The sequence below is a fragment of the Leptodactylus fuscus genome, chromosome 2, assembly GCF_031893055.1.
Source record: "Leptodactylus fuscus isolate aLepFus1 chromosome 2, aLepFus1.hap2, whole genome shotgun sequence".
Taxonomy (NCBI): domain Eukaryota; kingdom Metazoa; phylum Chordata; class Amphibia; order Anura; family Leptodactylidae; genus Leptodactylus; species Leptodactylus fuscus.
In genome coordinates, this window is record NC_134266.1 from 228,478,748 (window position 1) to 228,550,836 (window position 72,089).

Here is a 72,089-nt window from a genome sequence, read left to right on the forward strand (position 1 = left end):
ATAAAACCCGTTTAAGCATAAAAATGATCCTATTCACTACACTGCATGTAGTACAAAAATTGTTTAAATTTTTGGACTCCACGCTGTGTAGTGATTAAAAATATCTCCCCTGGTGTCCGCTTACCTGCACAGATCCACTGCTGCTCCCAGTTCTTCTTGGTCTGGTCTGGTCTTGGTCTCTCCTTCACAGGCCTTCAGAGCGCCGCCACCTCCCTAGGCTAGTGTTAGAGATGATGGGAGTAGGCGGGGCTTGTTGTGGCTTAGGAGAGTGTGGGCGGGGAGACGTGAGTGCATCACTCACGTCTCCCCTCCCAGTACCCACCCACACTCTCCTAAGCCACAAGCCCCACCTTCTCCCAGCATCTCTATAATACTAGTCCAGGGAGGCGGGGGGGCGTAGGGCACTCTGAAGGCATGTGAAGGAGGACCGGACCAGAAGAGGGCAGCGGCAGCACTTCTGTGCAGGTAAGTTGAGTGAAGTTCGCGAGTAGATAGATGCTACTGTACATTGACTTGTCTAGTAGATAGACAAGTCAATGTACAGTAGTATCTATCTACTCGTGAACTTGCCTCGTCATCCTCACAGCAGCGCAGCACACAGTGATTTACCGCAGCCTGCCACTCTTCTGCTTCTTCTCTGTTTTATTGTGTATTCAGCTGAGTATACAGTAAAGCAGGGACGAAGGAGAAGAGTGGCCGGCTGCGGTAAATCCATAGGAATGAATGGACGCAGCCAGCACGCAGGGGTTAAGAGGCCGACCTCTTCCATTCATTTCTATGGGTGCTAAGCTTTTCCCACAATGATTGGCCAGTAGCCAAGCATTGTGGGAAATAACCTCTGATCTCGATCCCGTCCGATAAGATCGGGATCGGAATTCCGATCGCGATTGTGAAATTTACTCGATCGCCAATCGGAATCTGAAAATTTCTGATCCCGATCACTCAACCTAGACATGAAATGAAAAAAACTTCACACATCTTCTGCTTAGCAGAAGGACAAGCCTTTATTTGGACCATGACCACTTCTTCCAGCTGTGACTTGTCTCTGAAAAGTTTGCAACACAGACATCTTTGGCTCCTCACTTTTCCGGGCACCTGACCCACATTGTCCTTACCTACACAAAGCCCCCATCATGCTGCTACCCCAAAAACTTTCTGTTTACATAGTGTTATTCATGTAACTATAGCCTGGTCCTATACATGTCTATGTGACAAGACTGTAATTTCATCAGACGGTCACTATAAACACAGCATGTGATATAAACAGGCGCCATGGCCCCTTCATATAGCTGATCAGCGAGGAGTCACTGATATCTTATTGATAATCTGTCCTAAGGATAGATCATCAATAAAATCAGTTGGAAAGCCCCTTTAATAAAGTCCAAGTGCCACCTTAAAGGGGTTTTCCAGGATAGCCACTTTTTTAATATGAGGCCGTAGAAGATGCTCTGATGTCTCCTACTGCACTCCAATCCTGCTGTTTCGGTGCTTTCTTCCAGAGGAAGTTCCCACAACACTGAGAAATCCCATGCCAGCGACCTCAGCGGTCATGTACGGTGGGGACTTCCATTACAAGAAAACACCGCAGAACCAGACCCTGGTGGGAGACATCGGAATACAGTGAGTAGGTTTTTTTTTTCACCTTACCTGGTCTCATATTTAAAAAAAAGTGCTTGTCCTGGACAAGCCCTTTAATTAAATTAATTGCCTACTTATATTATATCATTTTATATAAATGATGCCCTCCTCTGTTCATAATGTGACCTACTAACCCCTTATATAAATGGTCACATATATTTTATAGTCCTTAAAATACCCACAACTGTGCTAAAAAAAAAAGTTGTACTCACCTACCGGCGATCCCTTGATAGAACCACCTTTTCTTCATTCGCGCATAAGATTTCTGTGTCTCAGCCCAGGAGGCGCAATGATATGACATCATTGCGCCCCCCTGTTCCGAGAAGCAGACGTCTTGTGTCTGTCTTATCAGTGTCTTGTAAACCGCAGGCCTGAAGTTGCTTGCGGTTTACAAAACAGAGTCATAGCTTGCAGACACTGATTTAGTTAAAGGAACAGCATATATTAATGGTGGCCCCGGAGTTGGGCCCCACAGAGTCAGTGGGCATGGTGTAGCCAACGAGCGCCCCTCCAGATAGTGCCGCCTGAGGAGGCAGCCTCACTTTGCCTCATTAGAGCGGTGCCCCTGCATCCCACTCATGGACTGTAGGTGTGTGTGTTGGTGCTATATCAGCATTGTGCACCTGAGCTGTTTCTGTCATATATTGAAAGGCTCAGTCTGTATCCTACATAGAGCCATTTTTTATTTGGTATTGGGTAAGTGTGGGCTTTTTTTCTGTGATATTTTTGTATATTATGTCCTTTGTTAGTAATATATTTTATGATTTTTGGGTAGGGGCTTTCAATTTTTTTATTAGAAGTTCTGTGAGGATGCTACAGGTCAGCAGATCTAACACTCCAATGAAGTGAGATCTGTAACTAATATAGTTCTCTGAAAGCTTATTGTCATATATTACATCTTACAAATGATGTGCTATCATTTCTATGATATGTTATGACACTATATGTTTAATAATACAAGATTAAAACAACTATTCTGGACTTTTAATCCAATAATGTGCTCCTCTGCGATTTTCTAGAACCTCACAAGTATTGCCTATAGCTCCTCAGAGATGTACCATATTTTTCAGACCATAAGGTTTTAGATAAGGAAAATAGTGAAAAAATTTTGAAGCAAAAAAAAAAAAGTGGTAAAATATTTAATATATGGGAGTTGTAGATTTACATCAGCTGCATGGCCACAATGACAGGTAGGCCCTGCAGCTGTACGGGGATGCATAGGGTATCTTCTATTTTTGTGGAGTCAGATGTACTTTTTAGTTATACCATTTGGGGATGTCTATTGCTATAATCACTTTTTATTCAAATCAGAGATGAAACAGCGGAAAAAACTACAGTCCGACATTTTTTATTCCCCCCCGCTATGACATTCATACTGTGGGAAAATGATTTTTATAAGTTTGCAGACCGGGACTGTGTCTAAGGGTGCATTCACACGGAGTAACATGCCGTGTGACCTGGCACGTATACACCTATATATGGCCGTATACGCTCCCATTGATTTCAATAGGAGTTAGTCTCGTATACGCCGCATTATTTTGCGGCTGCAAAATCACGGCCGCAAAGTAATGCGCCGTATACGATCCAGGCTCCCATTGAAATCAATGGGAGCGTATATGGCGCTCAAAATCTCACACGGCGCATACGTGCCAGGTCATGCGGCACATTACTCCGTGTGAATGCACCCTAAGGCTGCCTTCACACGGAGGAGTAACGTCAGGCTGAATTTGTGCTTATTTTTACAGGCGTAGAAAAAAAACACGTTTTTTAATGGAGCGTTTGCGCAAGCAAAAAATGCCGCGTATACCGTTTTAACGTTTTTTTCCTATGCCTGTAAAAATAAGCACAAATTCAGCCTGACGTTACTCCGTGTGAAGGCAGCCTAATTAAGTCTATGGGAGATTTTGTACATCACTATTGAGGCTGGCTATAAAGCAGCTGTAACAGTAATATTACTATGACAGGTCTGGGAGTCTTCATTAGGCTCCCGACCGTCTCAGGAACAGGCCGGCTCCTGCAATCTTGCCGTGCAATGAAAAAGATACCACCAGGCCCAGGGGCATTTACTTAACTTTGGGAGAAGGCTCACTGGTACTAATGCCCGCGATCAGAGTGGACTTTTTTTAGCGCAGTTGTGGGTATTTTAATTGGTCGTAAAGAGGGGGTATTTTATATAAGGAGACTTTGTGCTGCAATATTCAAAACCGTCGGATTTTTGAGAATCACAGCATGTAAATTATACCTACAGAAATGCTGGTGGTTTCCCTATAGGTACAATTGAAGAAGAACGTCTGTGAAAAGCGCTGTGGGAAAAAACGCAATGTGTTTCCGGATTTTATCCAGGATTACAAAAAAGCTGCTTTCTTTCAGAAAGAGCTTCAATTCCTCTTCTCAGGCAGAAAAGGTCGTGCTACATCTCAGTCCCATTCAAATGAATAGAACAGGGCTGGAGCATGGCCATTGAGAACTGCCTGAGAAGAGGAAGTGGAGTTCTGAAAGATAACAGCCATGGATTACGCCTTTAATCTCAACTTCAATAATAAGGCTTGTGTGGGTAAGCCTGAATATTAGAGGTATGTGCTAATGTTTTATAAAGACATCGCATGGGTCCAGGAGCCTTGTTGGTATGGGTATGGATACCACCTAGAATTAACAGTGGACCTTCTTGGTCACCTCGGCTCTTCTTCTGAAATTTAGAAATATGTAGAGATGATGTTAAACAATAGAGCAGAATATCACCTTTAAGTAGATCTTATGAGAACTGCCTTGGGATGAATACCAAGATTCAGCTATACAAACAGGACATAATACTTGTGCCAGAGACATTTATACAGCTGAGGAAAGACTGGTATTGCTTATATTTGAGCCAAAGAAAAGGTATAAAGCTGTAAATGCCAGCAATGAAAAACACTCAAGTAGACGATACATGACCTGAATAGAGAAAACTTCAGCTCTGAACATTGTGCGATGGACAGACCGAGCCCAATAGATAAAGCCGCTATATGTTTATGTAACGCATTACGCCCTGTGTTATCTCTAATAGGACTAATAAAGGCTCCGGTAGAAAAAAGGTGTAAAATAAGAAAAAAAATCAGGTGCCACATTCTCCGGCACTTCAGACTTCAGCTAGTAACAAGATTGAGTTAATCTCTACTTAATGTTCGAGCTGCTAAAGTAGAGATCAAAGCTTTTAGCATCCTACGATGCACTGCACCAAGATTGTTGGAGGAGATAACAATGTAATACTCAGCAGAGGATTTTATTTGCTTCTTGTGCATTATACAAGTTTATTCACATAGCTACCAAAAGCATTTAAGCTACGAGTCCCCAGTGGCTTACTAAAATAATGCTGTATCTCCAAGGAGTACAGAAGGAAAATGACAATTGCTGTAAAGAGCCTGAAGAGCTTGCAAAGAGGCTGTAAAGCAATTATGTCTCTTCGAGCGGTTTAACCCTTTCCCAACATCCCGCAATTCTTCACACAATCGGACCTATAACAAGTACATCATTTTGTGATATATTAATACGTTATTCTAAAAAGGTGCTGTAAGGACAATTACCTTTTTTACGCTCATTCTAGATATTGATGTTTATATACATCAATGCTAAAAGATGTTCCTAGCGGAGGTAGCTGTCTGTGATGCACAGCTGTCCTTCTATACCAAATGCTGAGGTCTGAAAAAATCTAAGCATGACTTCTAAAGCATTGCAATCTATGTGGGTTGTGGTACTGGAATAAGGTGATAGCTTCTTTTTGATATTCCACTGCAAACCTGGCATTGTGGGCCTAAGACTGGGTTCACACCTGCGCTTAAAATCCGTTCGGGGTTTCCATTCCTGAACTTGCTTAAAAATGCAGAGAGAAAAGTCATTTTCTGCATTTTTTGGGCGAAAAATCTAATTATTGTCTATGGGGTCCGTGGGTAACTGCTTTTTAAGCAAGTTAGATTTCCATTTTTGGGTCCTCAAGAGGATCCGAAGAATGGAGAGCCAAACGCTAGTGTGAACCTAGCGTAATACACTGGAGATTAAAAAAGGCCCCCAACAGTATATAAATAACTATAAAACCATGCCTTTGCATTTTACATAGTCATCCAGTAATGTATAATTGTATAGGTGTAGGACAGCGCATTAGAATAATCAAAAACGGTTTAACCCTTACCCACCATAGCCATTATTAGTTTTTTGGTTTGTAATTTCCAGTGGTACCATTTAATATTCCACAACAATGTACTGGGAAGCTGCAAAAAAATCAGAATGGGAGCAATTTGGGAACTAATTTTCGCTATTTTTTTAACTGTAAATTTTTATTAGAAGAATTTTCAATCAATACAATAAATAAAACAAGCAACAATACGCAAGTGAAAACAGCAAAAAGTTACAATGCAGAAAATCAAAGGACATCAAAACTGGGAAACATAAAAGACAAGGACAATGGGGAAAAACAGAGGGAAAAAGAAAAAAAAAGGGGGGGGGGGGGACAGGCCCTAGAAGCTTTGCGTAATACAGTAAGTATCCCACTAGGACTTAGATGAGGTGGATTATGATTGAGGGAGGTGGTTAAATATTCCAGGCTACTAATGTCCTTCATCCATGCCAACAGTTTGGGGGCTGTAGGGGGGGCTACCCCCGTTCCAGTATAGGGAAAATCTGCGCTATTTTCTTATGACTTTTGTTTCTACGACGTTCACTTTACTACCTATATTCTTCACGTCATTGTGAATGTCTATAGTTTTTATTACGTTTTAACACCTTAAGACAAATTCAAAACTTTGAAAACAAAATAAAATTATTACCAATACCTGTACCTACACTGTCCTAGAAAAGCTGATCTGCAGAGGTTCTGGCTGCTGTACCCCCACAGATGTAATATTGATGGCCTATCCTAAAGACAGGTCATCAATATTAGAAAGGTGGATAAATCCTTTAAAGAGGTTGTCCAGGAACTGGAGCAACCCATGTGGCAAGCAGTAGGTGTACAGTAAAAAACAAACAAACAAAAAAGCACACTCACTTGTCCCCAGCGATCTGTTGTCTGCCACTGGGGACAGGCGAGTATGGTTTTTTCGGTTGTTAAAATCCGATCGCAAAACTGGAGAGAACCTGGCTGCATCACTTACCTCACCCCGCTTCTGCTTACAGCCTCTCCTCTCTCTGTTGCACCCTGGGACTTGTGCACCACACATCACAATGATGTGATGTGTGGCCTACAGGGGGCTCCTGTGACTTAGTCATTGTTATGCTGGAACCCGAGACCAGGCACCAGCATTACAATACAGTGGGAAATTAGCTGGGGGGGATTCTACATCTCTCAACAGATCCAGAGTATCAGTTGTAGTCCTCAGAGTTGTCAGTGAAATTAATAGATTAGGGGGCAAAATAGGGGAAAAAGTTGTTTTTGTTTGTGTGGATAAGTTATACTTACCTTCCACGTTGCTGGTCTTTGGCTCTTCTGTAGAAACCCACTGCCACGCTCAGCGTCAAAAAGTCAGTGACACTTGCAGCATCAAGCTGGATTGGTTCCAGTGTCTGTCCATCACCAGTACCCAGGATACAGGGGGCAGGTCTAGAATAGGGGGAGGCAACCTTTTTTGTTTAGTGTGCCAATTTAAATTAAAAAATATCAAAGATGAGGTCCACGGACTACCGAGCAATAATTGTAAGGCTAATGACCCCTATACGATAGTCATATAGCACAAACCTCAGCATAGTGGTGCTGCCATACTGTGCTGCCAGCCACATATGTTTACCACTATTTACCTTGATACACCTGTAATTTTCCATTAGAAGTCAGTGGTAACCACATCCGTGCCATTTGTGTGCAGTAGGCCTAAGGCTGAGGCACAAGTTATGAAAACACAGTTTGTTTGGTTTTTTATTGCAGATTTTGCTGCGTTTTTCTGAGCCAAAGCCAGGAGTGGATTGAACAGAAGGAAGAAGTATAAGAATCTTCCTAGGTATCTCCCATTCCTTTAGTAGTCCTTTCTTGGCTTTGTCTAAAAAAAAAATGCAGCAAAATCTTTAACAAAAACGCTGTGTTTCCAGAATGTGGGGCCTCAGCCTTAGGCTGCCTTCACATGGAGTAACGCCGGCTGCCATTCACAGCCGTACACGCGAGCGCTGCGGAAGGCTCCCGAACACTTCCCATTCACTTCAATGGGAGCGCTCGTAAAGCCGGCGTTACTCCGTGTGAAGGCAGCCTTAGGTCTCCTGCATACAAACGGCACGGTTGTGGTTAACACTGACCTAAACATAAAACATGAATTGACAGGGCCACAAATGCAGACACATATAGGACAGGTATAGGACACTTATAGGACCTGCTCCATAATATGCAGCTCTTCAATTTGGCCCAGACACACTGCCGAAAAAACGTCAATGTGTATGGGCCCATTGAAATATTATAGTCCATATTTTTATCCACAATTGCAGATAAAAAGTCTGGTCATGTGTATTACAGCTTATTAACTCCATGTGCCTCATAGTAATTGCAGTTAACCCCATCATGTCCCTCACATTAACCCCCTGTGTGCCTCACATAAGAGTTACTGATATGTAAGACATATGGAGGTAATAATTATTACATTAAACAGTATTAAGGCACTTTATTATTACCTCCATATATGTCAAATATCAGTAACCCTAATATGGGGCACACAGGGGTTAATGTGAGGGACATGATGGGGTTAATTGCTATCAATGTGAGACACATGGAGTTACTAACACTAAATTAATAACCCCAAATGCCTGACATTAATAGGAATAGTAACCCCCCTCCCCCCTTCAGCATGTACCTGGTGAATTTTACTTTCACTTTGTAGTACGGAGCGTCCTCTCCTTCTCCTCTTCTTTGCAGAGTCCCGGCAGCATCCTCAGGCTGCACAGCGATTAGCTTCGCCTCCTGGGCTTTCCTCACTAGCAGGAGAAGAGGGACGCTCCCTCCTCTTAATATATGCAGGTCCCGAAGTACTAATAGCAAGTACTAATAGTGGAGGCTCGGGGCCCACCGGGCGATTCCCTGGTAACCCGGTGGGCCAGTCCGACCCTGGGTGGGGGCTTTAGTTGTGGGGGGTCAGGGTGTTTTGCAGTGACTAATAAAGTTCCAGTTACAAGAAGAAGGGTCCCCTATAGTAGTTAAGAGACATCAGAGTGGAAAGTCATGAATTTAGATGATGTCCGTAGTGTCAATATCAAATTTTAATCAAACACATTCAAGCACTACGATACTGAAGATCTAATTAAATTTTCTTAAGAATATAATAATAATATCATTTAAATCCATCGTCTCTTTAATGCTGTGAACGAGAAACGGAAATTAAAATCAAAGTGTATATTTTCCAAAGTGAAAGGGTTTGTACGAACAAAACAACCTTAGAGGGTTACTAATCTGAACCCTTCAGAAAGATGAATTATGTTAATAACCAAGGGCTCCATAATTTATGAGTTTTTTTATGAACAGGAAAAGTTAAGTTCATTCATCTGGTAATGGATATGGAAATTGCTAGATTAATTAAGACTAAACGGAACTGTATCACTACAACTCTGATCAGCTTGGACTCATACTTAGAATTGTAAGTACCCTTTAGGGACTATGATGGGTGATTTCGATATCTGGTAAAGAGTAGGTCCTCTCAAAAAATAGAACTTGATTGTGCCCCTGATCTGCCTCTCAGTTCCACAACCTGGGTTCACCCCCTCGAAAAGTAATTTGGCTACCCATCTGATTGAAGTGGCTAAGTCCCTGATTCCTCTCCACTGTAGACAGCTCTCAAAGTTGTAAACATCAGAGTGGATGAATAAAGTGGACCAAATTGCAAGATTTGAAGAGCTGTTAGTTGGGCCAAATTTTCCCATGATAAACATGTCAAAATGTGGTCCGCTTGGCCGAATTTCCAGAAGTCCAACCTATCCACTGATTAATGTTCAGACTACGTCCGGTGTTCCTGGACCTCCTTCTGCTCAAACAGAAACTTTCGGAGTTGGTATTCCATAGTCTGTCTACTCTGCCCTTATCCAACCTCCTCCGCGTCTTTCTTCTCCCTGCTCTCCATCCTCACCCCCACCCAAAAATTCAATAAAAATGTGATTTACAAAAAAAAGAACTTGATAGGACCAACCCAAAACCCTTAACAGTTTAAAATTTTTACACAAAATTTGCATGTACTAAAAATTTTTTCAAAAGGCCTATACTTTCACAAGTTTTCGCTTTGGGAAATGTAGTCTAATAATGACACTTCAGGGAAGAATAAATTATTGGCTTATTTGGTTTTCAATGAAAAAAAATATCTAGTTTTTCAAATGGGAAAAACAGTAAGGGCCCCTTCACACGGAGTATAAGCTCGCTGATTCTGAATGTGTAACACGTTCCGTATCAGCGGCGTTAAAACAGATCCCATTGCTTTCTATGAGAATCGGCATACGTGCGCTCCCCATAGAAATGAATGGGCTGCTTTTTTCTCTATAGCTTTCAATGTGATACGCGCGTTTACACGTTCAGAATCAATGAGCGTATACTCCGTGTGAAGGGGCCCTAACAATTCTAGTGGGCAAATATTCAGAAAAAGCATATCATTTCTTATATCCATCATTCATCATACAGACATTCTAGGAGATTTACCGTAAGGGATATTTTTAAAGTCAGTTTTGCTAGAGTTTTCCTTACTGTAATGTTTTCCAGTTGTATAAAACATTGAACAATAATAAATCTGGCACATTGTTCTGTCTAAGGTTCATTTGCATCATGTTTTTTACATCCATTCACCAGATCCATTTAAGAAATGCAATAAATGGATGTAAACAGATGGCCACCTGTTTACATAGTCACTGGGAAAAAATGGATCTATTTCGGTAAATTTTTTTTATGTCTATATAAAATGGACAGAAATAGATTACATTTTTTTTCATATTGACTCTTTGTAAAAAGCCAGCCATCTGTTTGCAAAAATTTTTCTGCATCCATTACAGAGATCTGCTGCTGATGCTAGCAGAAAAAGGAAACCATTGAAGTCAATGGGAGGCTTTTTTTTCTGCGCTGAAATTCCACACCAAATTCCTCACCATTTTCCTCCATGTTAATGGATCCTAAGGCTACTTTCACTATGCCATCATTCTGCCCATTTTTGATCCGTTATAGGATCAGAACAATGGCCTGAAACCTTGGCAGGGCGAAGGGTGCAAACTTCTGTTTGCATCCATCATTGACAGCAATATTAAGAAAAGACAGAGCATTGTTCTATCACCCTTGTTCTAAATAAAAGATAAAATCCCACATGCAGAACAAAATTTTGCTTGTCCTTAACCCAAAAAGGGGTGCTTTTTGTGTATTCCCCCTCCTAAAATGGGCATCTATATTCTATAGTATTAGTAACGAACAGTGAACCCAACTTCGTTGCTTCTCCTCATTCCGACTAATGAATGAACGATCCCTTATATTAAAGAGGTCCAAAAAAATGTGGCCAAAATCAGGGATTGAGCTAAAATAAATAAATCTATACTTACCCGTCTGATCCAGTCCTCCTCTATAGGCCACTTCAGCAGTCTAAAATCTGTATGGCTAGTATGGTTGAGCTATCGGGATCGGAATAGATCGGATCCCGATCAGCGATCGAGTAAATTTCACGATTGAGATCGGGTTCTGATCAGGAACAGAATTCCGATCCTGATCGCTCAACCTTTACCTGCAACTTAACTTAACTTAACTTAACTATAACTTACCTGCACAGAACCGCTGCCACTCCCCGGAGCTCTAGGCTGTTGTTCTCTGTCCTCTCCTCTCTCATTCACATGCTGGCAGAGCACGGTGCCCTCCCCCACCTCCCTAGGCTAGTGTTACTAATGCTGGGAGTAGGCGGGGCTTGTTGTGGCTCAGGAGAGTGTGAGCGAGTACAGGGCAGAGAGACGTGAGTGATTCACTAGCGTGGGGTGCGTACGGTTCTCTGCCAGCGTCTGAATGAGACAGGAGAGAAACGGACAGAGAACAACAGGCTGGATCTCCGGGGAGCGGCGTACACACCGGGAGTGGAAGTGGCAGCGATTCTGTGCAGGTAAGCGGACAGCAGGGGGGGACTAAGTAGCTGGTGAATATTTTAATCACTACACAGCGTGAAGTCCAAAAATTGAAGCCTTCAATTTTTGGACTCCACGCTGTGTAGTGAATAGGATCGTTTTTAAAATCCGATTTTCGATCATTAAAAAATCCCATTGACTTGCATTAGGATCGGAATTGGGATCGGGTTCGGATGGAAAATGATCAGAAATCGGATTTTAAAAACGATCCTGAAATCTCAAGATCGGCTCAACCCTAATGGCTAGCTTTAGTCTGTATAACACAGTGGATGACTTCGGCAGTGGTGTATATGGACCCTTTCACCACTGCCATGTAAACATATCATAGAGGGGTGGACCCGAGCATAGCCCCTAGTGGCACCAGCATAGGTTTGTTTTTTGTTTTTTTTAGCTCACATTCTGCTTTTGGACACTTTTTTTTATAACCCAGAATACCATTTTCATTTGGAATTTTCTAAATGGTATTGGAAAATATTTTATTCTAAAACCAGACAACCGCATTAATACATTGCACACATTTATCGGATCACATGGAGCACCAAAGAACGGGGACACTGTATTAGCCTGCAGAATTCTATGCTCATGACTCTCTGTACACCCCACTTGTGACTACTAAAGATGAGTGACCTGGTTCGGCTTGAACCAGATTCAACTGGAATTTTCCAAAAGGTTTGGGTTGACGCGAACCTGAACCTTTAGGGGTTTGTCACCCATGACCCCAGAGTATAATTATTGGAGACTTAGGAGAGATAGTGAAACAAACAGTTATACTCACCTAGTTATTGTTGTAAAAAAAATCTCCAGGGAAGGTGGGAGGGGATTCGAATTTTTCCCCGCGTGGTATTCGACCGAGTACACCAATAAATATGCAATGGGAGGTATTTGATTGAATACTACTACTCGATCGAATACTATTCGCTCATCTCTATTAAGGTCTTGTAGTCATAACATCCCATATGACAGAGAAGGCACAGGCCTCAGTGGTGACCCCAAGACATATAACGTCACCCAGGAGGCTGAAGGATTGCCAAGGATGTCCACCTGAAACAAATCTTTGGGTTAAACCCCCCAAACCCAAAATTAAATGAATCTTCATAGGTTTGCCCATGTCCAGTGACTACTGACTAATGTATTGTTAAAGAGGACCTTTCACCATTTTGCCCACAGGCAGTTCTATATACTGCCGGAAAGCTGACAGTGCGCTGAGTTCAGCACACTGTCGGCTTTCCCGATGTGTGCCCGGTGTGAAGAGCTTACGGTCCAGTACCGTAGCTCTTCTATGGTCAGAAGGGCGTTTCTGACAGTTAGCCAGAGAGGTCCTTCTTCACAACACTGCCAATCGCGCTGTGCTGTGAGAGCCGGGATCTGCTCGCAGTACTCGTCCATAGACGAGCATTATCAGGGAGGGAGGGGGCGTTCCTCCCGGCTCTCACAGCACAGCGCGATTGGCAGTGTTGTGAAGAAGGACGTCTCTGGCTAACTGTCAGAAACGCCCTTCTGACCATAGAAGAGCTACGGTACCGGGACCGTAAGCTCTTCACATCGGGCACAGATCGGGAAAGCCGACAGTGCGCTGAACTCAGCGCACTGTCAGCTTTCCGGGAGTATATAGAACTGCCTGTGGGCAAAATGGTGAAAGGTCCTCTGTAAATTTGCAATGATATCATTGCCCATTTACAAATTGACCAGTGTTTTTTTTTCTTTTTGACATTTAATTGATGGTTCCTATAATTTTTTTTAATACTCTTATAGGAAAACTCAGACAATTGAAGTTATTATATAGTTAATAAATATACCCATGGCTGGGATAAAGGACATCATCACGTATCATACAATACCTCTGTGATCTATAACTGCCAGAATATACTCCGTGACGCTGGCAAGACGAAGACGTGACAAACACTGTAGCTCTTGAAATGATGAATGGATATGACAACGTGGCGAGTGCCGTTCCCTTATAACACAGATGTTGTCTGTCCCCTGGTGGCAGTTTTATTTATTACTTGTATTAAGTGATTGTACTGTAACTTGGTTTATTGCTCTATGAGACAAAGAAGAAAACATCTGTTTGTATTGTTTTGCTTCCAATATAAGGATTATCCCTCAGGAAGCCGCGCTATTTACAATCCCAACTTTTAGAAATAAAATAATGGCTCATCTTCACAATTTTAGGTTTTGACATGATAATCTAGCAGAATGAAAATATGCCTATAGCACATGTCTGAGAAGGCGATGGCCGTTGCGCCACAATGTTATTGTGCAAAATCATTCAGCATAATAGACGCTAATAAGTAGAAAACTGGAAGAAATGGGACATGCTCAATAATGTTTCTATAGTCTCTTCATTTTTACATGCTTGATATGGGCAGTATGGTGGACATACTGATAGGGAATTTAGATTGTGAGCCCTATATGGGACAGTGTCAGTGGCGTAACTACCGTAGTAGCAGTGGTAGCGGCTGTCACAGGGCCCGGGACATTAGGGGGCCCGGTGACAGCCGCTACAGCTCCGTTTTTTATTTTTAATAAGCCGTCTAATAGGCCGTTACGGGCCCTATTTACTTACCGATCCTGGCTGGGCCGGGATCAGTAAGTGACACCGCTGACCCCACAAACACTATTATTATACTCGGGAATCTTTGCCGACCCCCGAGTATGATGATCGGAGGCAGGTCTCAGGCCTAGTCGTCTTACGTTTCTGATGTCACATGAACGCGGCCTGCGTCCCGGGTCATGTGACATCCAACGTCATTGAAGAAGGACGACAGCGGAGGCCGACAGCGTAGGAGCTGGAGGACAGGTAAACAACAGTAGTTTTTTATGTTTTTATTCCCCCGGGTCTCCAATTATTATACTCTGGGGTGTGAAAAGACACAGTAAAATGGCTTTCTCCCCCATTTTAATGGCCCCTTTTTGTCCCATATGCCTTCCATTTCTGTGTCTCGCTGTACAGATGGCAGTATAGTGGCCCCCATAATGCCTAGCACAAAGTATAATGGCCCTTTGTATCCACCATACATTAAAATGTCGCCTTTAATTTGCCCCCATAGTATAATGACCCGCCATACATAGTGGCCCCTTATGCCTTTATACATAGTATAATAGTATAGTATAATTAGACCCCCTTTTACCTACCACACAATATAATGGCCCCTTTTGTTCTCCCCCACAGTATAATGGCCCCCTTTGGCCCCATACATATTAAAATGGCCTCTTCACCCCCTACACATAGCATAATGCCTATTCTGCCTACACACAGTAAAATGGCCCCTTTGGCCCCCCTACACAGTATAATACCACATATGTGTATCATATAATTATCTCTTTTTGCCCTAACATACAGAATAATGGATATCTGTAACACCACATTCTCCCCAGGCTGTTTGCAGGCAATGAGCAACCATATGAGCTCTGGGCTCTGGCACCTGCCTGGATTTGCTGGGTGCTGGCGCTAGCTGTGTCTTGGTCATCTTCCTCTGTACAAATTCTTATATACAGGTATACACAAATGAGCACGGTATTCCATATGTAGTCTGACTAGTGATTTGTATAAGAGCAAAACTCTGTTGTGTGTATCTATTCCTCTCCTGATACATCCCATGATTCTATGATTTTATTTGCCTTGGCCGCAGCTGCCTGGCACTAGTTGCTAAAATTAAGTTTACTGCCAAACCAATATCCCCAAGTCTTATTCAGTGGTAGTTTTACCCAATGTTTATTATTTGATATGTAATTGTAAATCTTGTTCCCATGGCCCAGATGCATAAATGTACATTTATCCACATTAAAATGAATTTCCCTGGACAAACTTCCAGCTTCCCAAATCCTTGTATAATATTACACTATCCTCCTCTGCAGTGACTGCTATACAGAGCTTAGTACCATCTGCAAGATATTGAGATTCTACTATGTAAACTCTCTATACCTAATACTGACCCCCATGGCACCCCATTGGTGACAATCTGACAATACCCCATTAATAGCCACCCTATGTTACCCATAGGCCCCTCATTAACCAGTTATAAATATTTTATCTTAGTCCCGGTATTCCCATTTTATGTACCAGTCTTACAGTGTTACAGTATCAAACCCCATTGTAAAGTCAAATCTACAATTGTGGGGAAGACGGCGTGCAAAGATCCTATAGACAGAGTCAACTTAAATTATATATCGAATATGGCCGCTGGCACACGAGGCTGTTGGCGTGTAGACAGCAAGGAAGGCAGGAAAGGAGACTTTAGCAAGTGCTCCGGATTATTTGTTCTTGAGATTATTTCCTTATCCTCAAATATCTTCTGTCCCTTCAGTTTATGACAGCAAAGAATATTCAATTTAACTAGTTGTCTGTGTCCTGCACGTTACAGATCCACATCAGAGCAAACTGCATATCTGCAGCGAATCCAACGCAGGAAGACAAAGTTTAGCCTTGGATTTCTTTCTCAGGAAATACACATGAATGATGTTGCTCCAAGAATTTGGAGTCTGCTGTATACTTTATGTAAACTTTATGCGGGAAATTTGAGGTGGACCTGCCCTCGATACGCATTTAGCTATAATATATGGGTATATACTGTATAATTACAATATACAATATACAGTATAATTACATATACATCTGTTTAGCCTGTAGGTGGCACTGTTGGTTACACTGATATGATATAAGTCATGGGCGCCTTTATTACAGTATATGTGTAGTTGTACAGAAGGCCCGATTCACATCTGTGTTCGGTATTCCGTTCGGGGAATCCACTTGGAGACCCCCGGATGGAATACCGAACGCATTAAAAAGCAGTGAGCTAAGAAAGCACATGGACCCCATTGACTATAATGGGGTCTGTGTGTTTTCCGTGTGATGTCTGCACGAATTTTTGGAGACACCACGTGGAAAACACATGGGTGCTTTCTTAGCTCACTGCTTTTTAATGCATTCGGTATTTCATTCGGGGGTCTCCAAGCGGATTCCCCGAACGTAATACTGAACGCAGATGTGAACTGGGCCTAACATGGGCTATATAATGAGTAGTAGGTTTGGGTAATCAGGCATGAAATTCAGAAAACTGGATACTTTCATATTCCATATCTGTGGGAGTCACTAATATGAGTCATATATTGCAAAGAACAAAGTAGTCAGCGGCACTACTGCAACAGCGCTCGTATTCACAATCTTGTGTCAGTATTGGCAAATCTTCCAGCTGTAACAGCCAAAAAACCATGGAATAAATAAAATCCCAGGGTGGTGCTCACTGTGAAAAAACCTAGACAGGCAGTGACATATGTGAAATGTAGAAAACAGGGCACTCACCCGCCACGGGATACATAAAACATTCGTTTTTATTTCATCCTCTTTAAAAAAAAGCTGTTTGTTTCTTTGCATCATTCCGTCTTCTGTACCCCGATGGTCAAGGTTTGACCCTTTTTTTAAAGAGAATGAAATAAAAACGAATGTTGTATGTATCCCGTGGCGGGTGAATGCCCTGTTTTCTACATTTCACATATGTCACTAATATGAGATGACAACTGATCACAGGTTTATCACATATTAAAGGGGTTGTCCAGAAATGATAGGAAACTTAACGGTGGCTGGGATGCGTAGAAAACAAAAAAAGTCTTACCTATCAGCACTCCATTGTACAGTCCCAGTCCCCTTTCCCTCCTGTACTGGGACTCGCTGGACCAGAAGCAAAGGGGCTCATCTGAGAGCTGAAACTAATCGGTGGCCTGGTAAGGAATTGGTGATATATCTAGTGATGTCATCAGTCCCTGACTAGTGGCCACTGAGGCTAGTGATTGGTGAGCGGTCCTGTGAGCCTCTCTGCTTCTGGCCTAGTGAGTCCTTACACATGGGGTGCAATGGTAGCAGCCGCAACTGGGCCCTGGACCCTGAGGGCCTCAAAGTTCCCTCTGCCACATAAAATACATCACTATTTTAAAGGGCAAAAGGTAGATAGGGTGTCCATGAGCTTTACGCTACACATCTGTTGGTAACGCTGGGGCACTTGGCAGTTAGGACCCCAGCAATTAGGCATTTATCCTCTGCTTGTGGACAGGAAATACATGTTCCCTTTAAGGTGACCATATAGTTGACACCTATTCTTCCCGACACCCTATAGGCATGCATACTTGGCTCAGCCATCAGTAGTTGGGGGAGGTTGAGGACATTCCCATACACATTAGTCAGATGCTACCAAAAAAAAAAAATGTTGGGTTTATATGACATTTATCTAATGTATATGAGCTCTTTAAATGGACGCCTTTGCTGTTTATATGTTTCACTTGAAACCACCCAACTTTACCAAACATTTTATAGCACATCAGATACCAAGAACTACAAAATAGTGCAGGAAAGTTTTACTTCTCCCATAATGAACCTTTTTGGATTTACCCCCTATAGATTAACTGTTTATTATCATGTGATATTGGGTTTGGACATTTATCACAACAGTTTGGAGAAAGCGCCATCTAGTGCCATCTTTACTGTATACATTCAGAAGAATTCACAACTACAGAAGCGCAGAGTGACCACAAATAATCTGGAAAAGAAAACTATTTTGATTTAGACCGTATCAGATATTTTTTAAAGCAATTATTTTTATGTATGAAATATATCTGTGATATATAGGGACAGAACTGTAACATTTCCATACGATAACTATATTTATAGGGGTCCACTATAGCTCACAGTAACTGCATTGGGGCAAGGAAATTTCATTTCTAAACAAGTAAAGCCAGATTTAATAGGTAATGTTGACCCCTTAAGTTTATGGTATGGGTCTATCATCATAGGTCGATCATATTTGGTTAATAGTTTCATTATATTATTCATCTTTATTTCCAATGGATGATTTAAGGGAATTATTCTTAAGGTTCCTATTAGAGATGAGCGAGTAGTGTTCGATCGGGTAGGTGTTCGATCGAATACTACGGTATTCAAAATACTCGTACTCGATCGAACACTACTAGCTGTTCGAATTTAAGTTTGGTTGTAGAACCAGCGTTGATTGGCCGAATGCTGTACATCATGACAGTGTCCGCACTAGTCATGCAGAGAGAAAAGTACTTCAAGAACTACTTATGTCTCTGCATAATTTGTGCAGACACCGCACGGAAAACACACGGATCACATTATAGTCTGTGAGGTCCATGTGCTTTGATTAGTCATTGCTCTTTAATGCGTTCAGTATTCCTTTCGGGGGGTCCCCAAGCGGACTCCCTGAACGGAATACTGAATGCAGATGTGAATCAAGCCTTAATTAAAAAATGGTAAAAATTAGTGGGTGGTGGACTCCTGCACATCACATGATGATGACCTATTCTGTAGATAGGTCATCAGTATCCATTACTTTTGGGTCTCTGACAACACCTTTAAGATCTACTAGACAGATTGATTTTTCACTAGATACTTTTTCACCCAGTGATTTGACTGAATTTCTGGCGATTATGAAGCATAGCTGACTCACCAGATTTAAAGGGAGTCTACCACCACCACCACCAGGCTTATTCGCCTACTACCACTGCAGTACAGAGCATGTTACAGTGATAAACATCACACCTTCCTTATGTATGTCACTTGTAGATTTGAGAAAACAACTTTGAAGTCTTACGCAAATGAGACAGTTGATGCACTAGGGGTGGGTCATGGTGGAAATTTTTGGTGAATGGTGGAAGACTCCCTTTAACTTTTTGGCAAATGGTTAAAGACTGTCTTTAACTTTTTGTTAAATGGTAGAAGACTTCCTTTAAGTTTTGTGGTGAGTTTGTTAGGATAATAGGTGGATCGATTCTCCCATAGTCACACCATGACGTTTGCCTCCACCCATACAATTAAAACCCTTAGGACCAATTATTTGATAGATCTAATCGTATAATCACCGGTTCCAATTACTCAATCTATAATTAAAACCATTGGTAACAGCAGAAACAATAACAGTCAGACATGAGATACATTACAATATAGCTGCCACTGACAGCTGTATATTTGCTCTTCATTAGAATCCATTGACATCCCATAAACAAGTGGTAAAGAGGGATGTGAATGTAGGTGACTTACTCAGGTCAGGCTAGTGTCAGGTTTATGTCCTTCGTGTAACAGCATGGGGACCCGAAAGACGGAAACCCTGACTGCTTTAAAAAGCAGTGAACCAATGGACACCATAGACTGTAATGGGGTCCTCTGGATTTCCAACCGGTTTCTGCCAAATTTTTACTGACATGATGGAGAAAACAGTCCTGCTTCTGATTTAAGCAGAATCCTGGACAGAGATGAGCAAACGCCAGTGTGAACCTAGCGTCAATGTGATGGATGGTGGTACATGCCTTGACCATTTTATAATCATCAACGCTATGAATGTTGTCTTTAATGTATGGTATATACTAGCCTAGGTATATTGGTTAGTAATATTTACATAACCCCTCTGTAGTGGCCATTGAGTTAGATCATACCCATGACCTGGTGCTCAGTGACGCACAGCCCTTCCCATGATAATTCTCGGGTCAAGGAGACATAAACTCTGTAGGTACCCAAGTGGCATCCTAGTGCATCATACATATAGCCAGGAGGTACAGCATAGATATATCAGGTTTGGCCAGCCTAGAAGTGTCTCCCATGTAGGTTCTACTTGTCAATCGGCAAATAAAACCCAAACTTAATGAGAATATTTTCTTAAAGTATTATATAGACTTGTAATTATCATACCTGCCATCATGACCCAATTCTCCTGGCACTAAATGTTCTCCTATATTTCTTCATGTGAATTAATTCACCCGGGCTAAATAAAGTAGGTGATGTCAGAGGTGCGTGTTTAGTGTTCAGCTGATGACCTAGCATTACCTTTTTAAAAAGTTTTTATGATATATTTTAAAAATATTTTGGATAATTGTAGTTTTCATTTTCCATGTCACTACCTATATTGAAAACATAAAATCAATATCCTGATGCCTTGAAGAGGTGAGTATAACCGTTTGTTGTTTTTACTCACCTCCCCTGGGACTGCACCAGTTCAGCCACTATTTGTTTGATTAGTAGGTATTTTACTCACCGTTCCCCACTCCTCATGTCTCTGGCCTCCACGTCTGCCTCCAGGGCATGAACACTGAAGAACGTAGTAGTGCACGCTAGAGGAAGAAGTGGAGGCTGGGGTGGACAGGAGCTGGGATCAGTGAGTAAAATGTTGACTGCTACTTGTTGGAATAAACCCTGTCTAACTCTGTATTTAAAGGGGGTTTCTGGGATAAAATATATAATTAGGATAGGTCATCAATACCATGCACTGGTGGCTGAGATGACAGAAGTTTTATAGGACCCCAGGACAAGAAAGGTTCCATAAGAGATCTACTGAAAATTAGAGATGAGCAAGTCAAAGCTGACAAAGTAGAATTCGATCCAAATTTCAGTAAACAATTGATTTGCATCAAATTGAGATTTCTTCATGCTTTGGGGTAATGTATCACCTTTTTTCATAAAATGGCTGCTGCACATGTTAGGACATGGGGCAAGGAACTCTGGGAATGCGGGATCACCCACAATGCTATGCATGCAGCCAGCCCTGTGATGTCACAGCCCTTTAACCCCTTTGTGACCACTCACGGCATCGGGAGCAAGTGTTAGCTGTACCTAACAGCTAACACCCTGCTCTATAACCCCCAGTTGGAGCACAGCTCCGACCAGAGGTTTTAATCATGTCATGTTTGACTGCAGCATCCAAGGGGTTCCACTATGCTACATGCCCCCCTTGGCACTCCCAGTGGTGAGATCGAGGTGTGCTGATATGCATTCTGCAGCCCGGGATCTGGCCAGTGACCCTGGGCTTCTAGTAGCTCCTAGTACCTGGTTGATCCTGGCCAGAAATAAGGAAGTCAGCCTATGCATCTGCATAAGCTGGCTTCCTCTATAGACTGTAGCACACGTGTATTGTAGTCTTTAGCGCTGCACCAGCACCATCGCTGGTTCAGGTCCCCTAGTGGACATCACTAAAAACCACTCCAAGGCACAATGTTCTACACCACTATACAGGCTCTCTGCAGCCAGAAAATAGTTGCTTTTTAACACGATTCGGCATAAATTAATTTGGATCGAATCGTATCGGAAAATCGTATGAAAAATTCACTCATCTCTACTGAAAACACACTTGTCCACTTAATATTAGGAATTTGTGAATAATTGTCGGATAATATTTGCATGAAGCTGTACAGTGAGTTACTCGAATGAATTTTGCTGGTGGGGTCTATGTATCCCAGTCCAACACTGCTGACCAATATTAGGTTTGTAAGGATTTTAAGCCTTATGATGTAGACAAGAAAATTCCCATTTACAAACAGCAAACAGAGATGATGAAAATATTGAGGGAAGTTTTTAGAATAAATGTCATGTTTAACTAGCTCTGACAACATATTTCAACAAGGATGATATTCGTGGGTATCAGAATAAGGGATGTGATTTTCTAGGTTTCCTTCATCTGTTCTGTGTGCTATGCCAGGCATGGTTGAGTAGTCTTTAGAAAAATGCACCAGACGTCCCATCAGCTCTGCTAGTCTTACATACTAACACACCATATTACCTCCTGTGCTTCCAGTATATTCCTTGTAGAGATACAATGCCAGGGAATAGAATATTATTAAGAGCAGTTGTGCCAAAACCAAAGATTTATCCCAAGAAGAAAATTAGATCAAATTACAGGTCGGCCTCCATACAATACCAGTTTGGTGCCAATAACCATTTCAGAATTAATGGGGCGCCACGCCTGTGTTGACACCCTCTGAGTCTCATTATAATTGACTTTTTAAGCATATTATGGTCCGGCCTAGATTTGCTTGAGGGCCACACATGTATTATCTTACCACGCAAAGGTTTTGGTTACTGTGTTATTTCACTGCATTTTCACATTTTCACCCATCATCCGTGTGTTTTTTTCGCTCAGTGTCTGCACTAATCAAGTGGAGAGAAAAGTACTTCAAGCAGCACTTTTCTCTGCGCATGATTTGCGTGGACTCCACATGGAACGCGCACGGACCACATTATAGTATATGGGGTCCATGTAGTTTCATTGCTCACTGCTTTTTAATACATTTGGTATTCTGTTCGGGGGGGATCCCCAAGCGGACTCCCAGAACAGAATACCGAATGCATATGTGAACCAGGCCTTATATGATACTTGTAAAGGATTCAGACAGGGGCTACACCAACTTCACACTGAAACTGCCACTCCAGACTATCACTGTTAGGGCCTTTTCACACGGGCACAGAGGGGGCAGATTATGGTGCGGAATCCACGTCATAATCCGCGCCCTCATAATGGTGGTCTATGAATACCGTTCGCGATCTTTTTTCCACTAGCGGCATGTTGCCCTCGCGGCAGCAACCTCTGGAGTTGGCCCATTCATTTGAGCTGACTCCGGAGGGAAAAGCCCCGACTGTCGGAAGCTGCGGCTCTCCGCGTCACTCTCGGTGGCAAAATCCGCCCTTCCACTCCCCGTGTGAACGGAGCCTTACTTGCTGTGGTGGCTTTTGAGAAGATCCAGGTTATACAAAGGTCACTCTGTACAGATTTGTAACTAATCGCACTGAAGTCCCTTGACCTGACTGGACTTCCCAAAAGTTTTTGTTTGGTAAGTGCTATACTATACGACACTGTTGCAGCACAGCCAACAGGCGTATTGAAGTTCTATTGGAGTTCTGCCTGTAGAGGTGTTATCACACCACCTCTCCTCCAGAAAGTACCAAACCAAGTGACACAATGACCGAGCAATAACAGCCAGTGTGACAGTGATATACAATATACATGGTGTAATAATAACTCATTTACATCAGAGAACCTTACCATACATAGCAAACACTTTATTGTTACAACGCAAGGAAATGCAAAAAGCTCAATCACATGCATATGACGGTACTGGCCCTATCATGTGTGGGGACTTCTCATTACTCCAATGTTGAAGGCTACAACACTGGAAGGGGATGATTTCACCAACTTAAAAGAGGAGAGTATGTAAAAAGTCATGGCAAACACTGCTGTAGTCCACAAGATGTTTCCATGGATTCTTATGACACAAATACAGAATCTTCACTGTGAAGGATATATGTAAAAATTATTTGACTCATATGAGCATATCTTCAAGCAGCGGTATAATTTGAGGTGGTGCAGAGGGGCAGTTGTACCGGGGCCCAGGAGCCTTAGGGGGCCCATAAGCCCTAACATCAGTATTGAGATTGCAGCTTCCATCTGGCCCATAAGCCAAGGAGACCCACAGATTACCCTAACCACACTAAGGTGGATTAAACTCCTTAGCACCCGTAACCATTATGTTTGTTTGGGTTTGTGAGGGTCCTCCCTTGTTCCAAAAAATACAATGATAGGTTATTGAATACCATGAAATGGGCCACTAGAGTATGCGAGACATAGGCACGTTAGAATGTGATCTCATTGGAGTCTTACATAACTGATGACAATTTTTTTTTACATTCTGCAGAATGGTTAGGTTCTATAAGCAGTAGAGATGAGCGAGTACTGTTCGGATCAGCCGATCTGAACAGCACGCTCGCATAGAAATGAATGGACGTAGCCGGCACGCGGGGGGTTAAGCGGCCGGCCGCCGTCAAAGCGGAAGTACCAGGCACATCCATTCATTTCTATGGAGCGTGCTGTTCGGATCGGCTGATCTGAACAGTGCTCGCTCATCTCTAATAAGCAGTACCAAAAAATCCTACAGATGGAACAAAGTGATACTCTAGGAGGAACTTGACTGCAGTATATACAGATCATGCTACATTTTCATGTGTATAGGGAGGTCTCGAGATTTTTTCCCAAATGCTACCTAAGCTTTATGGCCAACTTTTTCTCAATATTTCTCATTTAGAAAAAGTTCACTGTGTGAATTGTCATTTCTTTCACTCGCTTTAAGGGAAGTTTTAGTGCATCACCACAACAGGTTCCAGAACCACATGCCAGTACAATTCTGATCCTAAAATGACACTGTTAATACAATTAACTGAGGAGTATGAAATGGCTGTTCTGCTTCTATGCATTCATTATGTATGATGGAAGAACAGGGCGGGAATGTTACAACAAGCAATTTTATTGCAGACTGCTCCAAGAGCTCCGTAGGTATAGGTAATCTCTTTCATCCGCCCATTTTTATGTGTAATTGGAATACTATACCATGGCTGTATGGTTATCTCTTCTCATAGTATAACAGCACAAAAAACATATAGAGGTTAAAGTTTTTACAGTTTTACAGTTTTTAAAGTTTTTTTTTTATTTTTATGGTATGTGCTATATTGATTTATTTTATTTTATTTTAAAATACCAATATTTTTCATCAGGCCAAAAAGCAATGGAACTAAACAAATTCCAAAAAAGTCTGAAAAAATGTAAATGATTGTTTAGATGCATTTACAGACTACAGGATGCAACAGGCGGAGCTAAAGATTCTGAAAGTGGACATGCCATATACACCGATGCATTTTCTGGTTGTCTAGCGGAATCGGGAAGTATTCCAGACGTTCGGCTTCGAAGCTATGATGTTTGATCACTGGTAGGACTCATAACACTGTGCTGCCCTAGACTGATGGATGTTCAACAATCATTTAGGCGTGAAAGTTGCAGAACTGTCTGAAATATACACATCAAGTATAAGATAAATATAATAATCCTTTAATTATAAAATGTTAATTAAAAGCTAATAGTGTATCAATGATAGACATTGCTTAACAGGTCAATTACATTGGGATTCTGTATTTTTCCAAACCCAGCATTAGCTGGTATCACTGACACTCCTCTGATTCACCCAATGTTAATTATATCGTGGCAAGTTTAGATCAATCACAAAGACAAATATCACCTAAGCCATAACTACTACTGCTTAGTATTACAATGAACACTACTACTAGTGCAATTACTACTCTCCCTGCTACTACAATCACTATTACCACCATTACTACTACCACTAGTCCTACCACTAATACAATAACTATTACCACCATTACTACTACCACTAGTCCTACCACTAATACAATCACTATTACCACCATTACTACTAGCAATAGTCCTACCACTACTACAATCACTATTACCACCATTACTACTACCACTAGTCCTACCACTACTACAATAACTATTACCACCATTACTACTACCACTAGTCCTACCACTACTACAATAACTATTACCACCATTACTACTACCACTAGTCCTACCACTACTACAATAACTATTACCACCATTACTACTACCACTAGTCCTACCACTACTACAATCACTATTACCACCATTACTACTACCAATAGTCCTACCACTACTACAATCACTATTCAAACTAGTGCTGCCACTACTACAATCACTATTACCACTAGTACTGCCACTACTACAATCACTATTACCTCCATTACTACTACCACTAGTCCTACCACTACTACAATAACTATTACCACCGTTACTACTACTACCATTAGTCCTACCACTACTACAATCTTTATTACCACCATTACTACTACCACTAGTCCTGTTACTACTACAATCACTATTACCACCATTACTACTACCACTATAAAAAAATACTATTAATATTAATACTAGTTCTGCCACTACTACAATCACTATTACCACCATTACTACTACAACTAGGGTTGAGCCGAACTTAAGATTTCAGGATCATTTTTAAAATCTGATTTTCGATCATTTTCCAGCAGATCCCGATCATGAAATTTGCTTGATCACCGATCGGGATCCGATCTTTCCCGATCTCTCAACCCTATTAATGATATATACATGAATGGGGTTGAGCCGATCTTGAGATAACCTCCGACCTCGATCCCGCCGGAAAAGATCGGGATCAGAATTCCAATTGCTATCGTGAAATTTACTCGATCGCCGATCGGAATCTGATCTTTTCTGATCCCGATCGCTCACTCCACCCTAACTACCACTAATAAATACTATTAATAATACAATTAGTCCTGCCACTACTAACACCATTACTACTGCCATTAGTGCTACCACTACTACAGTCACTATTATCACCATTACTACTACTACTATTAGACCTGTCAGTACTACAGTCACTATTACCAATAGTAGTAATCAGAAATACAATTAAATGTTAAAAAAAACAGTCAAAGGGAATTTTTGTTTTCAGTGCTCACCTCACCAAAAAAGAGAGCCGTGTGTGGGGAACATTCTTAACAGTCTCAAAACCAACCCCATTATGTACAACAGGGGCCACTAGGGATTCTGCCAAACCAACACTGCTGGTGTAATATACAGTACCATAAGCCAATTGTTAACAAGCTACATATACCAACAGGCTCTGCCAGCTTAACCTGTTGGGACAAGTAGCTGGATGAGAGCTAGTTATTGATATCTTGACTAAGCGTTCTTTATAGCATGTAATAATTTCTATTTCTAGAAAGGACGTCATTATAAAATTAGGAACTTGATTCTTATCTGCTTTAACATATGGAACTTCATTCCATCCATTTCCAAGAATCAAACTTGGTTCTAGCGAACAGCTGACTAATATGTGTTACCTATAAAGTCATAGAAGTTGCCATACCAGGGTTATGGAATCAACAATGTAACCCTGGGAGGTTGTGCCAGGTCACTAGTCAACTAAAGGCTTTCACTAAAGACTATATACTGTTACTAAAACATATTTTTCTGCTTTTTTTTTTACTACATTTTCAAAAATGTAATATTCATGAAATGGATCTAAAGTAATATAATTCTTGTAACAACTGCAATAACTATAGGACTTTCTAGAAGACAAATTCAATTATATAAGGGCAATAATAATAATAGTAATAATGACAAACATAGAAAAAAAATATTCTTCTTTTTCTCAGAAAAATCAGCACTCGTCCATGGATTGGGTCTGGCTTTGCAACATTTGGTTAACTGCGATACGTAACCTACTGTCTGGGCAAAGGAGACTCTACTTTCTAATTATGGATCAACCCTTTAAATATAGGAAGTAGGGTTAGTGCTTTCATCTTGCAATATGATATATTATTTTAGAATAGGGTATAAAGATCCAGGCATGCTCCTCTTTGTGAAACCCCTTAGAAGGGTCGTCCTTATTATAATTTTTTTTTTTTTTTTTTTTAGGTCATTCTTTTAAGGCTTAACAAATATACAGGAGTCATAGGGGACTGGGTGAGGTATTTCTGACCCTTTATAAAGTAAAAAGATAAGTTTACCTGCTGAACAACCCTCTTACCTGGAGACCTCATGTCTACACACGAGTATCCGAGTTGGCTTAGTTTGGCTCTATAGCATAGGAATTCTGTAGGTGATGTAGGTGATGTAGTATACAATCCTATTTTCATACCTACAATTGGGACTACCAGTAACTATCCGAAACTATACAATATCTACACAAGGGCAACGTTTTAATTTTTGGAATTAAAATGTGGACAAAGTATGGTAAACCAGTAAAAAGTTTAATAAAATAAATTGTTTAATCTCACAATCGACATAAATGCAATTATAACAGTGCAAATATATTGTGGGATGCATAAAAGGACACAATGTATCGCTATAGGGAGAAAAAATCTCTACATACCCTGTTTTCCCGAAAATAAGACACCCCCCCCCCCTTCACCTTTTGGATCACATACAACGGCATCATGCCGGCGCTCCGCTAAGGAAGCATCAGCATGACTGCCGATTGTTCCCCGCTCCAGCTGCTGCATAAGACATCCCCCGAAAATAAGAAAGGTCATATATTTCGTTAGATAATTAATTATAAGAAACTGTCTTATTTTCGGGGAAACAGGGTATCTATAATCAAACTACTAAGAAAAATGCATTATTGGACATGTTCAGTAACTGCCTCTCTGTGCTGTCATGAAAATGGACCAACTTCTTATATCCCGGAGTCTTCCTTTCTCAAGAACCATCTACCAGAGCGTTCATACAGCTACTTAACCTATATAGTCATTGGTAATGTATAACACTGTACGCACACTGCATAGCTTTATGTAATATGGACAGGGCCATTATACACATCATTGTTTTCATTGCACCTGGAGCTCACAATCTGTTTCTTGTTTAGGCCTTGCTTGAAGTCTAAGGGTAAGTTCACACAGGGTTTTTTGGTCCGGAACCTGAGGCAGAGGCATCCAGTCGCGCACTCCACTCCGGATTAGGCCCAAATGAATGGGCCTAGTCGGGAGGGAGTGTCTTCAAGCGGATGTCGCAAGACGAATCAGCCTGAAAGAAGGAGCACGTCACTTCTCCGGGAGCCGGAACAAACAGCTCTGAATAAAGAACTGACGGGCTCCCATTGATTTCAATGGGAGCGGGTCTTTTTGGTCAGAATTTTGCGGTGGTACGGCCTCGAAATCCTGACCAAAGAACCCTGTGTGGATTCAGCTTTCAGAATCTAGAAATGGAATCTTAACCAGATATCGCAAATACTTGAAGCTGTGCTATTATTTCTCCCAAATCCACTTATCAACAGAATGTCACTTTTAGGGTAAAAATATGTTCTGCGTCAAAATAAATTCATAGAGGCCGCATCTTATTTTTTCTGATTCCATCCCAATCTCAGAATTACAAAATAAATTTAACCCCCGCTTAGGGGAGTTTAGGAATTTGCTGTATACTGGTTTCAGAGGAATTTGTCACCAGATCCCACCATATGAACCCAGCCTCGCAGATAGATAGGTTATCTTTACCTAAATCAATGTTTTTCCCTTTTGAATTAGTGGCTCCATTACTGAGACTTTGTCAATATTAAAATTAACTCAAAAGTGCTCATTGGTATATCTTCATTGGTATATCTTCATTGGTATATCTCGGTGACAGAGGCAATGATCCACAAGGGTAAAAAAACTGTCTGATTCATGTGACCGTAACCTATCTATCTGTAACTGACTGTCTTTAAATAAAAGGGTTATCCAGGATTAAAAAACAAAAAAAATATAACAATGAAAAAACAACCTCAGTTATTTAATCCTCTGCTCCGCCTGTGTCATATTGGTGATACCTGTCTATATGGCACACAAATACTGAGGCCAGGAAAGGGGCGGCACGTCAATGTATATGATGTATATATTACTATTATTATTATCTCATTATTTATTATTATTATTATTATTATTATTATTATTATTATTATTATTATTATTATGTTATGGCATTAAAGATTTTTTTTTTTTTTTTTTAAATCCTTGGAAACAAATCTAATATACAGGAGTATGCAGTCATCTACTAAACTCCTACTAATGGCAATTGCAATTGGCTGCAATGTAATAATGTAACCTACATATATGTCTATATAATGGATTTAGAGGTCAGTATCACAAAGTGTAGGCCTCTATGAAGATATATTGAGAAATGTATCAACGCAGAATTGTAGATTAAGCATATCTACAATTATCAAACAATTTTTCATAAATGAATAGTACAGGGGAATATAAGAAACACTGTAATAGATTTTTTGCGTTTCCTCCTCTACTTATCAAGCTTCGAGTTCTGTTTTACATATTAGTCTATGGAGAGAGGAAAAGGATGAGGAAGCCTAGTCCTAACCTTCTCCATAGACTTGTGTGTGAATATGGATGCTATATAAATAAATAACTGAGTGAAGATAAGAAGGCGTAGAGCAGCTTACTAAGCGGAGAAGGAAACAGATTCCCAAAGTAATAATAATAATAATAATAATAATATTTATTTAAAATATAAATACAAATATAAGTTTTTTACATTCATCTGTACTATTCATTTATAAAAAAGAGGTTTCATCATTTGAGGTATTTTTTTAAGAATGGACATTCAGTTAAAGGCGCACACAGTGTACTGTTCTGAACCGCGTTAAACAATTTCTCCATCTAAATATGCCTGTATAAAATCTGATTAATATTGCAGTAACAAGTAGAACACTGCCAGGCCTCCTATACCCCTACTTCTTTGCTCCATGGTCAGGTAATATTTGAGATGAATTGCTGAATGTCTGAGACAGACTGGTTGCTAAGGATTTATAAAATACTATAACCATTAGGCGGGGCGTCCTTATAACCAGTCTGTCCAGGACACATTCACCAGAACAGAGATAAACTGACACTGTGCTGACATTGGTCAAGTCACATCCTGCATTATTAATCAGATTTTGTAAAAAAATAAAAATCCACATGCTTATTCATGTCGGATCCTTTCATTGTGGAGGTGGGAATACCCCTGTCTATGCCTTTATTGTGGTTGGGAGTTATGGAGTCGAATACAGCTGTTTTATAGATAGGACGAATCCCTTTAAGTTCATTATTATATAAGTTCCTTTTCAAGAGGTATATTTAGGGGTCTGGCTCAGGACCCTTACTGCTTTTTGGATACCAAGGAAGGTTCCAGTAAGTCAGTCTGTTTTGGCCAAGGTATTTAGATACAGAGTTAGAGCTGCAAACTGAATATTATCTCCATGTATAGTTAAACCTAGTTAGAGCTAATCTCTAATATCAGGGGGTAAAATAATTCACATTTTAAAACAACGTTATTGTTGTAACAATGGTTGTAGAAGTTATAGTCACAACCATAGCTTATCTCAGGGCTCCATAGGCCCTGGTATAAGAGGGCAGTGCATAGGCATAATTACGTATATTTAATAACAATCATGGTAGATGGCGCTTTCCACTACATACGTTAATACATCAATGCAGCGTGATGTCATCATACATGTCATAAGGTGATGGGCCCAGGTACAGCTTCAAACTATAGGCTTAGATGCTCACAAGCAATGCAATGTCATACTTAATGCTTTTCTCAGCCACCGCTAGGCTTTGGTACCACTGTACAGCTATGAGTATTTCCAACTTAGCCCGTGCCACTATGGTGGCCATGCCGATTGCCGTTTATCATGTCTGGTATAATATGGAAAACACTTCCTGATAAACTGCAGATAATAAATTAAGTCCTGTCTTGTTAGCAAGGTCAATATCTAAGATAAAAACTCTAAACTCTTCTGTGCTTTTTGTAGCAGAACCTCAGAAGAAATTTAGGATTTGCTCATATCAAGAGTCTTTTGGTGAGAACATTGGCCCTTGCTTTGTAATTAAAAAAACAATGTCCTTTTGCTATTTTATGTTCTAGCTTTGTGGTTACATAGAGAATGGTTTATTTACACGGTCAGGACAGTCCAATGAACGTCTCTTGTGTGAGTGTTGTTCGGGCTCCTCACTCCAGTCATCTGTTGGATCATAGGTCCCCAAAAATACAGCCAACTTCTCCCTGGGTGGTCGCAGGTTTGGGTAGAGCACATAATTGTACACTATAGAGGCTATGGCGGCTCCTGCTAATGGTCCGACCCAGAAGACCTAAAATACAAAATATGCAAAGTTGAACAAATAAGCATCTGTAAATCATGGTAAACGGAGCTATCCACTACGTACATTTACAGTATTACGATATTTATAGTACTACCTGTCTACAGAGAAAAACTAAGTCCTCTGTCTTTAAATTCTATGATAAACAACATCTGTTCCTTAGAGGATCTTAAAATTAGGTAAATGCAACCTCAGATGAACAACAAAATTTCATTATTTATGATCTTCTTATATTATATGATTGTCTAAAAGTAAGAACATGTAATTCCATATGTAAATATTTACCCATTGATTGCGAAAGTTTCCCACGATGACGGCTGGAGCAAATGACCGGGCCGGATTCATTGAGCAACCAGTGAAGTATATCTAAAGTATTGAAAATAGAATTGCCGATAAGTTATAGTAGTAAATAACAAGTCAGTCCATTGACTTCTATACATAACATGCAAATTTTAGGTATTATATTTGATATGACTATTAATATGACTATTCATTTTCTCTTTTATAGAAATAGCTGGCGATTGTAAGGCCAGGTTACAATTAGAGATGAGCGAGTACTGTTCGGATCAGCCAATCAGAACAGCACGCTCGCATAGAAATGAATGGATGTAGCCGGCACGCGGGGGGTTAAGCGGCCCGCCGCCGTCAAAGCGGAAGTACCAGGCGCATCCATTCATTTCTATGGAGCGTGCTGTTCGGATCGGCTGATCTGAACAGTGCTCGCTCATCTCTAGTTACAATGCAAACCTTATTTGGGATGCAATATTATACAGTATGTACCATCTTGACTTCAACAAAAGCCTGAACTGAAAACAGGTAAATTTTGAGATAGCATATTAGCTGTTACAGTACTATATATCACAGGTATATCCCAAGATCACAGCCATAGTTCAATGTGAACACATACAGCAGAGATTCTTGCACAATACTGTAAAAGTCAAATATATAGATGTTCAGCAACACAGTATGCTATGAAAATAATGAAATAATGTTATACTGACCCCTACAAGGTGACCCAAAGTAACAGAAAGGCCAATGGATATAGCTGGAGACCCAACATTATCAGTCCGACGACTGTCAGTCGATGCAAAGATGCACAAAAGCAGTTGAAATGTAAGAATGATCTCAACGACTACTCCAATTCCTGGACTTGTGTTGTTACTCAGCTGTAATGATAACATATTGTTAGTATACCCAGAGAAATAGTATTTGAGCATTACATATAAAAGCACCGTACACTATGGAGAATAGGTCACTGCTGAGAATCCTGCGTACCCACCCACAGAATAAGTGACAGCCTTGTATCAATGTGTACAGGACTGTCAATCATAGTGTGTGGGCGGGGCAATCAGGACTCTTACTGTCTCTCCTAGGAGTCCTGTTGGAATTTACTTTGCTTTTAACTCAGAAATTAGACATATTAGAACTTCTCAGCAGCGGTTGTCCTACGTCATTGCAGAAATTAACATTGTTAGGATAAGTGAGCACTTGCCTCTCTGTGACAATACATGGGTGTCTAGTAGTTACCTGCACCACACCTACCGTACATATGTCTATAGTATATTACACAAAATGTACACACCAGAATAGAACTAATTATCATTAGGATGAGGTCGGTGACAAGGCTGTTACTCCAGAAGTCTACAGGGCTACAACAAACCCTTGCAGTGGTCCTTGACGTTGACTCATGAAGTATCAGAGAGCAATGTGAACAGACCATTATATGGAGTGACTTTATAAAATTACTAAAGGCAAAAGAATGAACTTCTAACATTGTATTTTCATTTTAGAAGTTATTTGTAAAAGGATATTTGTAAAAATTGCTGAATAAGTCCTGTGCATCTGCATGATATCATTTCTCCCTTGCAATGATCATAAGCCCTTTCAGTCTGCTTAACTCCATGTTATATATTTGCTTTTTGGATTAAGATACTTGAGAAAGAACCTGTATACCTGAATAGTGCGGGACAAATAATCTGCTTTCATTTGTAAGATTTTAAAGAGACACAAAATATCCCCAAAACATCCCGAACCACTTCTACCATCTTACAAATTATGCTCAAAGCTTCGGGACACATACCATAATTTCCATAAATGTGTAGGTAACAAAATTGTTGGTGTTATGTATCAATGCACACCACAAGTAGTGCAGAAGTGATAATGTCAGATCAATATATCTGTCTTGCATAAATTATTTATTAAGGAGTCCAAAAGGTGTCATTTAAAGCAAACATGTCGGGTGAATTCTACTGTAGGACTCCGAGAAAAAAATACAGGGAAAGGACTCCTAGATACTGTAAGAGTCCTGATGACCCCACTCATACACAGTGATATACAGCTTTCCTTTGTTCACATCTGCGTTCGGTATTCCGTTCGGGGAGTCCACATGGGGACCCCCCGAATGAAATACAGAATGCAACTGTAAGCGCTGTGCAGTAAAAGCACACAGCTCCCATAGACTATAATGGTGTCCGTGTGCTGGTTGCGCGCTGCCCGCATGAATCATGCGGGAAGGAAAGTAAATTGTGCACTACTTTCCTATCCGCATGACACCAGCGGAGATCTGGCGGCAAGCACACGGACCCCATTATAGTCTATGGGGTCCTTGTGCTTTCACTGGCACACCACTTGCAGTTGCGTTCGGTATTCCGTTCGGGGGGGGTCCTCAGGTGGACTCCCTGGATGGAATACCAACGCAGATGTGAACGAGGCCTAAGACTGTGTGTAGATAGAAGGCTGTCAATCACTCCACGTACGGGGAATTATCAGGACCCTCACGATATCGCCTAAGAGTCCTGCCAGGACCTGCTCTGCTATTGACCCTTTTTCCAAATCGTATAAACACATATGTCACAAATTTCAGCTTCTGTTTCTCTATCATTTCTGTTTCTTAGCTATCGTATGGAAAAATATGGCATCGCCCCCAAATCCTTGCGTACGAATTGTAAGATCACTATGTTGCAGTCTGGTAGAAGTGTTAGATGATGGACTGATATTAATGTATTCCTGCAAGAAGTTTTCCTCAAAATATTAAAGCATTCACAGAATATACAAATATAGAATATGACGCACACAACAAGTAAAAGTGCAATAAAATAATATATATGGATAATACAGTTTGTCTTTGGAATATGGGATGGAAATCCATGCAAACACGGGGAGAAGATACAAACTCCTTGCAGATGTTTTTTTGCCCTTGGCGGGAATAGAACACCAGGACCCCAGCGCTGCAATGCTAACCACTGAGCCACCATATGGCCCCCTTGTTAAAACTATACTGTAAGCACCTAAACCACAGTTTTATATTATAGCATGTATCACAGCCAAGATGGTGTCTATGTTTGCCTAAAGCATCACCATTCCCCCCCGTATTTGTACATTATGGTCATGAGAAAACTTTAAAAATTGTAGTGATTATTGAATCACTTTAGTGACCTGTAAATGATTTTTCTAAATAACTATCACTTACATAATGTTCCTTATAAAAACTGAGCAAATACTTGGACAAAGAAATTCCCATAAAAGAGAGATCATTGATAAACTGTTAGATGGATAAGATGATATAGGGCATAGTACGTGTAATAACTGAAGCCAGGGGATTATCAGGAATGCTCATACATGACATGGTCAGTTCTATGAAAGAATTTGGAGTCCTTGATATAACAGATATGTGTCTTTTATGAAATAGATGTATTACACTAGATTCACACTTGCATTAGGGTTGCCATTCATGGGGTCCGCTTGGGGACCCCACGAATGGAAACGTAATCCGCTTAAAAAAGCAGTTATCCACGGAAACCCAAGGACTCCCATAGACTCCCATAGGGTTTCGGCCCAAATTCCTCCCAAAAATGGGGAGAGAAAAGTCCCACATTTTTAAATGGAATGGAGAATGGAATCCTTAGCCTTATTGGTGCAGATCATTATTTGGGACATCAAATGCCAAGTTCCGAAAAATAAAACACATTCTAAACTAAAACTGATCATACAATATATTAGTATTCAAGTAATCCTAGAAATTATCAAAATATATCATTTTAGTGAACAGTCATTTGTAAACTTCATGTAAATGATTGCTATGACCAATGGTAGGCTTCTGAAAAGTTGCATTTTTTGGCTATTGTCATCTGAAAGTACGCATGTACGGCCAAATATAGGTGATTATTTATTACTAATTGGAAGCTTACAGATAATCTAATGTACAATTATTGTGGCTGATGCTAATCTTACACGTATGACTCTTATCTTATCTTACCTTATCTAATGAACAGCTTTAAATTTACCAATAAATTATTACATAACATACACATTATTAACACAATAATACTTCTCGAAATGTCCAACTGAATATCCACCCAACACACATCTTATTTCTATTTTATGATGGAAGCTTGCCTTCATTTTAGTATTAGCATTGGGTACATAAGGTGCTACATGTTGGCACACCCCATTACAGTCATCACTGCCCAAATAATAATATACTTACTGAGTTGATGGCAAGGTTTCCTCGAATAGCCGGTGGAACCACAGCATATAGTATACCAGCACCAGCCAAAGCCCCCAAAAGCTGGGCAATGATGTAAAAAATACCTCTCCATATTGATATTTGAGATCCAAGAACAAAGGCAAAGGAGACGGCAGGATTTATATGAGCTCCACTAATATGTCCCACTGTCTGGACCATTGTAGCTATCACCAAACCAAAGGCCAGTGAGATCTGCAGCACTGTTGGGAGAGCAGCCGGCCATCTCAGAGCAGAGCCCAGTCCAAAAAACACAAAGATGAGTGTGGCCAGGAATTCAGCAAATACAGCCCTGTAAAAGGCCAATGAACAAAGTTCTCTCCTCATTCTGAAGAAGTTTGACATTCACTTGATAAAGTTGTCCAATTTTTCCTGTCCTTGCAGCTGTGTAAATGTGTAAGTAGGTTGCCAGCTTATATACTTGCCAAGGTGACAAGCTGGAGAAGAGGTGGAGAGGACAACAGGTTCCACCCCTGGTTGTACATGTTAAATAACAGTTTAGCCTCATATACTAATGTAAACCTCCCTCTGTGTCACCTGGAAAGGATTCACAATTTTTTTTTAATCCGTGACGTATACTTAAATGGATTTATATAACATCTGAGGCTGCATTGACTCTCTTTATCTATTTCATAAGCTTCTATTGTCTACTCTGGATTTTGAGAGATTTCTCAATCATTGTTTCTTGCTTGTCAGACTTTTTGCCAGAAGGCTTGTTAATATCCTGAGTCAAAATAAATTAAAATGTCTTAATCTTACCAAGTGAAGTCGTATGTCAATGCTGCGGGAACATTCACACTTCTGCTGCTATGTAGATTAATTATATACTGTGGGAAAGGCAATATTTCTTCTGGGTAAAGGAGGTGGTAGCAGATATAAATAGTTAATCCGTACACACCTTATATAACAGCGATGTGCACACATAGGCTTTATGATACATAAATATATCATTTACTACAATAACACAACTACCATTTCAACTATCTCCTGCAATGCAAGAAAAAAAATCACAATCCAGATTTTATCTTGTTTTTTTTTCCCTATCAGTATGTCTTTATAGAATGGGAGAAAATCCACACAAACACAGGGAAAACATACAAACTCCTTGCAGATGTTGTTCCTGGCAGGATTTGAACCCAAGACTCCAGCGCTGTAAGGCAGAAGTGCTAACCACTGAGCCACTGTGTTGCCTAAATCCAGATGTTATCTTGCAGGAGATGAAAGTCTCAGATCGGGTCCATATAGGGGTGCACCATCCATGAAGAAAGGTAAGAACTTCACTATAGGCTGTTATGGTGGGGACTTTTTGGAAGATATGTAGTCCATCAGAGGACTTTGCTGATGTGAAATCTTGTCCCAAGGACATTGACAAGGACTTGGTTCACACTAGCACTTGCTCTACATTCGGAGATTCCGTTACCCATTCCGCTTGAAAAATGCAGAGAAAAAAATCCTGCTTTGCATTTTTTGGAAGGAAACCAGGTGGACGCTATTATGGTCTATGGGGTCTGCATGTAACCACTTTTTAAGCGGACTGGGTTTCCGTTTAGCGGGTCCCCAAGCAGACCCAAAGAACGGAAACCTGAACCATAGCATCATTTGTGCTTTGACTGGTACCCAGACTACTGCCTATGATCCTCCTACTGGAGACCCAGTTTAACAGGTTGTAACCACAAGACCTCGTAGTTAAAAGGGATCTCCTGATTTTTTTTTATTGATGACCTATCAGGACAGGTCATCAATAAGAGATCAATGGGAGTGCAATACTGTGAACCCCTGCTGATCATTTGTTTAAAGAGCCAAATCATTGATATGAGCACCGTGACCTCTTCACTGTTTACATGGCATGTCACTGGTTTTATAGTAGTTGTGGGATAAAATTACAGTCTCATCTCATTCACTTCTATAATTACATTGCATTGGCTGTTATTAAATAGATGACATGGACTATAAACAGTTAAGAGGTCACAGTGCTCATAAAGTACTAGGCCCATTTAAGCATCTGATCGGTATAGGTCCCAGGTTTTGACCCTTATTAATTTTTGATTAGTGACCCATTCTCACAATTTGTCATCAATAAAAAGGAATTGGGCAACCCCTATAAACAGTTAAGAGGTCACGGTGCTTATAAAGTACAAGGTCCTTTGCAACAGCTGATCGGTGTAGGTTCCAGGCGTTGGCCCCTACTGATTTCTTATTTATGACTATATCCTCAGAATTGGTCATCAATAAAAAGGAATTGGACAACCCCTTTCAAGCTAAACTTCAGGCTTCTTCACATATTCCATCAAGAATACAAGACAAACTACTCGCCAGTATGGTGGATCCTGGTGTTGTACTATCATAAACTTCATGGTATATTTAGGTAAGCAATACACCTGGATTAAACTGGAAACACTCCAAAGAAGTAAAGATGGAACGGTCTTGTCTATTTAAAAGCTTGGACATGGCATGGCTACATAGTGCAGCTCATCCTTATGGGGTATTGTTATATACAGTATATTCCCAATGGGGTGACCTTCCAGCCGGACATGCCATAAAATAATATAATGGTGCATACAGAGATTGCTGTCAGCCACTGATAGCTCCACCTCCTTGACTTCTCAAACAAGAAAGAACAGAGATCTCAATGGATAAATGATAGGTTATACTGAATCTTTTCTCACAAACCTATATACCAATGTGCTCAGCATCTCCTGCTCTATAACATGCTGCTGGGAGATTGCCTGCATTTTCCATATGACAGGTTCCCTTTAAGTTACCCTGTATAGAATGGAGGATATTCAGCAGCATTGTATAGTGGACATTCACACTTTACATGTCTGTAAGTACAAACAGAAACAATATTCAAAGTTGATAGATTGACAGATCACCTTGTATCATTCTCATATTTAATATATTTAATGGGGGGGATTCCAAGGAAATAAATACAGTAAATGTTTTTGAAAATTAATATGAAAAAAAAAAAAAGTTGCTGTACCACTCATGACCACTAGGAGCCCTTACAACATATTAAGTAATTATATACGGTATATTTATCACATTATGCCGGGACAACATTTGCATGTACAATACTTATGACATTACCTTGGTATTTACATATATGACTGTTAGAAATGTATTTGGCCATGTCATAAGTTAGGTTGGTTATGGTGGTTCCAAACAAAATCTTGTGGAGTGTTGTCATTCATCCTTAAAGTGATAAGTGCAATTCACATTCCTAAAAATATATGTTTATGTATTAGACTATGGAATTTGTTCTTCGTTCCATGATCCCTTATATAATGTAAAGCAGTAGCACGTACTATTGGCTGCATCTGTGTATCTTCACTTCAAATACTTAAACACTATGTAGTATTTTAAAGGGATTCTCCAAGAATCAAACCCTCAGGAGAAAAGGGGACTTTCTATTCATTTCATAGAAGTATATGCAAATCTGTCTTCCATGATGTAATTAGGAAGTCAGCTGCTGCCTCAGTGTTGCAAACCAATAGAGGGCGCTCACTGGAATGTGCAAGCCTGTCTTCCCTGATGTAATTAGGAAGACAAAATTTCAGTGAAATAACCCAATAAAGGTTTGCTCCCTTTAGCATCATGCTCGAACTTCCAAGAGGCCTTTGTTTTGCAATGACGCTGGGATTATTACCAGGTATAGTCTCTCAATCGAGGACGGCCGTTTCGATGTACTTGCAGCTCATCAGCCCGGTGTAGAGAAGACTATAACTTGGTAGAGGTGAGAGGCTTAGACAGGGTTAAGGGGATATTGTCACTCCTTGGGGAGAGACCACCATATAGGTGTGTGGAGACTTATTAAGCCTTTACTACTCCACTTCGCAAGAGACCATGGGAAGGATATGTGTTATAGTTTTCTCTACACCGGGCTGATGAGATGCAAGTGCAGGGTCCATTAAAGGGGACAATATTCTCTTGGGGGACCATTATATTGTGTGGAGCTGTCTTTTGTAAAATATGGAGGTATGTAGAATAAGGAGCATGACGTTTTACTGGACAAGATAGCTTATCATGCTGAACTATTTTGTCCAGATTTTTTGACCGTCAAATAGGAAAAGTTCTGGTAAAGAGGGAGCATGGCCTAAAATTTTGATTAGAGGGTCCCCCCAATATGACAAGTCTGTCTCTAACTAGGAGCCCTGACTACTTGTGTCTGATAGAACCCTTAGGGCTCATTCACACTACTGTTGGTACTGTCAGTAGTGTCCGCTGCTAGTGTCTGTAACAAGATTTTAACAACGGACATTAGGCCGCGTTCACATGGGGTATTTTGGACCGGAATTTGACGCGGAGGCCGCCTCATATTCCGGTCCAAAAAACAGGTAGCCGCAACTGGATGGCGGTGCACTGTGCCTGCGTCCAGTTACGGCACTCCGCTCCGGATTAGGCCCAAATTAATGGGCCTAGTCGGGAGGAGGGAGTGTCTTCAGGCGGATGTCGCGAGGCAAATCTGCCTGAAGAATGAGCATGTCAATTCTTTTTTTCCGGGAGCCGGAACAAACAGCTCCAGGAAAACAGAACTGACCGGCTCCCAGTGATTTCAATGGGAGACATTTTTTGGTCAGGATTTTGAGGTGGATTCCGACCAAAATACCCCGTGTGAACTCAGCCTTAACAGAACTGTCACAAATCTGTTAAAATCCCATTGATTTCAATGCAATTTCTTCTGTTGTCCGCTAGTAACTGTTAGGGTGCATGCACACTGAGTAACGCCGGGCGTGTATGAGAGCCGTACACGCCGGCATTACAGCAGACTGCCGAACACTTCCCATTCACTTCAATGGGAGCGCTCGTAACAGCGGCGTTTACGAGCGCTCCCATTGAAGTGAATGGGAAGTGTTCGGCAGCCCTGCTGTAACGCCGGCGTGTACGGCTCTCATACACGCCCGGCGTTATGTAGTGTGCATGCACCCTTAGCGTCCGTTTACATCAAATCTGTCACATGTCCATTATTTTTCTGCAAAATCCGCAGTGCAGGTTTTTGTGCCTGCGAAAAATAACAAATTCATGATAGGTCTCCGTTATATTGTCTGTTATTACTGTCCATTTTTTTCTGCGCATGCTCATAAAACAAAAACAAACAAAAAACGTTCAATAATGGACAATAACTGATGCTAATATGTCCATTAAATGGATCAGATAAAAAACCAGATACATTAAGATCAGTTAGTGTTCGTTAATGTTATGATAGGTGTCCGGGGTTTTTTTTTTTTTTTAATGGACATCCAACGGTAGTGTGAACCCAGCCTATAAGAGTGCATTCACCGCGTATACGCTCGTAACTCCCATTGAAATCAATGGGATCTTTTTGAGCGCGCAAACTGCTGACACGCGTATACATGCCAGATCGCGCTCCACTTTACTCCTTGTGAATTCTCCCTAAGTATATGCTGAGCTGATTCTGAACGTAAAACACGTTCAGAATCAGCGCGTACAAAGCAGATCCCATTCATTTCAATGGGAGCCGGCATATACGCGTATCATATTGAAACCAATAGGGAAAAAAGCAGCCCATTCATTTCAATGGGGAGCGCACGTATGCCGGCTCCCATTGAAATGAATGGGATCTGCTTTGTACGCGCTGATTCTGAACGTGTTTTACGTTAAGAATCAGCTCAGCGTATACTCAGTGTGAATGCACCCTTAGTCTTATTAGGAATCGCTGTACCTAATAAATACTAATTGCTCCTAAAGTAAAACAGATTTACCAGTCTTACTATGTATCTCATGATCTAGTCATTTCTACATTGACCTTCCTGGTTTTACTTTCATGTTACATAAGATAACAAAAGCAAATAACTTATCTTATATTAAAATCTATAAAATGATGACTACTTCTACAAGTGCTTTCAGCTGTATGACAGGCATTATCTCTGCCCTATATGTAATAACATTGTGTTACTGCACTGCTTACTGTATTCTGTAATATAGGTTATAAATGACACATAATATGAGACTTTCAAGTGCATTTAGAGTTTGAGATACCCAAGGCAGAAAGAAAAAAGGCTCTTAAAGGATAGCTGGATATATGGTACTTAGCTCTTACCTAGACATGAAATTGTAAGCTGGGTGTTCATATAGTCCTTTAGTCCTGAGATCACAGCAGCAGTTACGCTGATTCAAGCAGGGCCATTTTAACCATAGGGCAAACTAGTATCTGTACCGGCCCTATGGAAGTGGGACCGGCGTAATAGTCCCACATTCCCAGCACTGTCCTGCTGTTCATGGCAACAGGTACCGATCTTAACTCCTATCTGTGTCCTTAAGACACAGATAGAGTTGAATACAATGGTGGAGCCTGGAGCTGATCTATTATTCAGCCTTTGGCTGATGGTGCCTGCTGTAGGGGGACTCGATGAGCACCAAGCCACAGACATCATTACAGCTGGAGCCTGCAGGTAAGTCCTTTGGAACGGGTTAGGTGCATATAACATTTTTTTTTTCATTTGCATATTATACTGATGATTAAGGTGCCTGGGGCCCTTATGTGGGGGCTATTTAAGGGGGCATTAAAATATGTGTGGAGAAGACCACTTAGGAATATTTTGAATGAAGTCCTTTAATCTACTAAAATGATCCTGGCTTCAAGTAAGCAGTCTCTAGTTTAGAAATGTTTGAGTACAGGAATATACTGGGGACAGGGAAGTAACAAGTATAATATGAGCCAAATACGCCAATTTGTCCAGGCCCCTTGTAAAAGAAATACATTTCATAATAACAAGAGTTAATTGTATTCAAAAGTGAAGATAGGCATAGTTATAAGAAAATTCAACACAGTCAGGGCTACATCTGCTATGAGGCAAGATGAGTATTTCACCTCAAGCAGCAGATTGCCGAGTACCTGACAATAAAATGACAGTATTTGTTTGGGCTGCTCCAGAAAAATGCTCACCAGTCCCTGGTGCTCTGATGTCTGCCAACCACAGCCTGTTCAGTCACAAACCATACATCATTCCCCAGAAGCCCTGTGCCAATCAGCAACCTCATTGGTTACTGCAGAGGGACCGGTGATGTCTCTGCACTTACATATGTCCCTGATCCTTCTCCAGCAACCGCTGAGGCAAAAGATTGGTCACAGGGGTGTAGGACTTCCAGGCACTGAGGCATGGCATGCAACTGAAGGAGCTATGGCAGCAAGAGAGTGCCTGAGATAGGTGAGTATCTTTTTTTTATGTTACCCCTGCCCAAGGTCCCTCTGGAGTTTGTCCAATAACTGGGCAACCCATTTAAGCTAAGCATTGAGGTTGGGTGTAAGTCAATGGCTTCTTTTAACCCCGTTACATGTGCTGGGGGCTCATTGACATATTTCATTCAGGCACCTTCAGTGCTGAGTGTTTCGCATGCGAAGTGGTCAAGCCTAATATTCTGACTTTAGTATTAAGTGTACCATTCTCCTCCAGATGTAACTTATTACTTTTACTACTAAGACAATGTTCACATATGCCTCGGAATCTCAGTTCCAAGACTCCTTTGTGTTGTCCACCTAAAATCACCAAATAGAAAGGTCTTGCAAACACAACTTTTTCATCTGGTGCTTTCAGTTAAAAACAACAAACATCCAACAGACCCCATTATAGTCAAAGGGGTCCATTGGGCTCAGTATGTGTCTACTATTTTAGTGGTCTCTTTATCCATTGTTCTGGTCCTCCAATGGACTGGAAAAATGGACACCACAACACAGTTGTTAACCTACCGTAATGGATGTGTCAGTGAGAAGATTGAACCTGAGGGGTGCCTGTTTCATGGATCCCTCATACTTTTCAGTATATTAAATGGGCTCTATCAGCACAATTATGCTAATAGAGCCCGACATATGTGTGAATAGCCTTTAGAAAGTAAATGTTATATTAAACCCCGGTCCCGTTTTTAAATAAAAGCATAAAAACATATATGCAAATCTTACCGAACGTGCACGGGGGGCGGTGATGCACGATGCTGCGTCATCTTCAGGCACGCCTGCCTCTTCTGTCTTCTTGGAGCGACGCCCTCTGGTCCCATCTCTTCTTCTGGCTTCCTATTGGTCTTCTTCCGGCTTGAGGTCTTCAAATCCTGTGCCTGCATAGTAGCGCTTTCCTCCGGAGCGCTACTGCGCAGGCTCACTCGCCATTTTACTTAATGGCAGTTCGCGAGCGTGCAGTACGCTCATGTAGTTCTACGGGGACTGGCAAGTGAGCCTGCGCAGTAGTGCTCCGGAGGGAAGCGCTTCTACACAGGCACGGGATTTGAAGACAAGAAGACGGATGAAGACACGGAACCAGAGGGCGTCACTACAAGAAGACAGAAGAGGCAGGTGTGCCCGAAGCTGACGTCGCACCGTGCATAACCGCCCATGGTGACGTTCAGGTACGATTAGCATATATGTTTTAATGCTTTTATTTAAAAAAGGAACGGGGGTTAATATAACATTTATGGTGCCTGAATAGCCTTTTTAAAGGCTATTCACGCATATGTGGGGCTCTATCAGCATAATTTTGCTGATAGAGCCCCTTTTAAGGAATTTATGAAAATGGATAAAAATAGAACATGTATGAATATGCAGTTTTGTACATCACTACAATATACAATGCTATACAGTAGAGGCATTTCTAAGAGATATTCTTCACACGTATACTTATGTAATTGAGTCGCCCCGGCTCGGCCTATGTAGATTCACGGTGCGAGCAGGCCCGACACCGGGGGCGGCAGCGCCTTGAAAAAAGGGAGTTTTAAGCAAAAATGGATGAAAGAAAAATAAAGAAAAATAAAAGTTTGTCGTGACGCCAGTTAGGGTTTTGGCTTGAGGTGAAGCCGGGCACTGTAGATAGGGCCTCTGGGAATAGGTGGTGATGCAGTGCCAGATGTTATACCCTCCCCAACCAGGGCAGGTCCCAGGGCCGGATGATATAGGTGAGGAAGGGATGATTTCCAGGAGGAGTAACAGAGGATTGATGAATGAACACAGTCCAGACAGGGGTTAACCAAACACTTACAGTTTACTTCTGTAGTCAGCAGGAGATAACAGATGTTACAAGAGGATTCACCTTGCTCCAGTATAGTGAGATGCCAGTCTTCCCTTTTACCACTAGTATGATTCAGCCTTCCATTGCTGCTCACACTCTCTAATAGATTTCCTCTAGTCCTGGGTTCCAGGAGCTCAGAGGTTAATTACACCTGGGTAGATCCCCCTTCTGGACAGCAGGTAACACGAGTTCTTTGGGATGCTGGATGCAGACACTCACCCCAACTCTGTATGTTACTGAGCCTCCAGGAATCTTGCATTCACTAGGCCTGGGTCCAGTGAGTTTCTCAATTTTCTAAGTGTTTCTCACACTAGTTAGGAATTGATGGTCCTATAACTGCAGCTCCGTGCCTGTGAGGTCTCATCTCACCTCTGCAGGTCTCCGGCCTCCTGTGCTGTTCTATCACACCATGAGGCTTGCAGCACACACTGCACCTCCACACACCTCTCCTCTCTCCTGCTCACTCCTTCCAGGAACAGAAAAGAGAGACCCTCTTCCAGTCTGTAGCTCCACCCCTTTTCCTAAAGGGATAATGGCTGTGGAACTTTGTGTGTGCTGACAGGTTGACTGGATCTCACTATACCTTCACAGTACACAGTGTAGATCACATAAGATGACATTTGTAGTGACCCACTCTGTGGGGTGCTACATAATAACAATGAAAAAAAATCAAAGTAAAATATAGCAATAAGAATCAAAGTAACACTTATGAAAAAGTTAAAAAACAAGGCAAGTCTAGAAAAGATTGAATCAACTTAGCATCAATCTGTTACAAAATTTGCCAAAAGTTTTGGATTCTGGTGAATCTGAAATCTTTGGGATTTGTTCTACACAAATAACTCCATGTTCCTGCAGTGTGACTGCGCTTTTACAGTACATTGAAAACTTCCACCACTTCCACCACATAGCACAAGGTTGCACCTATTAGCATAAACTATGATTGCCAATACTTGATTGACAGGGCAGATTAAGAGCCCGGATCTTTGGCAGAAAAATCTTAGCTGTAAATCCCTTCTGGAAGTACAAGCAGTAATAAGTCTACATAAAATGGCCATGGATGATCGGGCCTCCATGACATGTCAGATAGCAGACTAGTCATATAGCGTGGAGTGGATATTCCGATCATACTGTTTACATTTTTCATCAAGATCACTAAACCAGTGATTAATAGTAATTAGTTCTTCCTGTCAATGCTAATGTAAAATATCTGTCAAGCTGTGAGGACAAGGAACAATGGCATTGGCATGTGATAAACTGTAGGATATTAGGTATAAGAAAAGCATTTTGCCAGCGATTTCAGGCATTCCCAGTGTTTGTGCTCATTGAGCAAATGTAAAAAAAACATTGCCACTCCCTGACTAAGCCAATTTGCTTTAATACAGTAAACAACAAAGACGGAGGATTGCCAGATAGGTTTCTGCTAGACATCATTTGATAGCACTTCTTGGTTCATCAGCTCTGAAAACAATAAAAAAGCGAGGCTGCTTTGAATAAATCCTTTCAACCATGCCAACATTTACCCGACCCCATGCCAGCTATACTCACTGGCACCTATGTGCAGAAAAATAAAAATAAGAATCAGCATCAGGCAGTGCGGAAAGGGAATATGCCTTTACTAATGAAACAGTAACATATAATGAATAGAGATGAGCGAACAGTGTTCTATCGAACTCATGTTCGATCGGATATTAGGCTGTTCGGCATGTTCGAATCGAATCGAACACCGCGTGGTAAAGTGCGCCATTACTCGATTCCCCTCCCACCTTCCCTGGCGCCTTTTTTGCTCCAATAACAGCGCAGGGTAGGTGGGACAGGAACTACGACACCGGTGACGTTGAAAAAAGTAGGCAAAACCCATTGGCTGCCGAAAACATGTGACCTCTAATTTAAAAGAACAGCGCCGCCCAGGTTCGCGTCATTCTGAGCTTGCAATTCACCGAGGACGGAGGTTTCCGTCCAGCTAGCTAGGGCTTAGATTCTGGGTAGGCAGGGACAGGCTAGGATAGGAAGGAGAAGACAACCAACAGCTCTTGTAAGAGCTAAATTCCAGGGAGAAGCTTGTCAGTGTAACGTGGCACTGACGGGCTCAATCGCCGCAACCCAGCTTTCCCAGGATCCTGAATGGAATACACTGTCAGTGTATTCCCGTATACCCGATATATACCCCGATACCCGTTCCAACGGTGTGCCCCCCCACCTTCACCCCAGAAATACCCTGCAAGTCCCCTAGCAATAGAATTGGGGCTATATACACCCACAATTTTTACTACTGGTATACAGTGCCATTGTCTGACTGGGAATTCAAAGAGTATATTGGGAATACAAATACCCTCATTTCTTGCTACTGCCATATAGTGCCAGTGTCTGACTGGGAATTCAAAGAATATATTGGGGTTACGTGCACCCACAATTTTTACTACTGGTATACAGTGCCATTGTCTGACTGGGAATTCAAAGAGTATATTGGGAATACAAATACCCTCATTTCTTGCTACTGCCATATAGTGCCAGTTTCTGACTGGTAATTCAAAGAATATATTGGGGTTACGTGCACCCACAATTTTTACTACTGGTATACAGTGCCATTGTCTGACTGGGAATTCAAAGAATATATTGGGGTTATAAATACCCTCATTTCTTGCTACTGCCATATAGTGCCAGTTTCTGACTGGTAATTCAAAGAATATATTGGGGTTACGTGCACCCACAATTTTTACTACTGGTATACAGTGCCATTGTCTGACTGGGAATTCAAAGAGTATATTGGGAATACAAATACCCTCATTTCTTGCTACTGCCATATAGTGCCAGTTTCTGACTGGGAATTCAAAGAATATATTGGGGTTACGTGCACCCACAATTTTTACTACTGGTATACAGTGCCATTGTCTGACTGGGAATTCAAAGAATATATTGGGGTTATAAATACCCTCATTTCTTGCTACTGCCATATAGTGCCAGTTTCTGACTGGTAATTCAAAGAATATATTGGGGTTACGTGCACCCACAATTTTTACTACTGGTATACAGTGCCATTGTCTGACTGGGAATTCAAAGAGTATATTGGGAATACAAATACCCTCATTTCTTGCTACTGCCATATAGTGCCAGTTTCTGACTGGTAATTCAAAGAATATATTGGGGTTACGTGCACCCACAATTTTTACTACTGGTATACAGTGCCATTGTCTGACTGGGAATTCAAAGAATATATTGGGGTTATAAATACCCTCATTTCTTGCTACTGCCATATAGTGCCAGTTTCTGACTGGTAATTCAAAGAATATATTGGGGTTACGTGCACCCACAATTTTTACTACTGGTATACAGTGCCATTGTCTGACTGGGAATTCAAAGAGTATATTGGGAATACAAATACCCTCATTTCTTGCTACTGCCATATAGTGCCAGTTTCTGACTGGTAATTCAAAGAATATATTGGGGTTACGTGCACCCACAATTTTTACTACTGGTATACAGTGCCATTGTCTGACTGGGAATTCAAAGAATATATTGGGGTTATAAATACCCTCATTTCTTGCTACTGCCATATAGTGCCAGTTTCTGACTGGTAATTCAAAGAATATATTGGGGTTACGTGCACCCACAATTTTTACTACTGGTATACAGTGCCATTGTCTGACTGGGAATTCAAAGAATATATTGGGGTTATAAATACCCTCATTTCTTGCTACTGCCATATAGTGCCAGTTTCTGACTGGTAATTCAAAGAATATATTGGGGTTACGTGCACCCACAATTTTTACTACTGGTATACAGTGCCATTGTCTGACTGGGAATTCAAAGAGTATATTGGGAATACAAATACCCTCATTTCTTGCTACTGCCATATAGTGCCAGTTTCTGACTGGTAATTCAAAGAATATATTGGGGTTACGTGCACCCACAATTTTTACTACTGGTATACAGTGCCATTGTCTGACTGGGAATTCAAAGAGTATATTGGGAATACAAATACCCTCATTTCTTGCTACTGCCATATAGTGCCAGTGTCTGACTGGGAATTCAAAGAATATATTGGGGTTACGTGCACCCACAATTTTTACTACTGGTATACAGTGCCATTGTCTGACTGGGAATTCAAAGAATATATTGGGGTTATAAATACCCTCATTTCTTGCTACTGCCATATAGTGCCAGTTTCTGACTGGTAATTCAAAGAATATATTGGGGTTACGTGCACCCACAATTTTTACTACTGGTATACAGTGCCATTGTCTGACTGGGAATTCAAAGAGTATATTGGGAATACAAATACCCTCATTTCTTGCTACTGCCATATAGTGCCAGTGTCTGACTGGGAATTCAAAGAATATATTGGGGTTACGTGCACCCACAATTTTTACTACTGGTATACAGTGCCAATTTCTAACAAGGAATTCAAAATGCGCAAGGCTCCCGGAAAGGGACGTGGACGAGGCCGTGGGCGAGGTCGGGGGAATGGTTCTGGGGAGCAAGGTAGCAGTGAAGCCACAGGGCGTCCCGTGCCTACTCCTGTGGGGCAGCAAGCATTGCGCCACTCCACAGTGCCAGGGTTGCTTGCCACATTAACTAAACTGCAGGGTACAAACCTTAGTAGGCCCGAGAACCAGGAACAGGTCTTGCAATGGCTGTCAGAGAATGCTTACAGCACATTGTCCAGCAGCCAGTCAGACTCTGCCTCCTCTCCTCCTATTACCCAACAGTCTTGTCTTCCTTCCTCCCAAAATTCCGAAGCTTTACAGAACAATAACCCAAACTGTCCCTGCTCCCCAGAGCTGTTCTCCGCTCCTTTCATTGTCCCTCAACCTGCCTCTCCACGTCACGATTCCACGAACCTAACAGAGGAGCATCTGTGTCCAGATGCTCAAACACTAGAGTCTCCTCCATCTCCGTTCGATTTGGTGGTGGATGACCAGCAACCCACCCTCATCGACGATGATGTGACGCAGTTGCCGTCAGGGCATCCAGTTGACCGGCGCATTGTGCGGGAGGAGGAGATGAGACAGGAGTTGGAAGAGGAAGTGGTGGATGATGAGGACACTGACCCGACCTGGACAGGGGGGATGTCAAGCGGGGAAAGTAGTGTGGATGTTGAGGCAGGTGCAGCACCAAAAAGGGTAGCTAGAGGCAGAGGCAGAGGTCAGCAGCTTAGGCGAAGCCAGGCCACACCCGGAATCTCCCAAGATGTTCCAGTTCGTACCCAGCCCCGAAAAACTCCCACCTCGAGGGCACGTTTCTCGAAGGTGTGGAGTTTTTTCAAGGAATGCGCCGAGGACAGATATAGTGTTGTCTGCACAATTTGCCTCTCGAAATTGATTAGGGGCTCTGAGAAGAGCAACCTGTCCACCACTTCAATGCGCCGTCATTTGGAATCCAAGCACTGGAATCAGTGGCAGGCAGCAACGGCAGGACAAAGGCCGCCTGCCGTTCACGCCACTGCCACTGCCTCTGCCACTGCCTCTGCCTCTGCCACTGCCACTGCTGACTGTGCTGGCGATGCACTCCAGAGGACGAGCCAGGACACCACTTCATCTGCCTCCGCCACTTTGTTGACTTCTACCTCATCCTCCCCTGGTCCTGTCTTATCTCCTTCTCCTGCACCATCAAAGGCACCATCAGGCGTTTCTTTACAACAACCCACCATCTCTCAGACATTGGAGCGGCGGCAGAAATACACTGCTAACCACCCACACGCGCAAGCCTTGAACGCCAACATCGCTAAACTGCTGGCCCATGAGATGTTGGCGTTCCGGCTTGTTGAAACTCCCGCCTTCCTGGACCTGATGGCAACTGCGGCACCTCGCTATGCCGTCCCTAGCCGTCACTACTTCTCCCGGTGTGCCGTCCCCGCCTTGCACCAGCACGTGTCACTCAACATCAGGCGGGCCCTTAGTTCCGCGCTTTGCACAAAGGTCCACTTGACCACCGACGCGTGGACAAGTGCATGCGGACAGGGACGCTACATTTCACTGACGGCACACTGGGTGAATGTAGTTGAGGCTGGGACTGCTTCCCAAACTGGCCCGGTGTACCTCGTCTCCCCGCCTAACATTCCTGGCAGGGACACGAGAAGAACACCCCCCTCCTCCTCCTCCTCTACCGCCTCCTCCTCCGCCACCGCCTCCTCCTCCGCCACCGCCTCCTCCTCCGCTGTTAGATTGACCCCAGCTACGAGTTGGAAACGTTGCAGCACTGGCGTTGGTAGACGTCAGCAGGCTGTGCTGAAGCTGATCAGCTTGGGGGACAGACAGCACACTGCCTCCGAGGTGAGGGATGCCCTCCTCGATGAGACGGCAATATGGTTTGAGCCGCTGCACCTGGGCCCAGGCATGGTCGTTTGTGATAACGGCCGGAACCTGGTAGCAGCTCTGGAGCTTGCCGGACTCCAACATGTTCCATGCCTGGCCCACGTCTTCAACCTAGTGGTGCAACGTTTCCTAAAGAGCTACCCCAATGTTCCAGAGCTACTGGTGAAAGTGCGGCGCATGTGCGCCCACTTTCGCAAGTCGACAGTAGCCGCTGCTAGCTTAAAATCTCTCCAGCAACGCCTGCATGTGCCACAACACCGGCTTTTGTGCGACGTCCCCACACGCTGGAACTCAACGTTTCAGATGTTGAATAGAGTGGTTGAGCAGCAGAGACCTTTGATGGAATACCAGCTACAAAACCCTAGGGTGCCACAAAGTCAGCTGCCTCAGTTTCACATCCATGAGTGGCCATGGATGAGAGACCTTTGTGACATCCTACGGGTCTTTGAGGAGTCCACAAGGAGGGTGAGCTCTGAGGATGCGATGGTGAGCCTTACAATCCCGCTCTTGTGTGTTCTGAGAGAATCCCTGATTGACATCAGGGATAACTCAGATCACACAGAGGAGTTAGGGATAGCATCCGATCCGTCACAGCTGGAGAGTAGGTCCACACATCTGTCCGCTTCACTGCGTTTAATGGAGGAGGAGGAGGAGGAGGAGGAGGAAGAAGAGTTGTCCGATGATGTGATGGTGATACAGGAGGCTTCCGGGCAACTTCGAATCGTCCCATTGTTGCAGCGCGGATGGGTAGACATGGAGGATGAGGAGGAAATGGAGATTGAACTTTCCGGTGGGGCCAGAGGAGTCATGCCAACTAACACTGTGGCAGACATGGCTGAGTTCATGTTGGGGTGCTTTACAACCGACAAGCGTATTGTCAAAATCATGGAGGACAACCAGTACTGGATCTTTGCTATCCTTGACCCCCGGTATAAAAACAACATCTCGTCTTTTATTCCGGTAGAGGGGAGGGCCAATCGCATCAATGCTTGCCACAGGCAATTGGTGCAGAATATGATGGAGATGTTTCCAGCATGTGACGTTGGCGGCAGGGAGGGCAGTTCCTCCAGTAGGCAACCAAGTTCTCACCGGTCCACACAAACGAGGGGCACACTGTCTAAGGTCTGGGACACCTGGATGGCACCCCCTCGCCAAAGTGCCGCCACGGAGGGTCCTAGTGTCACCAGGCGTGAGAAGTATAGGCGCATGTTGCGGGAATACCTTTCCGACCACAGCCCTGTCCTCTCCGACCCCTCTGCGCCCTACACGTATTGGGTGTCGAAGTTGGACCTGTGGCTTGAACTTGCCCTATATGCCTTGGAGGTGCTGTCCTGTCCTGCCGCCAGCGTCCTATCTGAGAGGGTGTTCAGTGCAGCCGGTGGCATCATCACTGACAAGCGCACCCGTCTGTCAGCTGAGAGTGCCGACCGGCTCACTTTGATAAAAATGAACCACCACTGGATAGAGCCTTCATTTTTGTGCCCACCTGTGTAAAGCACCCCAACATGAAACTCCATGTCTGTACTCAACCTCTCCAATTCCTCCGCATCCTCATACTCATCCACCATAAGCGTTGCACAATTCTGCTAATACTAGGCTCCCTCCAACATGATTTCCCCCAACTCTGCTGGTTAGAGGCTCCCTCCACCCTGATTTCCACCAACTCTGCTGGTTAGAGGCTCCCTCCACCCTGCTTTCCCACAACTCTGCTGGTTAGAGGCTCCTTCCACCATGAATTTGCCCAAACTGGGCTGTTTAGAGGCTCCCTCCACCATGAATTGGTCCAAACTGGGCTGGTTAGAGGCTCCCTCCACCATTAATTGGTCCAAACTGGGCTGGTTAGAGGCTCCCTCCACCATGAATTTGCCCAAACTGGGCTGTTTAGAGGCTCCCTCCACCATGAATTTGCCCAAACTGGGCTGTTTAGAGGCTCCCTCCACCATGAATTGGTCCAAACTGGGTTTTTTAGAGGCTCCCTCCACCATGAATTGGTCCAAACTGGGCTGGTTAGAGGCTCCCTCCACCATGAATTGGTCCAAACTGGGGTGGTTAGAGGCTCCCTCCACCATTAATTGGTCCAAACTGGGCTGGTTAGAGGCTCCCTCCACCATTAATTGGTCCAAACTGGGCTGGTTAGAGGCTCCCTCCACCATTAATTGGTCCAAACTGGGCTGGTTAGAGGCTCCCTCCACCATGAATTTGCCCAAACTGGGCTGGTTAGAGGCTCCCTCCACCATGAATTGGTCCAAACTGGGGTTTTTAGAGGCTCCCTCCACCATGAATTGGTCCAAACTTGGCTGTTTAGAGGCTCCCTCCACCATGAATTGGTCCAAACTGGGCTGGTTAGAGGCTCCCTCCACCATTAATTGGTCCAAACTGGGCTGGTTAGAGGCTCCCTCCACCATGAATTGGTCCAAACTGGGTTTTTTAGAGGCTCCCTCCACCATGAATTTGCCCAAACTGGGCTGTTTAGAGGCTCCCTCCACCATGAATTGGTCCAAACTGGGCTGGTTAGAGGCTCCCTCCACCATGAATTTCCCAAAACTTGGCTGTTTAGAGGCTCCCTCCACCATTAATTGGTCCAAACTGGGCTGGTTAGAGGCTCCCTCCACCATGAATTGGTCCAAACTGGGTTTTTTAGAGGCTCCCTCCACCATGAATTTGCCCAAACTGGGCTGTTTAGAGGCTCCCTCCACCATGAATTGGTCCAAACTGGGCTGGTTAGAGGCTCCCTCCACCATTAATTGGTCCAAACTGGGCTGGTTAGAGGCTCCCTCCACCATGAATTGGTCCAAACTGGGGTTTTTAGAGGCTCCCTCCACCATGAATTGGTCCAAACTTGGCTGTTTAGAGGCTCCCTCCACCATGAATTGGTCCAAACTGGGGTTTTTAGAGGCTCCCTCCACCATGAATTGGTCCAAACTTGGCTGTTTAGAGGCTCCCTCCACCATGAATTGGTCCAAACTGGGGTGGTTAGAGGCTCCCTCCACCATTAATTGGTCCAAACTGGGCTGGTTAGAGGCTCCCTCCACCATTAATTGGTCCAAACTGGGCTGGTTAGAGGCTCCCTCCACCATGAATTGGTCCAAACTGGGTTTTTTAGAGGCTCCCTCCACCATGAATTTGCCCAAACTGGGCTGTTTAGAGGCTCCCTCCACCATGAATTGGTCCAAACTGGGCTGGTTAGAGGCTCCCTCCACCATGAATTTCCCAAAACTTGGCTGTTTAGAGGCTCCCTCCACCATTAATTGGTCCAAACTGGGCTGGTTAGAGGCTCCCTCCACCATGAATTGGTCCAAACTGGGTTTTTTAGAGGCTCCCTCCACCATGAATTTGCCCAAACTGGGCTGTTTAGAGGCTCCCTCCACCATGAATTGGTCCAAACTGGGGTGGTTAGAGGCTCCCTCCACCATTAATTGGTCCAAACTGGGCTGGTTAGAGGCTCCCTCCACCATGAATTGGTCCAAACTGGGGTTTTTAGAGGCTCCCTCCACCATGAATTGGTCCAAACTTGGCTGTTTAGAGGCTCCCTCCACCATGAATTGGTCCAAACTGGGGTGGTTAGAGGCTCCCTCCACCATTAATTGGTCCAAACTGGGCTGGTTAGAGGCTCCCTCCACCATTAATTGGTCCAAACTGGGCTGGTTAGAGGCTCCCTCCACCATGAATTTGCCCAAACTGGGCTGTTTAGAGGCTCCCTCCACCATGAATTTGCCCAAACTGGGCTGGTTAGAGGCTCCCTCCACCATGAATTGGTCCAAACGGGTTTTTAGAGGCTCCCTTCACCATGAATTGGTCCAAACTTGGCTGTTTAGAGGCTCCCTCCACCATGAATTGGTCCAAACTGGGGTGGTTAGAGGCTCCCTCCACCATTAATTGCCAACCGCTGTTAGATTGACCCCAGCTACGAGTTGGAAACGTTGCAGCACTGGCGTTGGTAGACGTCAGCAGGCTGTGCTGAAGCTGATCAGCTTGGGGGACAGACAGCACACTGCCTCCGAGGTGAGGGATGCCCTCCTCGATGAGACGGCAATATGGTTTGAGCCGCTGCACCTGGGCCCAGGCATGGTCGTTTGTGATAACGGCCGGAACCTGGTAGCAGCTCTGGAGCTTGCCGGACTCCAACATGTTCCATGCCTGGCCCACGTCTTCAACCTAGTGGTGCAACATTTCCTAAAGAGCTACCCCAATGTTCCAGAGCTACTGGTGAAAGTGCGGCGCATGTGCGCCCACTTTCGCAAGTCGACAGTAGCCGCTGCTAGCTTAAAATCTCTCCAGCAACGCCTGCATGTGCCACAACACCGGCTTTTGTGCGACGTCCCCACACGCTGGAACTCAACGTTTCAGATGTTGAATAGAGTGGTTGAGCAGCAGAGACCTTTGATGGAATACCAGCTACAAAACCCTAGGGTGCCACAAAGTCAGCTGCCTCAGTTTCACATCCATGAGTGGCCATGGATGAGAGACCTTTGTGACATCCTACGGGTCTTTGAGGAGTCCACAAGGAGGGTGAGCTCTGAGGATGCGATGGTGAGCCTTACAATCCCGCTCTTGTGTGTTCTGAGAGAATCCCTGATTGACATCAGGGATAACTCAGATCACACAGAGGAGTTAGGGATAGCATCCGATCCGTCACAGCTGGAGAGTAGGTCCACACATCTGTCCGCTTCACTGCGTTTAATGGAGGAGGAGGAGGAGGAGGAGGAGGAAGAAGAGTTGTCCGATGATGTGATGGTGATACAGGAGGCTTCCGGGCAACTTCGAATCGTCCCATTGTTGCAGCGCGGATGGGTAGACATGGAGGATGAGGAGGAAATGGAGATTGAACTTTCCGGTGGGGCCAGAGGAGTCATGCCAACTAACACTGTGGCAGACATGGCTGAGTTCATGGTGGAGGGAGCCTCTAAAAACCCCAGTTTGGACCAATTCATGGTGGAGGGAGCCTCTAACCAGCCCAGTTTGGACCAATTAATGGTGGAGGGAGCCTCTAACCACCCCAGTTTGGACCAATTCATGGTGGAGGGAGCCTCTAAAAAACCCAGTTTGGACCAATTCATGGTGGAGGGAGCCTCTAACCAGCCCAGTTTGGACCAATTAATGGTGGAGGGAGCCTCTAAACAGCCAAGTTTGGACCAATTGAGGTAACACTAAAATGTTCGAGGTTCGAAATTCGATTCGAACAGCCGCTCAATGTTCGTGTGTTCGAACGGGTTTCGAACCCCATTATAGTCTATGGGGAACAGATACTCGTTAAGGGGGAAACCCAAATCCGTGTCTGGAGGGTCACCAAGTCCACTATGACACCCCAGGAAATGATGCCAACACCTCTGGAATGACACTGGGACAGCAGGGGAAGCATGTCTGGGGGCATCTAACACACCAAAGACCCTCTATTACCCCAACATCACAGCCTAACAACTACACACTTTACACACTCAATACCACCTCTCTGACAGTAGGAAAACACCTTGAAACATGTGTATTTGGCACTTGCAGTGAGGAGAGCTTGTCACCAGCAGTGAATTTGGCCCTTGTAGTAAGTTGAGGTTGGCACCAACATTTGTTTTGAAAATCAGGGTGTATTGAGCCTCTAACCAGCAGAGTTTGGGAAAATTCATGGTGGAGGGAGCCTCTAAAAACCCCAGTTTGGACCAATTCATGGTGGAGGGAGCCTCTAAAAACCCCAGTTTGGACCAATTCATGGTGGAGGGAGCCTCTAAAAAACCCAGTTTGGACCAATTCATGGTGGAGGGAGCCTCTAACCAGCCCAGTTTGGGCAAATTCATGGTGGAGGGAGCCTCTAACCAGCCCAGTTTGGACCAATTAATGGTGGAGGGAGCCTCTAACCAGCCCAGTTTGGACCAATTAATGGTGGAGGGAGCCTCTAACCACCCCAGTTTGGACCAATTCATGGTGGAGGGAGCCTCTAAACAGCCCAGTTTGGGCAAATTCATGGTGGAGGGAGCCTCTAAAAAACCCAGTTTGGACCAATTCATGGTGGAGGGAGCCTCTAACCAGCCCAGTTTGGACCAATTAATGGTGGAGGGAGCCTCTAAACAGCCAAGTTTGGACCAATTCATGGTGGAGGGAGCCTCTAAAAACCCCAGTTTGGACCAATTCATGGTGGAGGGAGCCTCTAACCAGCCCAGTTTGGGCAAATTCATGGTGGAGGGAGCCTCTAAACAGCCCAGTTTGGGCAAATTCATGGTGGAGGGAGCCTCTAACCAGCCCAGTTTGGACCAATTAATGGTGGAGGGAGCCTCTAACCAGCCCAGTTTGGACCAATTAATGGTGGAGGGAGCCTCTAACCAGCCCAGTTTGGACCAATTAATGGTGGAGGGAGCCTCTAACCACCCCAGTTTGGACCAATTCATGGTGGAGGGAGCCTCTAACCAGCCCAGTTTGGACCAATTCATGGTGGAGGGAGCCTCTAAAAAACCCAGTTTGGACCAATTCATGGTGGAGGGAGCCTCTAAACAGCCCAGTTTGGGCAAATTCATGGTGGAGGGAGCCTCTAAAAAACCCAGTTTGGACCAATTCATGGTGGAGGGAGCCTCTAACCAGCCCAGTTTGGACCAATTAATGGTGGAGGGAGCCTCTAAACAGCCAAGTTTGGACCAATTCATGGTGGAGGGAGCCTCTAAAAACCCCAGTTTGGACCAATTCATGGTGGAGGGAGCCTCTAACCAGCCCAGTTTGGACCAATTAATGGTGGAGGGAGCCTCTAACCAGCCCAGTTTGGACCAATTAATGGTGGAGGGAGCCTCTAACCACCCCAGTTTGGACCAATTCATGGTGGAGGGAGCCTCTAAACAGCCAAGTTTGGACCAATTCATGGTGAAGGGAGCCTCTAAAAACCCGTTTGGACCAATTCATGGTGGAGGGAGCCTCTAACCAGCCCAGTTTGGGCAAATTCATGGTGGAGGGAGCCTCTAAACAGCCCAGTTTGGGCAAATTCATGGTGGAGGGAGCCTCTAACCAGCCCAGTTTGGACCAATTAATGGTGGAGGGAGCCTCTAACCAGCCCAGTTTGGACCAATTAATGGTGGAGGGAGCCTCTAACCACCCCAGTTTGGACCAATTCATGGTGGAGGGAGCCTCTAAACAGCCAAGTTTGGACCAATTCATGGTGGAGGGAGCCTCTAAAAACCCCAGTTTGGACCAATTCATGGTGGAGGGAGCCTCTAACCAGCCCAGTTTGGACCAATTAATGGTGGAGGGAGCCTCTAACCAGCCCAGTTTGGACCAATTAATGGTGGAGGGAGCCTCTAACCACCCCAGTTTGGACCAATTCATGGTGGAGGGAGCCTCTAAACAGCCAAGTTTGGACCAATTCATGGTGAAGGGAGCCTCTAAAAACCCGTTTGGACCAATTCATGGTGGAGGGAGCCTCTAACCAGCCCAGTTTGGGCAAATTCATGGTGGAGGGAGCCTCTAAACAGCCCAGTTTGGGCAAATTCATGGTGGAGGGAGCCTCTAACCAGCCCAGTTTGGACCAATTAATGGTGGAGGGAGCCTCTAACCAGCCCAGTTTGGACCAATTAATGGTGGAGGGAGCCTCTAACCACCCCAGTTTGGACCAATTCATGGTGGAGGGAGCCTCTAAACAGCCAAGTTTGGACCAATTCATGGTGGAGGGAGCCTCTAAAAACCCCAGTTTGGACCAATTCATGGTGGAGGGAGCCTCTAACCAGCCCAGTTTGGACCAATTAATGGTGGAGGGAGCCTCTAACCACCCCAGTTTGGACCAATTCATGGTGGAGGGAGCCTCTAAACAGCCCAGTTTGGGCAAATTCATGGTGGAGGGAGCCTCTAAAAAACCCAGTTTGGACCAATTCATGGTGGAGGGAGCCTCTAACCAGCCCAGTTTGGACCAATTAATGGTGGAGGGAGCCTCTAAACAGCCAAGTTTTGGGAAATTCATGGTGGAGGGAGCCTCTAACCAGCCCAGTTTGGACCAATTCATGGTGGAGGGAGCCTCTAAACAGCCCAGTTTGGGCAAATTCATGGTGGAGGGAGCCTCTAAAAAACCCAGTTTGGACCAATTCATGGTGGAGGGAGCCTCTAACCAGCCCAGTTTGGACCAATTAATGGTGGAGGGAGCCTCTAACCAGCCCAGTTTGGACCAATTAATGGTGGAGGGAGCCTCTAACCACCCCAGTTTGGACCAATTCATGGTGGAGGGAGCCTCTAAACAGCCAAGTTTGGACCAATTCATGGTGGAGGGAGCCTCTAAAAACCCCAGTTTGGACCAATTCATGGTGGAGGGAGCCTCTAACCAGCCCAGTTTGGGCAAATTCATGGTGGAGGGAGCCTCTAAACAGCCCAGTTTGGGCAAATTCATGGTGGAGGGAGCCTCTAACCAGCCCAGTTTGGACCAATTAATGGTGGAGGGAGCCTCTAACCAGCCCAGTTTGGACCAATTAATGGTGGAGGGAGCCTCTAACCAGCCCAGTTTGGACCAATTAATGGTGGAGGGAGCCTCTAACCACCCCAGTTTGGACCAATTCATGGTGGAGGGAGCCTCTAACCAGCCCAGTTTGGACCAATTCATGGTGGAGGGAGCCTCTAAAAAACCCAGTTTGGACCAATTCATGGTGGAGGGAGCCTCTAAACAGCCCAGTTTGGGCAAATTCATGGTGGAGGGAGCCTCTAAACAGCCCAGTTTGGGCAAATTCATGGTGGAGGGAGCCTCTAATCAGCCCAGTTTGGACCAATTAATGGTGGAGGGAGCCTCTAACCAGCCCAGTTTGGACCAATTCATGGTGGAGGGAGCCTCTAAACAGCCCAGTTTGGGCAAATTCATGGTGGAAGGAGCCTCTAACCAGCAGAGTTGTGGGAAAGCAGGGTGGAGGGAGCCTCTAACCAGCAGAGTTGGTGGAAATCAGGGTGGAGGGAGCCTCTAACCAGCAGAGTTGGGGGAAATCATGTTGGAGGGAGCCTAGTATTAGCAGAATTGTGCAACGCTTATGGTGGATGAGTATGAGGATGCGGAGGAATTGGAGAGGTTGAGTACAGACATGGAGTTTCATGTTGGGGTGCTTTACACAGGTGGGCACAAAAATGAAGGCTCTATCCAGTGGTGGTTCATTTTTATCAAAGTGAGCCGGTCGGCACTCTCAGCTGACAGACGGGTGCGCTTGTCAGTGATGATGCCACCGGCTGCACTGAACACCCTCTCAGATAGGACGCTGGCGGCAGGACAGGACAGCACCTCCAAGGCATATAGGGCAAGTTCAAGCCACAGGTCCAACTTCGACACCCAATACGTGTAGGGCGCAGAGGGGTCGGAGAGGACAGGGCTGTGGTCGGAAAGGTATTCCCGCAACATGCGCCTATACTTCTCACGCCTGGTGACACTAGGACCCTCCGTGGCGGCACTTTGGCGAGGGGGTGCCATCAAGGTGTCCCAGACCTTAGACAGTGTGCCCCTCGTTTATGTGGACCGGTGAGAACTTGGTTGCCTACTGGAGGAACTGCCCTCCCTGCCGCCAACGTCACATGCTGGAAACATCTCCATCATATTCTGCACCAATTGCCTGTGGCAAGCATTGATGCGATTGGCCCTCCCCTCTACCGGAATAAAAGACGAGATGTTGTTTTTATACCGGGGGTCAAGGATAGCAAAGATCCAGTACTGGTTGTCCTCCATGATTTTGACAATACGCTTGTCGGTTGTAAAGCACCCCAACATGAACTCAGCCATGTCTGCCACAGTGTTAGTTGGCATGACTCCTCTGGCCCCACCGGAAAGTTCAATCTCCATTTCCTCCTCATCCTCCATGTCTACCCATCCGCGCTGCAACAATGGGACGATTCGAAGTTGCCCGGAAGCCTCCTGTATCACCATCACATCATCGGACAACTCTTCTTCCTCCTCCTCCTCCTCCTCCTCCTCCATTAAACGCAGTGAAGCGGACAGATGTGTGGACCTACTCTCCAGCTGTGATGGATCGGATGCTATCCCTAACTCCTCTGTGTGATCTGAGTTATCCCTGATGTCAATCAGGGATTCTCTCAGAACACACAAGAGCGGGATTGTAAGGCTCACCATCGCATCCTCAGAGCTCACCCTCCTTGTGGACTCCTCAAAGACCCGTAGGATGTCACAAAGGTCTCTCATCCATGGCCACTCATGGATGTGAAACTGAGGCAGCTGACTTTGTGGCACCCTAGGGTTTTGTAGCTGGTATTCCATCAAAGGTCTCTGCTGCTCAACCACTCTATTCAACATCTGAAACGTTGAGTTCCAGCGTGTGGGGACGTCGCACAAAAGCCGGTGTTGTGGCACATGCAGGCGTTGCTGGAGAGATTTTAAGCTAGCAGCGGCTACTGTCGACTTGCGAAAGTGGGCGCACATGCGCCGCACTTTCACCAGTAGCTCTGGAACATTGGGGTAGCTCTTTAGGAAACGTTGCACCACTAGGTTGAAGACGTGGGCCAGGCATGGAACATGTTGGAGTCCGGCAAGCTCCAGAGCTGCTACCAGGTTCCGGCCGTTATCACAAACGACCATGCCTGGGCCCAGGTGCAGCGGCTCAAACCATATTGCCGTCTCATCGAGGAGGGCATCCCTCACCTCGGAGGCAGTGTGCTGTCTGTCCCCCAAGCTGATCAGCTTCAGCACAGCCTGCTGACGTCTACCAACGCCAGTGCTGCAACGTTTCCAACTCGTAGCTGGGGTCAATCTAACAGCGGAGGAGGAGGCGGTGGCGGAGGAGGAGGCGGTGGCGGAGGAGGAGGCGGTAGAGGAGGAGGAGGAGGGGGGTGTTCTTCTCGTGTCCCTGCCAGGAATGTTAGGCGGGGAGACGAGGTACACCGGGCCAGTTTGGGAAGCAGTCCCAGCCTCAACTACATTCACCCAGTGTGCCGTCAGTGAAATGTAGCGTCCCTGTCCGCATGCACTTGTCCACGCGTCGGTGGTCAAGTGGACCTTTGTGCAAAGCGCGGAACTAAGGGCCCGCCTGATGTTGAGTGACACGTGCTGGTGCAAGGCGGGGACGGCACACCGGGAGAAGTAGTGACGGCTAGGGACGGCATAGCGAGGTGCCGCAGTTGCCATCAGGTCCAGGAAGGCGGGAGTTTCAACAAGCCGGAACGCCAACATCTCCTGGGCCAGCAGTTTAGCGATGTTGGCGTTCAAGGCTTGCGCGTGTGGGTGGTTAGCAGTGTATTTCTGCCGCCGCTCCAATGTCTGAGAGATGGTGGGTTGTTGTAAAGAAACGCCTGATGGTGCCTTTGATGGTGCAGGAGAAGGAGATAAGACAGGACCAGGGGAGGATGAGGTAGAAGTCAACAAAGTGGCGGAGGCAGATGAAGTGGTGTCCTGGCTCGTCCTCTGGAGTGCATCGCCAGCACAGTCAGCAGTGGCAGTGGCAGAGGCAGAGGCAGTGGCAGAGGCAGTGGCAGTGGCGTGAACGGCAGGCGGCCTTTGTCCTGCCGTTGCTGCCTGCCACTGATTCCAGTGCTTGGATTCCAAATGACGGCGCATTGAAGTGGTGGACAGGTTGCTCTTCTCAGAGCCCCTAATCAATTTCGAGAGGCAAATTGTGCAGACAACACTATATCTGTCCTCGGCGCATTCCTTGAAAAAACTCCACACCTTCGAGAAACGTGCCCTCGAGGTGGGAGTTTTTCGGGGCTGGGTACGAACTGGAACATCTTGGGAGATTCCGGGTGTGGCCTGGCTTCGCCTAAGCTGCTGACCTCTGCCTCTGCCTCTAGCTACCCTTTTTGGTGCTGCACCTGCCTCAACATCCACACTACTTTCCCCGCTTGACATCCCCCCTGTCCAGGTCGGGTCAGTGTCCTCATCATCCACCACTTCCTCTTCCAACTCCTGTCTCATCTCCTCCTCCCGCACAATGCGCCGGTCAACTGGATGCCCTGACGGCAACTGCGTCACATCATCGTCGATGAGGGTGGGTTGCTGGTCATCCACCACCAAATCGAACGGAGATGGAGGAGACTCTAGTGTTTGAGCATCTGGACACAGATGCTCCTCTGTTAGGTTCGTGGAATCGTGACGTGGAGAGGCAGGTTGAGGGACAATGAAAGGAGCGGAGAACAGCTCTGGGGAGCAGGGACAGTTTGGGTTATTGTTCTGTAAAGCTTCGGAATTTTGGGAGGAAGGAAGACAAGACTGTTGGGTAATAGGAGGAGAGGAGGCAGAGTCTGACTGGCTGCTGGACAATGTGCTGTAAGCGTTCTCTGACAGCCATTGCAAGACCTGTTCCTGGTTCTCGGGCCTACTAAGGTTTGTACCCTGCAGTTTAGTTAATGTGGCAAGCAACCCTGGCACTGTGGAGTGGCGCAATGCTTGCTGCCCCACAGGAGTAGGCACGGGACGCCCTGTGGCTTCACTGCTACCTTGCTCCCCAGAACCATTCCCCCGACCTCGCCCACGGCCTCGTCCACGTCCCTTTCCGGGAGCCTTGCGCATTTTGAATTCCTAGTTAGAAATTGGCACTGTATACCAGTAGTAAAAATTGTGGGTGCACGTAACCCCAATATATTCTTTGAATTCCCAGTCAGACACTGGCACTATATGGCAGTAGCAAGAAATGAGGGTATTTGTATTCCCAATATACTCTTTGAATTCCCAGTCAGACAATGGCACTGTATACCAGTAGTAAAAATTGTGGGTGCACGTAACCCCAATATATTCTTTGAATTACCAGTCAGAAACTGGCACTATATGGCAGTAGCAAGAAATGAGGGTATTTATAACCCCAATATATTCTTTGAATTCCCAGTCAGACAATGGCACTGTATACCAGTAGTAAAAATTGTGGGTGCACGTAACCCCAATATATTCTTTGAATTCCCAGTCAGACACTGGCACTATATGGCAGTAGCAAGAAATGAGGGTATTTGTATTCCCAATATACTCTTTGAATTCCCAGTCAGACAATGGCACTGTATACCAGTAGTAAAAATTGTGGGTGCACGTAACCCCAATATATTCTTTGAATTCCCAGTCAGAAACTGGCACTATATGGCAGTAGCAAGAAATGAGGGTATTTGTATTCCCAATATACTCTTTGAATTCCCAGTCAGACAATGGCACTGTATACCAGTAGTAAAAATTGTGGGTGCACGTAACCCCAATATATTCTTTGAATTACCAGTCAGAAACTGGCACTATATGGCAGTAGCAAGAAATGAGGGTATTTATAACCCCAATATATTCTTTGAATTCCCAGTCAGACAATGGCACTGTATACCAGTAGTAAAAATTGTGGGTGCACGTAACCCCAATATATTCTTTGAATTCCCAGTCAGAAACTGGCACTATATGGCAGTAGCAAGAAATGAGGGTATTTGTATTCCCAATATACTCTTTGAATTCCCAGTCAGACAATGGCACTGTATACCAGTAGTAAAAATTGTGGGTGCACGTAACCCCAATATATTCTTTGAATTACCAGTCAGAAACTGGCACTATATGGCAGTAGCAAGAAATGAGGGTATTTATAACCCCAATATATTCTTTGAATTCCCAGTCAGACAATGGCACTGTATACCAGTAGTAAAAATTGTGGGTGCACGTAACCCCAATATATTCTTTGAATTACCAGTCAGAAACTGGCACTATATGGCAGTAGCAAGAAATGAGGGTATTTGTATTCCCAATATACTCTTTGAATTCCCAGTCAGACAATGGCACTGTATACCAGTAGTAAAAATTGTGGGTGCACGTAACCCCAATATATTCTTTGAATTACCAGTCAGAAACTGGCACTATATGGCAGTAGCAAGAAATGAGGGTATTTATAACCCCAATATATTCTTTGAATTCCCAGTCAGACAATGGCACTGTATACCAGTAGTAAAAATTGTGGGTGCACGTAACCCCAATATATTCTTTGAATTACCAGTCAGAAACTGGCACTATATGGCAGTAGCAAGAAATGAGGGTATTTGTATTCCCAATATACTCTTTGAATTCCCAGTCAGACAATGGCACTGTATACCAGTAGTAAAAATTGTGGGTGCACGTAACCCCAATATATTCTTTGAATTACCAGTCAGAAACTGGCACTATATGGCAGTAGCAAGAAATGAGGGTATTTGTATTCCCAATATATTCTTTGAATTCCCAGTCAGACAATGGCACTGTATACCAGTAGTAAAAATTGTGGGTGCACGTAACCCCAATATATTCTTTGAATTCCCAGTCAGACACTGGCACTATATGGCAGTAGCAAGAAATGAGGGTATTTGTATTCCCAATATATTCTTTGAATTCCCAGTCAGACAATGGCACTGTATACCAGTAGTAAAAATTGTGGGTGTATATAGCCCCAATTCTATTGCTAGGGGACTTGCAGGGTATTTCTGGGGTGAAGGTGGGGGGGCACACCGTTGGAACAGGTATCGGGGTATATATCGGGTATACGGGAATACACTGACAGTGTATTCCATTCAGGATCCTGGGAAAGCTGGGTTGCGGCGATTGAGCCCGTCAGTGCCACGTTACACTGACAAGCTTCTCCCTGGAATTTAGCTCTTACAAGAGCTGTTGGTTGTCTTCTCCTTCCTATCCTAGCCTGTCCCTGCCTACCCAGAATCTAAGCCCTAGCTAGCTGGACGGAAACCTCCGTCCTCGGTGAATTGCAAGCTCAGAATGACGCGAACCTGGGCGGCGCTGTTCTTTTAAATTAGAGGTCACATGTTTTCGGCAGCCAATGGGTTTTGCCTACTTTTTTCAACGTCACCGGTGTCGTAGTTCCTGTCCCACCTACCCTGCGCTGTTATTGGAGCAAAAAAGGCGCCAGGGAAGGTGGGAGGGGAATCGAGTAATGGCGCACTTTACCACGCGGTGTTCGATTCGATTCGAACATGCCGAACAGCCTAATATCCGATCGAACATGAGTTCGATAGAACACTGTTCGCTCATCTCTATTAGGTAGATATCTAGTAATTTATTTAGATGACATCCTCATATTCTCACCGGACTGAGAGTCACATCAGCAACATGTAAAAGAGGTTCTTCTTAGGCTACGTCAAAACCATCTCTGTGCTAAGTTATCCAAGTGTCAATTTGGAGTCCAGGAGATAGGTTTTTTGGGATACATCCTTACTCCTGGTACCATTGGTATGGATCCCAGAAAGGTATCTGCAGTACTTGAATGGGAGAAACCTACTACCTTAAAAGAAGTTCAGAGGTTTCTAGGTTTCGCCAACTATTACCGAAAATTTATCCGAAATTTTTCTTCCACTGTTAAACCTCTCACCGATTTGACAAAAAAGGGGGCGGATCCGGCCTCCTGGACACCAGAGACGGAGGTAGCGTTCGCCACCTTAAAACAACTCTTTACTTCTGCCCCTGTCCTGGTCCATCCTGATCCTGAATTACCCTTTATTGTAGAGGTTGACGCTTCAGAAGTAAGTGTAGGAGCCGTCCTGTCTCAGGGCACTGAACCATTTACCAACCTCCAACCTATCGCCTACTTTTCCAGGAGGTTCTCCACTACCGAGGCCAATTATGATGTTGGCAATAGAGACCTTCTGGCGATTAAGTGGGCCTTTGAAGAGTGGAGACACTTCCTGGAGGGGGCCAGACATAAAATTACTGTACTGACTGACCACAAAAACTTATTATATTTAGACAAGGCAAAAAGATTAAATCCCCGTCAAGCCAGGTGGGCTCTATTTTTCACTAGGTTTCACTTTGTAATTACCTACCGTCCCGGCTCAAAGAATACTAAAGCAGATGCCTTGTCTAGAAGTTTTGGTCTTAGTGGTAGTTCTGATGGGGAACCTGAAAATATACTTGCTCCTGGGGTGGTAGTGGCAGTTGTGACCTCGGATCTTGAAACCCGTATTCTCAACACTCAGGATGCTGCCCCTAGTGCGCTACCGCCAGGTAAATTGTTTGTTCCTAGCCACCTCCGCTTGGAGCTCTTAGAGGAGATCCACTCCTCTGTTCTGGCGGGTCATCCAGGCATTGCTGGTACTGGGAATCTGTTATCACGAACGTATTGGTGGCCATCTTGGCAACGAGATGTTAAAAATTTTGTTCATTCTTGAGAGACCTGTGCCAGATCTAAGGTGCCCCATGAACTTCCAGCGGGTCTTTTACATCCACTCCCGCTACCCAATAGACCCTGGTCACACATCTCCATGGATTTTATTACCGATCTCCCGTCCTCTAAAGGGAAATCGGTAATTTGGGTTGTAGTAGATCGTTTTTCTAAGATGTCCCACTTTGTTGCCTTGAAAAAATTGCCTTCAGCTAAATTGTTGGCCTGGTTGTTTATCCGCCACATTTTACATCTGCATGGTATTCCTTCAAATGTGGTGTCGGACAGGGGCGTACAGTTTGTGTCCAGGTTTTGGAAAGCCTTTTGTAACAGGTTGGGAGTCTCGCTTTCTTTTTCCTCAGCCTTTCACCCAGAGACTAACGGTCAAACAGAGAGATTGAATCAATCTTTGGAACAGTATTTGAGGTGCTTTGTGTCTGATTGCCAAGATAAATGGAGTGAATATTTGCCCATGGCTGAATTTGCACTAAATAATCATGTCAACTCCTCGACTCGGTCGTCTCCTTTCCACATTAACTATGGTTTTCACCCCAGATTCTCCTCAGGAACAGGCAATGAATTCGCCTTTTCCTCAGTAGAGGACGTTGCTAAATCTCTCTGTACTGTATGGGCTGAAGGCCTGGCATCACTGAGAAAAGCCCAGGCTAATCAAGTAAATTTCGCCAACAGAAAGCGCCGCCCTGGACCTGACTTTGTGGTGGGTGACAAGGTCTGGTTATCCACTAAAAATCTCCAACTTCGTGTTCCATCTTCTAAGTTTGCCCCGCGTTTTATTGGTCCATATCCCATTTCTGAAATAATCAACCCTGTGTCATTCAAATTATCACTTCCTAGGTCCCTCCATATTCACCCAGTTTTTCATAAGTCCCTACTCAAAAAGTATGTTCCGGCAATGGTCACTCGTTCCCCACCCGAACCAGTGATCGTTCAAGGGGAACTAGAGTATGAGGTGGAACGAGTCATTGATTCACGCAGACTGCGGAATTCCCTTCAGTTCCTCATACATTGGAAGGGGTATGGACCAGAGGAGCGTGTTTGGGTGGCAGCCAGAGACCTTCACGCTCCTAGATTGGTGGAGAAGTTTTACCGTTCTTACCCTACTAAGCCAGGGGGTCCTCTTGAGGGTCCGGAGGCCCCTCCTCAAAGGGGGGGTACTGTCAGGATACGGAGTCGCCGCGGTCTCCTTGCTGCGTGGCGTCTCCCTGGGAGACGTGTTAGGAGTTCTATTGGGTGTGCTTAGGTCATTAAGGGTTAATCTTTTCCTTGCTCTCAGTCTCCATGTCATTAGCCATCAGGTGTGTTCTCTGCTGCTATTTAAACCCCACCCAGGCATGGATCCTTGCCAGCCATTCACTTGGGTTTCCTGGTCCCCCTGCTCAGTCTGATTCCCTGTCTGTTTGTTTTCCATATGTCTCTTGGTTTTTAGACCCGGCTTGTATTTTTGACTCTCCCTTGTCTTTTGATTCGGTACCTTTATTATATCTCCTGGCTCGACCTCTTGCTCGTCTGACCTCGCCTTCTCTTCTGTGTCTTGCTGGGACTTGTGGTCCTCCCTGGTTCCATGCTGTTTTAGTCTTTTGTTTTGCATTGCAGTACACTGTGCTTTCTGTTCAGGTGTGACCCCCGTGACTCCAGTCCCTAGGACTTTCAGGGCCTCCTCTCCCCTTATCCTAGCCGCCGGATAGAAGTGTCAGGAGCCTTGGTAGGCGCACTTCAATTAGGAAGTGCATGGGTCTGCCTCATCTCAGATACTACAGCATAGTCATAGCCGCAGGGCCTGCGACCCCTTTTGTCCTTAGCTGCACAGTGTTGCTTTCCCAGCTGTGTCACTTTGCACTGCCTGACCCTGACTCCAATCCTTACAGTGCCACAGAGGCCCCCACACAGTATAATGATTCACAGAGGTCCCACACAGTATAATGCTCCACAGAGGCCCTTGCACAATATTTGACCCCCTTTTATTTGCCAACTCACCAGTATATGATCCCCATTTTTTTGTATGTTAGGCCGCTACCTATTGTAATAGGTAACAGTCTATAATTTACTCACTTATTCACGTTCCTGCCCTGGGTGGTTCTACTGCCACCTCCAGAGTGTGCAATACCAGATGCTGAAGTACACCAGGATGCTGTAGATAACGTTCTGGCGTTCTTCAGTGTTGTGATGCAGGTGAAGAGCCGTCTAGAGGTAGCAGCAGAGGCCGGCTTGGACAGGGTAATGGACAGGTGAGTATATTATCAGCCACAACCTATTACAATAATACAATACTGGCCGATTAAGAAATAATGGCACCCCGGTTTATGCCATGCAACACCCCTGCCTATATACCACTGATGACTTGCGACTCCTAGCAGTCTTCACGTGATCCATCAGGGGGTCATGACCCACAGTTTAAGAACAACTGGTTTAGAGAAATAAAACTGTTCTAAGAGAGAGTGCAATTGCGCAATGGGGAGGCCATCTACGTCACCTCTCTCTTTTACTTGCATCTAAATCCATCTGTCAACATTTGGTCTTTTTCCAATTCTTACTGAATATTAAAATGATCTAAATTAATGAAGTTCAAACAATGACTTAATACAATGGTAAACTGAAACCTGAGAGTCTCCCGAAAGCCAAACCCTTCAAATGAATCATCATGGAGCCAGCACCAGTGTCCACAACAATACCAGGCAACCTTTTCAACTCAATAATCTCAATAATAATGTATTCAGAATATATTCCTCTATATATCTGCTATAGGGAAAACAAAATACTGTATACTGTAGAAGTAGCAATTACATGTGCACCCTGGAGCCCAAACCAAAAGCGCCTGTACCCCATAAGAATAACCAGAAATGACAAAACTCCATTATAAGTTATTATCCAGGTGGTACAAAACTCCTGAATTCCTGCATGCACACAAGCTAGCATCCTCTAATGTGTGCTGGCGCTGCCTAAATGCGGTTGGTTCTCTCTCACACATCTACTGGCACTGTCCAATTCTGGCCCCCTTCTGGTCCATGGTTGAGTCTGTCATACAGACTGTCTCGGGGAACCCCTTCAAACTCACCCCTTGGTCTGTCGGACGATTACCTATGGCCCTTCAGAGGCGGCCTGGTATCACACATGCTTTCAGCGGTAAAATTGTTGATACCCCTTAAATGGTTACAAACTACACCTCCGTTAAAGTCTGAGTGGTTTGCTAAAAATCAACTAGAACTGTAGATTTGAGGAACTTATGGTTGGTTTTCGCATAGATGCGATAAGTATCTCAAAACCTGATCCTCTTGGTTGCATTTTGCTCCGTACTAATAACGTCCCGGGTTAGGGGAGGGTTCAGGCCTGAGTAACTCCCGCTGCTGGATTTTTAGCTTATTTCACCCTGATTTAGTTTGTTCCGACTTGACCTGACTTGCTTTGACTTACTTAGGTTCGACTTAGCTTGGCTCAGTCTGGCCTACTCTACTTGGTTCAACTTATCTCACTTCAGCTCAACATCAACTTCATTTAACCTGACTGGACCTGTTTGGTTCTTAGCCCAACACGTTAGTGTTTTTCTCACTGAGCGGTATTTGATCTGCTTTCCTAGGTATGTTTGACCTGGTTTCTTGGTCTGCTCACCTTTGTTTGTATTTATATCTGTATTTGTACTCATTTATTGACACTCCGATTAACTGTCCCGCTCCCTGTCTCATATGTTCTACACCGGACCTGTCTCGGTTTAGCTTATTCTCCCCCCCCTCCCCCCACCTCTGTGTATATAGTTTAAAAATGAAAAAATCCTTTGTAAGAGAGGAGGCAGTTAAGCCTCTTCTCATGCAGTGACTTCTGTACTTCTTATTGTGCCTGCATTCTGTTGATAAAAAAAAAAAATAACCAGAAATGTAAATGGTACATGGAAGGTAAGGGGTCAAATTATAGAGGTAATTGAACCTTGCGAAATTTCTTATGCAAATATTTATTTGAGGTTCGACCGCAAGTTTCATTTAAGATCAAAGGACGACACAATGCGGCAAGATGATTGCTTATTGGAGCCCCTACAGTGTCAACCTGTATCCAGGTCCAGGGGGCAAGGATACAGTTTGGCCTGACTCTGCACCTACTGTAGATGTCATCTCAGTCATCCAGTGTAGGTACAGTATACAAAAATAAATTGGGCGGTTTCTTAAATAATCTACCCAGTATATTATAATAGTCACTTAGCTG

The 72,089-nt window shown here is 43.9% G+C and overlaps 1 protein-coding gene across 1 annotated transcript; it reads right to left on the bottom strand.

Moving 5' to 3' along the window:
* Nucleotides 1-25,190: 25,190 nt before the first annotated feature.
* Nucleotides 25,191-36,957, bottom strand: LOC142193877 (aquaporin-5-like). Its single transcript, XM_075262891.1, has 5 exons — nt 36,495-36,957; nt 33,010-33,174; nt 32,294-32,374; nt 31,808-31,999; nt 25,191-25,307 (listed from the first exon to the last, which is right to left on the bottom strand). The coding sequence occupies exons 1-5, from the start codon at nt 36,873-36,875 to the stop codon at nt 25,272-25,274; spliced, it is 855 nt and encodes a 284-aa protein (XP_075118992.1). The 5' UTR covers nt 36,876-36,957; the 3' UTR covers nt 25,191-25,271.
* Between the last annotated feature and the right edge of the window lie 35,132 nt (nt 36,958-72,089).

Excerpts from the sequence above, each read along its gene's own strand:
- LOC142193877 (XM_075262891.1), bottom strand. The coding sequence starts at position 36,875 with ATGTCAAACTTCTTCAGAATGAGGAGAGAACTTTGTTCATTGGCCTTT. Across the intron at positions 33,175-36,494 it reads GAAACCTTGCCATCAACTCA|CTGAGTAACAACACAAGTCC; the intron begins GTAAGTATATTA and ends TTATCATTACAG. Across the intron at positions 25,308-31,807 it reads CATTGGACTGTCCTGACCGT|ACAGTTCTGCAACTTTCACG; the intron begins GTAAATAAACCA and ends TGTATATTTCAG.